Raw genomic sequence first — 72,089 nt, forward strand, 5'->3', positions numbered from 1 at the left:
TGTACCCCGAAAACACATTTCTCGAGTTTAGCAAACAGCTTGTTATGTCTGAGTCGAGCTAGCACAGTCTGAACGTGAGTATGGTGACTCGGCAAGTCGGAGGAAAAAATCAAAATGTCGTCTAGATATACAACCACGAACACCCCCATGATATCCTGAAACACTGAGTTCATGTACCCCTGAAAAATGGCGGGGGCGTTACACAATCCAAAAGGCATAACTAGGTATTCAAAATGCCCGAGGGGCGTATTGAAGGCGGTTTTCCACTCATCCCCCTCTCGAATGCGGATGAGGTTGTATGCTCCCCTGAGATCAAGTTTAGAAAACCATCGGGCACCAGCGACCTGGTTGAGGAGGTCAGGAATGAGTGGAAGAGCATACTGGTTTCGGACTGTGATTTTATTTAGCTCTCTATAGTCAATACAGGGCCGGAGACCCCCATCCTTCTTCTCAACGAAGAAAAACCCGGCACCCACCGGGGATTCTGAGGGCCGGATGTGCCCCTTGGCCAGGCTGTCCTGGATGTAGTCCCTCATGGATTCTCTCTCTGGAACCGTAACGTTATAAATGCGGCCCTTGGGAAGTTTGGCCCCAGGAATCAAGTCTATTTTACAGTCCCATTCCCTATGAGGGGGCAGAGCTTCAGATAATTGTTTGGAGAACACGTCAGAAAACTCGGAGAGGTATTCTGGTAGGGGGCTCCCCTCGCAGGTGGAGATTCCCACCTTCACCGCACAAAGGTGATTGGCACAGCGGGGACCCCACTTTACCAGTTCCAACGTGTCCCAATTTACTACCGGGTTGTGCTCCCGGAGCCAGGGGAGGCCTAGGACGACGTCCACAGACAAATCTCTCATCACTAGAAAGGTGCAGGTTTCCACGTGTAAGGCTCCTATAGTAAACCTTACTTCAGGGGTCACCAGATTAACCACCCCTGCTTGCAAAGGAGTGGAGTCCACTCCTGAAACCAGAATCGGAGTTTCTAAACGTAACAAAACCCCGGACAGTTGAGCAACGAAATTAAAGTTAACGAAATTAGCCGCAGCCCCCGAATCAACAAAGGCTTGCCCAGTACGGTGGAAAGCATGAAATTCTAGGGTGCAAGGCACTAACATCTTGGACAACACAGGGAGTACCTTGGCTCCTAGACAGTCCCCCCGACAACTGCCTAGGAGCGGGAGTTCTTCCTGCCGTGGCTTCTTAGCGCAGGTAGCAATGCGGTGACCCGGCTCCCCACAGTAGAAGCAGAGGTTCTTCTTCAGGCGGTGTTCCCGTCGTTGCTCGGGGTTCACGGCTCCCAGCTCCATGGCCTCGGTGGTGGGAGGGTAAAAGGTCGGGTCAGTCGAAGAAGTAGACGTGGGGAGTGGGGTGGTCCGAGCGGCGTGTCTGGCCCTCAAACGTCGGTCGGCTCGAATAGCCAGCGACATGGCTTGCTCCAGGGTTCTAGGCTCTGGGTGGGCCACAAGTAGGTCCTTGAGACCCTCAGACAGACCGGTCAAAAATAAGTCTTTTAGGGCGGCATCGTTCCACCGGGATTCCGTACAATGTTGACGGAATTGGGAACAGTAGTCCTCCGCCATCTTACAACCCTGGCGCAGGGCCAGAAGTTTGGAGACTGCGTAGCCCGCCCGGTCGGGTTCGTCATAAATTTGACCCAGGGCGGAAAAAAAGGCGTCAAGGGATAGTCGGGCTGGAGAGCCAGCTGGTAGCGAGAAAGCCCAATTTTGGGGCTCTCCCCTCAGGCGGGTAATTACGATTCCCACTTTCTGGTATTCAGTACCAGAGGAGTGGGGGCGGAGATCAAAGTAGAGCTTGCAGCTCTCTCTAAATGCAAAAAACTGATCTCTCTCTCCGGAGAAGCAATCCGGAAGCGTGGCTCGAGGTTCTGACATCGTTCCTGGAGCGGACGAGGGCTGCATGGGACCTGCAGCTGCCACTTGTTCCCGTGGCTGCAAGCGGGCTGTTAGGTCCTGGGCAAGGGTCGTAAGGACCTGGACCTGGTTCGCTACAGCCGCCACGGCCTCCATCGAGGGGCTCAAAGTTGCCGGGCGGATGCAAGGGTCTGACCTTAGTTCGGCCAGTGTTACTGTCAGGACAGTGTCCGGGATATGGGGTTCCCTGAGATATCCCGCAACCCCTGTCCCTGCCTACTTGCCCCCCTGGGCTAACCCCCAGGGCGACAACTGGGCGACGGTCCCTACCCTCACTAGGGAAGCGGGACACGGGAGACAAACAGACACTGAGACAAGCAACGGTAGAATGGTCAGACAATCCGGGTAGGCAACAAGAGGGTACGCAGTACGGAGGGGTCAGGCAAAAACGTAGTCAAGTCCAAAAGCAGGTGTCAGAAAAGCCGAGGTCACAAGAGCAGTCAGGATAAACGCGGGTGCAGCTGGAGAACCAAACTAACACTGGCAAGGCCTGAGAGGAAAACACACCTATTTAAATGCTGTCAGCGCTCCCGCCCCAGAAGCTGATTGGGGCGGGGAGCCTGACAGCAGCAGGGCTAATCAGGGCGGTGCCCTGTCTCACTGCACAGACAGTTACTAGGGAAGCCAGCCTGGTAGTCAAGCGACTAGAAGCACCAGCTGCCTCCCTAGCAACCCGGCGGCGACCAGTATTACAGCGGCCCGGGGAGATCACAAGAACCGGGGTACCTCTGCGCCGCGCTCCTGTACCCCGGGTGGCCGGACCGGTGGTGCGGGCACGGAGGCCCCGAGAGTTGCCGGTTCTGACAGAAATGTATTTCTCCCTGTGTGTCTTCTCTGATGTCGGAGAAGATTTGATTTATCTCCAAAACATTTCCCGCATTCTGAACATGAAAATGGCTTCTCACCTGTGTGAGTTCTCTGATGTATGACAACTTTTGATTGATCTCTAAAACATTTTCCACATTCTGAACATGAAAAGGTCTTCCTCCCTGTGTGACTACTCTGATGTCCAACAAGTGTTGATTTATCTCCAAAACATTTCCCACATTCTAAACGTGAAAAGGTCTTCTTGTCTGTGTGACATTTCTGATGTGTGAGAAGATGTGATTTCATTCCAAAACATTTCCCACATTCTAAACAAGAAAATGGCTTCTCCCCTGTGTGACTTCTCTGATGTATGGCAAGTTGTTGTTTATATCTAAAACATTTCCCACATTCTGAACATGAAAATGGCTTCTCTCCTGTGTGAAGTCTCTGATGTATGGCAAGTTTTTGTTTATATCTAAAACATTTCCCACATTCTGAACATGAAAATGGCTTCTCTCCTGTGTGAAGTCTCTGATGTATGGCAAGTTTTTGTTTATATCTAAAACATTTCCCACATTCTGAACATGAAAATGGCTTCTCTCCTGTGTGAGTTCTTTGATGTAATACAAGACTTGATTTCGAATTAAAGCATTTCCCACATTCTGAACATGAAAATGGATGATCTCCTGTGTGAGTTCTCTGATGTAATACAAGACTTGATTTCGAATTAAAGCATTTCCCACATTCTGAACATGAAAATGGCTTCTCTCCTGTGTGAGTTCTCTGATGTAATACAAGATATGATTTCTCAGAAAAGCATTTCCCACATTCTGAACATGAAAATGGCTTCTCTCCTATGTGAGTACTCCAATGTTTGACAAGATTTGATTTCGAATAAAAGCATTTCCCACATTCTGTACATGAAAATGGCTTCTCTCCTGTATGAAGTCTCTGGTGTAATACAAGATATGATTTCCAAGAAAAGCATTTCCCACATTCTGAACATGAAAATGGCTTCTCTCTTGTGTGACTTCTATAATGCTTGATAAGACTTGATTTCGTACAAAAGCATTTGCCACATTTTGAACATGGAAATGGCTTCTCTCCTGTGTGAATTCTCTGATGTATGACAAGGCGTGATTTCAAAGAAAAGCATTTCCCACATTCTGAACATGAAAATGGCTTCTCTCCCTTGTGACTTCTCTCATGTTGGATAAGTAGTGATCTATATCTATAGCATTTCCCACATTCTGAACATGGAAACGTCTTCCTTTCTGTGTGAACTTTCTGATGTTGAACAAGAAATGATTCCGCTGCAAAAACTTTCCCACATTCTGAACATGGAAATGTATTTCCCCCTGTGTGTCTTCTCTGATGTCGGAGAAGATTTGATTTATCTCCAAAACATTTCCCGCATTCTGAACATGAAAATGGCTTCTCACCTGTGTGAGTTCTCTGATGTATGACAACTTTTGATTGATCTCTAAAACATTTTCCACATTCTGAACATGAAAAGGTCTTCTTCCCTGTGTGACTACTCTGATGTCCAACAAGTGTTGATTTATCTCCAAAACATTTTCCACATTCTGAACATGAAAAGGTCTTCTTGTCTGTGTGACATTTCTGATGTGTGAGAAGATGTGATTTCATTCCAAAACATTTCCCACATTCTAAACAAGAAAATGGCTTCTCCCCTGTGTGACTTCTCTGATGTATGGCAAGTTGTTGTTTATATCTAAAACATTTCCCACATTCTGAACAAGAAAATGGCTTCTCCCCTGTGTGAAGTCTCTGATGTCTGACAAGGTTTTGTTTATGTCCAAAACATTTTCCACATTCTGAACATGAAAATGGCTTCTCCCCTGTGTGACTTCTCTGATGTGCAACTAGTGATTTTTCATTTTCAAAAAATTTACCACATTCTATACATGAAAATGGCTTCTCTCCTGTGTGAGTTTTCAAATGTTGAACAAGCTTTGTTTTCACTACAAAACATTTCCCACATTCTGAACATGAAAATGGCTTCTCTCCTGTGTGAGTTCTCAAATGTTGAACAAGATTTGCTTTCCATGAAAAACATTTCCCACATTCTGAACATGAAAAGGGCTTCTCTCCTGTGTGAGATCTCAAATGTTCAACAAGATATGATTTTCTTACAAAACATTTTCCACATTCTGAACATGGAAATGTATTCCTCCCTGTGTGACTTCCCTGATGTCGGACAAGATTTGATTTAACTCCAAAACATTTCCCACATTCTGAACATGAAAATGGCTTCTCTCCTGTGTGAGATCTCAAATGTTGAACAAGATCTGATTTCGCTGAAAAACATTTCCCACATTCTGAACATGAAAAGGGCTTCTCTCCTGTGTGAGTTCTCAAATGTTGAACAAGCTTTCTTTTCACTACAAAACATTTCCCACATTCTGAACATGGAAATGGCTTTTCACTTGTGTGGGCTCTTTGATGTCTTTCCCTTTTGTGACTTTTCTTCTGCTCATCAGTCTGTGATGAATCAGAAGATGGGACCTGTGTAAGAGGATCAGATGATGGATCTTTGCTGTGATGGGCTGAGGGGATAACTGGGATAATGGCAGGCTCTTCATATGTATCTTCACAACCCTCTGCTTTACAATCAAACATCAGATGCTCCTTTGAGTTCCTAATACTGTCATCTGCCAAGGAAAAAGTTGATTTTTACCATCTCTTATTGAAATAACTAATTTATATAGATATTTTTAACATTTTTATACAAACATTTCATAGCAAATTATACATCACATAGCATTTATTAAATAAGTAACAGATCACAATCTAACAGAAGACCGTACGGTGAGTAGCAGTAAATCATGATGTTTGGCCACAAGTTATTATTTTGCAGTTTCCCTGTTCTGTGGTGAAGCCTCCATCTTCATAGGTCCATGTATCAGTATGTGTCATCATTATTCTAGTTAATGCTCAATGGAGAATCACTGCTATAAGGTGATGTGCATCTCACACACTCACTGACAGTTACATGCACTTTATCATTTAGGGTAGAAGTGGGGAAAAGCAATTCTATTTATTTGAAGTTAATACAAAATATAATGATAAAAGTAAAAACTTTAAATAATCTTATTGCAATCTGTGTTTCTGGAGTTGGTCAAAACAAAATCAGCATAAACAAGTTCTAAAACCTTATGGTAGATCAGCAAGCTCAAGGTAAATAAAAGGATTTTTGCCTAAGGCCTCATGCCCATGACCGTGTCGGACTCTGCCAGCGGATTATCACAGCCTATAGACCCCATACTCACCTCTCTGGATCCGCCGCACGAGTCCTGTTCGGCGTGCCGGTGCACATGCTCAGTACAGTGCATACCGCATCAACAGTGGGTGGTGATGTGTAATCACGTGATACTTCCACTGTTCTCACAGCGGAAGTATCACGTAATAGACAGATTCCATTGACTACAATGAAAGCCGTCCATGTGTTTTCCGGCAGCAATCAGAGCATGCCGTAATTTCTTTCATGCTGCGGAATTCCGCAGCGTGACCATTGAAATGCGGAAAGCTATAAGGTTCAATGGAACCTAATAACTGCGGGAATACGCCATGGATTTCAGCTGCGTAAAACGCGGCAGAAATCCATACGTGGGCATTAGCTCTAACAGTATAATCCCTTTCTAATGATATTCACTGAAGACGCAGGCACTTGACTAAATAGTCTGTATGTCAGTAGTAGAAGCACAAGCTTAAAAAAAAAAACAGATCATGCTACAACACAGAAGCGCATAATAACAAGAAAGAAAAAAAGACTACAAGAAAGTATATTACAATAAGACAAAAATCCTCTTTTCTCAGTTGCTTTGTTAGGGGATTTAAGATTATGGAATGTCCTAAAGCAGTCCCTGGAGTGGGAAATAGAATGAGAATTTTCAGGCGGAATGCTGAGCCCCAGCTGCCTGCAAAGTCTTATGACCAAGACCCACATCTGCTTATGCAAAGATGTAGACAGAAGAACTGGTGGCAGCTCTGCAAAGCTGAGGGGCCAAGGCCTGGTGCTGCACTGCTCACGGTACCCAGTGAATGGGTATATGCAGATATAATCCTGAAGGGTGAATCTTGACCCTTGAGTCGGTAAGCTCTAGAAAGGCTGAGGTAATGTGACATATGGTCACATTTGAATCTGGAAACCCCCCTCGTCAACCGTCCAGACAGAAAGAGTCCGATCGCATGAAGGAAGATGTGGCTGCCAAATGCAGACAAATGGCACTCATGACGTACAGTTTATGTAATGACACCTCCGTGGGATGGGACGGAGAGAAACTAAAGGATGGCAATAGAATTTCTTTGTTAAAAGAAAGGAAGCCGGAAACAACTTCAGTAAGATGAGATGGCATTGGGGGTAAAATCCCTTGCCCTGATGAAGAATCAGGAAGGTAGAAAAGCAAGAAGGAGCCACTAACTTAGAGACCCTTTGGATTGAGGTTATCATAACCTACAAGGCCACCTACCAAGAAATGAGTTGCAAGGAGATATTCCTAAAAGGATTAGAGGTGGAAGACTTGAGAGCATCCAATACCAAATTGAGGTCCCAAAGGTATGTAGGAAGTGTGTACAGAGGAACTGTATGTGCATCGTCTTGGAGAAACATTTTGAGAAAGAACTCAGAGGGTAAAGACCATTAGAAAAAAATGAGGGAAATGAGGGCTATTTCTGCATCCAGGCAAGACAGAAGGAAGGACAAGTTCAGAAGGAGAGAAAACCCTATGGAGGGACACCTGTCTCTCCTCACACCCCCGAAAGTAGGCTTTACAAGTAGGGTAGAACATCCAAGATAAAAATTGTTTCCTTGCCTTGAGTAAACCTTGTTCGAATGGCCTTTTCAGAAAGCAAATGTGGACCTGTTTTTCCACACACTGATTTGGCTTTTGGATGCAGCACCTGGAGAACTCTGATTTTCACACTTTAACCCTCCAATTGGAATTTGGTCTTTTCTGTGGAGTTTCCAAGCCATTACATGCAGAATTAGTCTTAGTTCTGTGACAACTGATGCTACAGAAGTTTAAGGCATGGTATCTGAGAGTGTGAATGCAGATATAACCAGAAGACAAGCTGAGATCAGGGCTGGCAGCATATACTGAACTTCACTATGAAAATCAGACAAGAAGTCAGTGCTAGCAGAACAGGTTCAATACGATAAACAGTCTTTATCAGGGTAGGCAGATGTTAAATGGCGTGGTCCAATAAGCATATCCAAGGTCAGGAATGTAATCCAAGGACCGTAAAATCAGACTAAAAATTGGCAAAAGGCTTCCACATATGGAGGAACCAAATTGATTAAGCATCGCTTTAGGGTGCTTTAGGAATCAGTCATATACTGCACTTCCTTTTTAATGAACGTTGCCTTTGGTAAAGAGTTTGTGCGTCTAGTTTTGGAAGCCTGGCTCCAAGTGTTTTAGGATTTTTCATTAACGATTACTTTTTAATTAAGAGATAGGACTCTTTCCAGTGAAAAGTATCCTAATAATGATTGATTCTTCTGCCACAGTGAGAAATTTATTGGAACATGGGACCAATATCCAAATCCAGTATATTTCTTTTATTTTTTCCCCTGTTTATTTTAAAAATCTGTCTTGTTGTGTATTCATACTGTGTTTCCTTATTCTCCCATGCAACAACCCTTTTTGTATATATATTTGTACATGTATATATTTGCACTGCTAGATCTTTTCTAGATAAAATCGGCAATTTAAAAGTCAGCCTTGTCCGTTTAAAAAAAAATGAATCATTCCTCTGAAAATTGTGTTCATAATTCATAAATCGTGTTCCAGTTTACCGATAAGAAACTGGTAATGGCAGCTGTATGGACACTGTAGATCTCTGGAGTGAGTTGGAATGGATCAGGCTGTGATTTGTGCTTTCGGTTTGCATGTGGCAGGACACAGGAAAGCTGGATACAAATCTGCCTGTATTCTAATGACCCCAAGCTTGCAATCTCCCTAGAATGATCGATTGAGGCTCTGCTGTGACGGTTGGTAGCGGCAAGTGCGCTTGGAATAGTTGATCAGTAAGGAAGGGGACAGAGGTGGGATCGATAGGTATCGTTCCCCTTTCCTGTACTTGGTACGTGACAATTTCAATCTTAAGATAGGCAAAAACTGAAAATCCGTAAAAAAAAATCCTTAGAGTCAAACAGAACTTTCCCCAAAAACATCAGCTGGCATACCTCATGTATTTAGCGCACTGTGAACAGTAGGAAATAATGCTAAGCCCAATGTTGCAAAAACCTGGCTTAGTAAATTGCCCCAATGATGTGAGGCTGAGTGTCCATGTGTATAGGAGGTTGACAGTTTTGCTCACAGTTAGTGAATGTGTATGACCAGCTTAGAGGGGATTTCCAGGGGTCTATTTTACTGATGACCTATCCTCAGGATAGATCATCAACATCAGATTGGTGGGCGTCCAACAACCGGGATCAGCTGTTTCCATCGGAAGTGGATGAAAAGTACAGTAACTCAGCATAAGACAGGGAGGATTAGGAAAATAAGAGGGTAGGAGAGGTCCTTCCTTTATCGTGTTCTTGATAATTCTAAAAGATGGTTTTTCTAAGGAGTTTGCAGACTATAATTTTTCTCATAAAAGTTAGATTCTAGATTCAAGAAGGGTTTGCCTCAGTGACTTCTTGCTGTACTTTCCCTTGTGGTATAATCTCTCTTTACAAGCCCTGTTAACTATTCGGAATAGTGATTACTGCCCTGCAACCCATCAGGGCAGTAATCCGCTAGTGCGAGATGCATTAATAGTGTTATAACTATAAGTGAAAGTGAGTGCTAAGCGTCATGTGTGAACACAAAGTCTTTGTGCACTATTTGTTCACTTGTAATTGGTCACTCAGTTTCAGCCTGCATAAAAAGTAGTTGCTAGTTCGCTCGCTTATCATTAGGTTTAAACAGCAGGTGTTCCAACAATTTGACAGAAGGGGTTGTTACCCAGCTAAACACAAGGACTCATTTAAAAGCCAATCCACACACTGCCACAATAGACAATGGCTTTTTATTTGCACTAATTAAAAACCACCCACGTAGAGATTCTCTGCATATACACAGGCCCACTGGAGCAAACAATCATCAACTTCTCTGTTCTTAGATCTTAGCCATGTCCACTTTACACATAAACACTACCAAACGTGCAAATATATGTATATATTTTTTTTTAGTAAGGACATACTGTGTGTACCCTCAGACTGTCCCCCATGCTCACCCCCCATTCTTTTTTTTCTATCTCCCTTTTATTTGTCAAGCAACAGCGGAGATGTCAACTAGGAGCCAGACGGCCGTGAAGCTGAAGGGCCAGATGACTGAGTTGCTGCAAGAGGATGATGCCCAGCACCAGCCCATCATGGACTCTGAGCCAGACATGGATGGCTCCCTAGGAGAGCAAGCTATAAATCGGGATCAAGGCAGCGCAGGCCCTCAGGTGAACTCTTTCCCAGTCATCGACAAGCCTTTCCAGAGGGTTGCTGTGGATCTGATTGGGTCCCTGGCCCTTCCCAGCAGCTCTTGGAAATGCTTCATCCTGACGGTGGTTGACTATGCCACACGATATCCTGAGGCCAAGGTCCTGTCCTCCGTACGGGCTGAGAAGGTGACCGACGTCTTAATAGACATATTTTCGCATGTAGGATTTCCGAAAGAGATGCTTACATATCAGATCCAGTTTATGTCAAGTCTCATGCGGTGTCTCTATACAAGGATGCAGGTGCAACATCTGCTAGCCAGCCTGTACTACCCCCAGACTAATGGCCTGTATGAGCGATTCAATGGCACTCTGAATCAAATGCTGAAGATGTTAGTTAGTTAAGTCAGACGGACCTGACTGGGAGCGTTACCTCCCTCATCTGCTTTTTGCCTAGAGATACTTCAGGCCTCAACAGGATTCTCACTCTTTGAGCTCTAGTATGGAAAGCAGGTACGGGGACCCCTGACTCTGGTAAAAGAAGCATGAAAAGGAGAAGTGCCCACCTATAGCATGTCCATCGTTAACTATGTCGTGCAGCTGCGCAATAAGATGCAGGCGTTGACACAGCTCGTCCACGAGGATATGGAGTAGGCTCAAGCCAGCCAGAAGCAATGGTAGATCATGGGGAAAATCCATAATGGGGATTATGGATCAACAGAAGGTCCAAGCGCAATAGCGGTTATATTTTTATGAGCAGGATGGCGCAGCGGACCCAACGCATCCAATCCCGCTGTCATGCGATCCTCAGAACCAACCAAGCAGTCTAGGTGCGTAGTTCATCAGCTGCATATCGTGTTTGATACTGCCAGATAGCTGGGATTAGGATATGCAGTATGGTAGCCATTATTTTCCCATAGGAGCGCCTCCTCTGGAAATATGGCCTAAAAATTAAGTTGAGTTTCCATCAAAGTTGGCTCCGCATATATTCAACACACCCCTCAGTGATGTCGAAAGGATGCCGGAGCAGGTGTGGTCCAAGAAGACCTTAAAGCATAGGGGATCCCTCTTCCATGTGTTAGACTTCGGAGATTTGCTTAGGCGAAGGGCTGCCCATTGTTCCTGTGACTACGCACTACCAGGACTTGAACCAACCCCCAGCCTGGTATTTTTCAGGTAAATTATCCCTGCTTATTTTTAGTACTGTTTGTGTGTGTATGCCTGTATACCCTTATACTCCCATGTAACAACCTTTTTGAAAATCCTGTGTGTGTGTGTATGTGTATATATATATTTGCGCTGCTAGTATTTTTAGAATAAATCTGTAATTTGTTAGTTAAGCCTTGTCTGTTTTAAAACAATTCATACTTCAAAGAAATTATGGTGGTAATCCAATCCAGTGTCTGCCTGAAGAATAATCTGGTGGTGGTAGTATGTATGTGAGCGGCATTGTAGAGTGCAGGAGTGTGTTAGACCAGATCAGGGGGAAGAATTGTGCTTTTGGTCTGCATGAGCAGGACACTGTGAAAGCTGGTTACAAAACCACCTGCAGTCTGGTGACTCCACACCCGCAATTCCGCTAGAGTGATCGGACTCTGCCCAGACAAACTGGATGTAACTGTTAGAACTATCGTCTCTCTCCTCTACTCTCTGTGACAGTGAGGATTTCAATGATTGTAAACACTAATCATTTGAAAGGAAAAAAAAGTCACCGAGTCGTTTATTCAAATGACAATTGTTGTGTGTATTTAGGCCTTAAATGTTACATTGGTCATGCACATGAGATAAGGATTGCCCAGAATGATTCCAATTAATTGTATGTCCAATCATTCATATGAATGTTCTGACCGTCAGCATGTCACATTAAACTGGCAGATCAGCGAGAGGTCTTGTGCAAAGTGACAAATGATAAGCTCTATGTGTCTGACCATGCCACACATGTATATTTTGCGAACAACAGATGAAAAAAAATCGAACGTGACAGATGATGTTTGGCAGACAGTCTCTATCAGACAGCATGAAAGATTATATATAAATAATTTTTAGAATGATGGTCATCCAAAATGGTCAAATTACTGCAGGTTAGTAGTCATAATGCCCTGATGACTGGGGGACTGCAGTCTCAGATATCTACTTCCACTAACAGTCTTACAGGATGAATCAGCTGGGAGAACGGGGCCCGGACTGCAGGATCTGTCATCCCCAATAATCCCACAGACCACAGAATAACATATCTGCAGCCGCTGACTGAGGAGAATCTGTGACTCCTCTCTGCTGTATTTAGTGGTTACTACTCACCTGGGCGGTTACCTGTAGGAATCTCCACTTCACACTGCTGGTCGCCCCTCCCATTTGTCTCTGTAGTATTAATATCGGTCAGATCTTCATCCTGATATAAAAGCTGTGAGACAAATATTGTAAAAGTCAGCAGATGGTTGGAGAAGTCATGTGGAAGGTTTTACATGACAAGAAAAGATCCTTAAAGGGGTTGTCCCGAGGCAGCAAGTGGGTCTATACACTTCTGTATGGCCATATTAATGCACTTTGTAATGTACATTGTGCATTAATTATGAGCCATACAGAAGTTATAAAAAGTTTTATACTTACCTGCTCCGTTGCTAGCGTCCTCGTCTCCATGGTGCCGACTAATTTTCGCCCTCCGATGGCCAAATTAGCCGCGCTTGCGCAGTCCGGGTCTTCTTCTTTTCTGAATGGGGCTCCGTGTAGCTCCGCCCCGTCACGTGCCGATTCCAGCCAATCAGGAGGCTGGAATCGGCAATGGACCGCACAGAAGCCCTGCGGTCCATGAAGACAGAGGATCCCGGCGGCCATCTTCAGCAGGTGAGTATGAAGACGCCGGACCGCCGGGATTCAGGTAAGCGCTGTGCGGGTGGTTTTTTTAACCCCTGCATCGGGGTTGTCTCGCGCCGAACGGGGGGGGGGGGGGGGGGGGGGGTTTAAAAAAAAAAAAAAAACCCGTTTCGGCGCGGGACAACCCCTTTAATCATCATGATGACCAAATATAGCCTGACAGGAGTAGTTATCTGAGCCACATAGCTGCAGGGCTAGAAGCTGGATATATATTAGATGGTGGCTCAATTACCCCTCAGGGACCTCAAACACACATATATCCAGCATGGCTACACACACTGCACGTTGTCTCAGTGGAGGAGATCAGCGTCTACCAGACACATCCGCTGTTTGTCTCGGGGGTAATAAAGGAGCAGATAGATATAAATCCAACCTGTTGGCTCCTTATTCCCACCAGCAGTCTCCACCGCCAGAAAACTGGGAGAAGATCCAGACAACATGTAATGTCTCTGGTCATCGGTAATCCTTCCATCTCCACCGGTCTCATCACACTAGTAGAAGACATCTAATAAGACTGAAGACAAGAGCTTCACAGCCTTCTACAGATCAGAAGGACATCTCCATCTACCTGGTGGTCCTGTGGAAGAAGAGGACAGGGACATCTCTCTGGTGGGCTTCTCTTGCTGGATGGAACTGGAGGAAACACAGACAGACACTGAAGTCATTCTTTACATACAGATAATAAAGTCCCCGTGTATTTAGTCCTGTCTAATACCTGGTGATGGGAGCGGCTGGTGGCTATCAATCATGGTGTCCTTGTACAGATCCTTGTGTCCTTCTAAATACTCCCACTCCTCCATGGAGAAATAGACAGCGACATCCTGACACCTTATAGGAACCTGACAACACAATATACAGTCATTACCCAGAAGCCTCCAGTGCTGTTACTGTATAATGTCCCAGCATTCCCTGTAGCGTCACCTCTCCAGTCAGCAGCTCAATCATCTTGTTGGCGAGTTCTAGAATCTTCTGTACATTGATGTCCTCATGCATGAGGGGGTGAGGTGGGGACCCCATGAATGTGCTCAGGTGTCTCTCCCATCCATCACACCCAGGGGCCTGACAGCGATCACTAGGGGTCTTCTTCACTACTGTGTAATCCTGTATATGAAAAGACAGTAATAAATATTACTATAGACATTTCTAGAGTCCATCACCTCTTCATTCATATTATCTGTCACTACCATAGATAAGAATGATGTAATATGACATTATCAGAATCTCTCCCCTCTCCAGCCATATCATGTTATTGCCATAGATAAGCATAATGTATTGTGACATCATCAGAAACTCTCCCCCCCTTCCAGTGAAATCATCTGTTATTACCACTGATAAGAATGATGTAATGTGACATCATCAGAATCTCTACCCTCTCCAGTGACATCATCTGTTATTACCATAGATAAGAATGATGTAATGTGATATCATCAGAATCTCCCCCTTCTCTGGTGACATCATCTGTTATTACCATATATAAGAATGATGTAATGTGAGGTCATCAGAATCTCCCCCTTCTCTGGTGACATCATCTGTTATCTATATATATAAAATTGAATGTATGTCTGTCTGCGTGCGTGCGTGCGTGCGTGTCTGTTTGTCCTTTATGCGCTACTACACCATTCATCCGATCGCCATGAAACTTTGGGAAGTTGTTAAGTACACTCCTGGGAAGATTATAGGCATAGTACAAATATCCTACGATAAATGGCGCGCGAGCGTCGTCGAAAGTTACGCCCCCCCCCCCACGTAGATCGAATAAGTAAGCCACCTGCTATTGTGATGTCATCACTGATGTCATCAACATCGGACGCCCTTGAACATGCCCCAACATGTTCTATAAAGCTGCATTGTGAGACCTCCTGCTCATATACTAATATATTAAACAGATGACCTCCTCCTCTAGGAAACGCTAATGGGTCCCAACTCGATTATTCGAGATTCTATGCGCAAAACAATTAGCCTCCAAATTTTCTATATATATAAAATTGAATGTATGTCTGTCTGCGTGCGTGCGTGCGTGCGTGCGTGTCTGCGTGCGTGTCTGTTTGTCCTTTATGCGCTACTACACCATTCATCCGATCGCCATGAAACTTTGGGAAGTTGTTAAGTACACTCCTGGGAAGATTATAGGCATAGTACAAATATCCTACGATAAATGGCGCGCGAGCGTCGTCGAAAGTTACGCCCCCCCCCCACGTAGATCGAATAAGTAAGCCACCTGCTATTGTGATGTCATCACTGATGTCATCAACATCGGACGCCCTTGAACATGCCCCAACATGTTCTATAAAGCTGCATTGTGAGACCTCCTGCTCATATCTATATATATAAAATTGAATGTATGTCTGTCTGCGTGCGTGCGTGCGTGCGTGTCTGCGTGCGTGTCTGTTTGTCCTTTATGCGCTACTACACCATTCATCCGATCGCCATGAAACTTTGGGAAGTTGTTAAGTACACTCCTGGGAAGATTATAGGCATAGTACAAATATCCTACAATAAATGGCGCGCGAGCGTCGTCGAAAGTTACGCCCCCCCCCCACGTAGATCGAATAAGTAAGCCACCTGCTATTGTGATGTCATCACTGATGTCATCAACATCGGACGCCCTTGAACATGCCCCAACATGTTCTATAAAGCTGCATTGTGAGACCTCCTGCTCATATACTAATATATTAAACAGATGACCTCCTCCTCTAGGAAACGCTAATGGGTCCCAACTCGATTATTCGAGATTCTATGCGCAAAACAATTAGCCTCCAAATTTTCTATATATATAAAATTGAATGTATGTCTGTCTGCGTGCGTGCGTGCGTGTCTGCGTGCGTGTCTGTTTGTCCTTTATGCGCTACTACACCATTCATCCGATCGCCATGAAACTTTGGGAAGTTGTTAAGTACACTCCTGGGAAGATTATAGGCATAGTACAAATATCCTACGATAAATGGCGCGCGAGCGTCGTCGAAAGTTACGCCCCCCCCCCCCACGTAGATCGAATAAGTAAGCCACCTGCTATTGTGATGTCATCACTGATGTCATCAACATCGGACGCCCTTGAACATGCCCCAACATGTTCTATAAAGCTGCATTGTGAGACCTCCTGCTCATATACTAATATATTAAACAGATGACCTCCTCCTCTAGGAAACGCTAATGGGTCCCAACTCGATTATTCGAGATTCTATGCGCAAAACAATTAGCCTCCAAATTTTACGTACGGAATGAATTTTCTCACATAGAAACTTGAAATTTGGCACAGGCATTGAATATGTCATAAATAGGAAACGCTAATGGGTCCCAACTCGATTATTCAATTCTATGCGCAAAAGAATTAGCGTCCAACATCTATATATATAAAATTGAATGTATGTCTGTCTGCGTGCGTGCGTGCGTGTCTGCGTGCGTGTCTGTTTGTCCTTTATGCGCTACTACACCATTCATCCGATCGCCATGAAACTTTGGGAAGTTGTTAAGTACACTCCTGGGAAGATTATAGGCATAGTACAAATATCCTACGATAAATGGCGCGCGAGCGTCGTCGAAAGTTACACCCCCCCCCCCACGTAGATCGAATAAGTAAGCCACCTGCTATTGTGATGTCATCACTGATGTCATCAACATCGGACGCCCTTGAACATGCCCCAACATGTTCTATAAAGCTGCATTGTGAGACCTCCTGCTCATATACTAATATATTAAACAGATGACCTCCTCCTCTAGGAAACGCTAATGGGTCCCAACTCGATTATTCGAGATTCTATGCGCAAAACAATTAGCCTCCAAATTTTACGTACGGAATGAATTTTCTCACATAGAAACTTGAAATTTGGCACAGGCATTGAATATGTCATAAATAGGAAACGCTAATGGGTCCCAACTCGATTATTCAATTCTATGCGCAAAAGAATTAGCGTCCAACATGTTCTATAAAGCTGCATTGTGATGTCATTAAGGCTCTATTATGACACGTACAGCTTGGAACCACTAGAGCACGCCAGCCAATTACCATTAGAGTTGGAAGTGGGTAAACAAGTACTAGGCTATCTTCCCAAGAAGCCACAGCAGCCGGATAAATTGGATGTTCCACACAACGGCTATTTTATTCAGCCTGCAAGGGGGAAGCAGCAGCCTACAAAATCTCAGTGGTCGCTGCTGCCATCATCTAGATATATAAAAACGAATGTATGTATGTATGTCTGTCTTCGCAGCAACGCGCGACGGGTGCGTGGACCGAAATCCTTCCAAGAACTGAGAACAGTAAATGGTGAAGTATGTGCGACCTATCGAGAAGCTTGCCAACAATTAAAGCTTATTGAAAACGATGCCCATTGGGACACAGCACTCAATGATGCATCGAATACTGCTCAACCACAGCAAATACGCACGTTATTTGCGATAATATTGACAACGTGTTTCCCATCCAATCCGAAAGATCTTTGGGAAAAATACAAAGATTACATGAGTGAAGACATCCTACGTCGTTTGCGAGCAACGAATCCGGACATGCAATTCACAACAAACGTGTATAATGAGGCGTTAGTTTCGATCGAGGATATATGTTTGGCAATCGCTAACAAAAGATTGGTGCAGTTGGGAATGTGTGCACCGAATCGAGCTGCAAATAACGCTTATGATCGTGATTTGCAACGTGAAACACACTTCGATGTCGATGATTTGGGTACATTTGTTGAAAAGAATCTTCCAAAATTGGTTCCAGAACAACGCATTGTATATGACACAATCATGAAAGCAATTACGAAGTATGTATGTATGTCTGTCTTCGCAGCAACGCGCGACGGGTACGCTAGTACTAATATATTAAACAGATGACCTCCTCCTCTAGGAAACGCTAATGGGTCCCAACTCGATTATTCGAGATTCTATGCGCAAAACAATTAGCCTCCAAATTTTACGTACGGAATGAATTTTCTCACATAGAAACTTGAAATTTGGCACAGGCATTGAATATGTCATAAATAGGAAACGCTAATGGGTCCCAACTCGATTATTCAATTCTATGCGCAAAAGAATTAGCGTCCAACATCTATATATATAAAATCTATATATATAAAATTGAATGTATGTCTGTCTGCGTGCGTGCGTGCGTGCGTGCGTGTCTGCGTGCGTGTCTGTTTGTCCTTTATGCGCTACTACACCATTCATCCGATCGCCATGAAACTTTGGGAAGTTGTTAAGTACACTCCTGGGAAGATTATAGGCATAGTACAAATATCCTACGATAAATGGCGCGCGAGCGTCGTCGAAAGTTACACCCCCCCCCCACGTAGATCGAATAAGTAAGCCACCTGCTATTGTGATGTCATCACTGATGTCATCAACATCGGACGCCCTTGAACATGCCCCAACATGTTCTATAAAGCTGCATTGTGAGACCTCCTGCTCATATACTAATATATTAAACAGATGACCTCCTCCTCTAGGAAACGCTAATGGGTCCCAACTCGATTATTCGAGATTCTATGCGCAAAACAATTAGCCTCCAAATTTTACGTACGGAATGAATTTTCTCACATAGAAACTTGAAATTTGGCACAGGCATTGAATATGTCATAAATAGGAAACGCTAATGGGTCCCAACTCGATTATTCAATTCTATGCGCAAAAGAATTAGCGTCCAACATGTTCTATAAAGCTGCATTGTGATGTCATTAAGGCTCTATTATGACACGTACAGCTTGGAACCACTAGAGCACGCCAGCCAATTACCATTAGAGTTGGAAGTGGGTAAACAAGTACTAGGCTATCTTCCCAAGAAGCCACAGCAGCCGGATAAATTGGATGTTCCACACAACGGCTATTTTATTCAGCCTGCAAGGGGGAAGCAGCAGCCTACAAAATCTCAGTGGTCGCTGCTGCCATCATCTAGATATATAAAAACGAATGTATGTATGTATGTCTGTCTTCGCAGCAACGCGCGACGGGTGCGTGGACCGAAATCCTTCCAAGAACTGAGAACAGTAAATGGTGAAGTATGTGCGACCTATCGAGAAGCTTGCCAACAATTAAAGCTTATTGAAAACGATGCCCATTGGGACACAGCACTCAATGATGCATCGAATACTGCTCAACCACAGCAAATACGCACGTTATTTGCGATAATATTGACAACGTGTTTCCCATCCAATCCGAAAGATCTTTGGGAAAAATACAAAGATTACATGAGTGAAGACATCCTACGTCGTTTGCGAGCAACGAATCCGGACATGCAATTCACAACAAACGTGTATAATGAGGCGTTAGTTTCGATCGAGGATATATGTTTGGCAATCGCTAACAAAAGATTGGTGCAGTTGGGAATGTGTGCACCGAATCGAGCTGCAAATAACGCTTATGATCGTGATTTGCAACGTGAAACACACTTCGATGTCGATGATTTGGGTACATTTGTTGAAAAGAATCTTCCAAAATTGGTTCCAGAACAACGCATTGTATATGACACAATCATGAAAGCAATTACGAAGTATGTATGTATGTCTGTCTTCGCAGCAACGCGCGACGGGTACGCTAGTTACCATATATAAGAATGATGTAATGTGAGGTCATCAGAATCTCCCCCTTCTCTGGTGACATCATCTGTTATTACCATATATAAGAATGATGTAATGTGAGGTCATCAGAATCTCCCCCTTCTCTGGCGACATCATCTGTTATTACCATAGATAAGAATGATGTAATGTGACATCGGCATCTCTCACCTCTGCAGGAAGCTGGAAGATTATCTCTAGGGTGAGATTTAATATTTTCTCCGCCATCTTGTTCCAGTACTTCTCCATCCTTGATCCTATTGTGTAAGCACCTGAAGAGAAATGTGAACCAATACTAAAACCACAAAAATCCCCAAAAGAATATACAATTGCAGGAGTTACAGAGGAGAAACAGTTGAGGATATAAGTGTATATTTTTTCTACTCTTCAGACCGGTTTCACACGAGTGTGAAAATCGCGGGAGACTGTGCGTTGTGTTGTCGCAATAAGACAGAGAAACAGATAATACTAGCCTGTGTCAAATTTGTTATAAAATGATAGCAGCTGTTGGAAATCAATGAGACGTCACACTCAGCCTGGTGTAATCAGAATGATCTCAGCTTTACTTTATCATGCAGCAACTTTTATAGTTTTAAATCAAAGCGTGCACCTATCTTCCTAGCCCATAAACCAGCGCGGAGGGTTGTAGAAGGTTGCAGAACATTAGTTCTGCTTTGTCATCTTGTTTTTAACATAAGGAATCATTGATGTCATAGCATGAGCTCTTAACGAGGGTGTTTCTTTTGGCAGTGTCATCTAGATAAGCGAGCCGAAGCAGCTATACAAGACTTTGACCTGTAGCTAAAACAGATATTTTTGGTCTAACTTACCGTAAAATCTCTTTCTCGGCGCATTTATTGGGGGACACAGCCAGACCATGGGATATAGCCACTGCCACTAGGAGGCAACACTAAGCAAACAGTGTTAGCCCCTCCCACCGGCTATATTCCCCCTGCAGGCACTCAGCTAATCAGTTTGTATGCAAGCTGTAGGAGTAGCCAGTCGGAGTACGACAAAAAAATACATCTTCACATAAAAAATATACATAAATATTCTGGACTAATATAACGCCATCTGTGACCGAAGAACAGAAAGTTCCAGCAACCGCTATTTCAAAGTAAGGGGAGGGTGCTGTGTCCCCCAATGAACGCGACGAGAAAGATTACGTTTTTGGTACGTTATACCAAAAGACAGGAATTAGGTTTACCTGTTAATTCCTTTTCTGGAGTCATCCTGACAGCATACACATGGAGGATGTCCACTGGACCCCTGTTGGGACAGGAAGCGGAAAAACATACAAAAGGCACCTCCCGCCACCAGCTCACCAGTGTGTACCAAATAACTACAGTGACCCGGCTTTGCTTAATCACTCATTTTTAATAACGAAACTTATAGTACAATACGTTACTTCACGTAGAGAAGGATAACTGAAGGGGAGGGAAAAGCCCCTATGCTGTCAGGATGACTCCAGAAAAGGAATTAACAGGTAAACCTAATTCCTGTCTTCCCCTCGTCATCCTGACAGCATACACATGGAGGAATACCAACAATCACGGGCTTTAGGGAGGGACCACTGCTTGCAGAACTTTCCGCCCAAAGGCAGTGTCCCGGCTGGCCCCCACGTCCAGACGGTAGTGTTTTACAAAAGTATGGGTGCTTGACCATGTGGCGGCTCTGCAAATCTGGTCGGTTGTCGCCTGGGCTCTCTCCGCCCAGGAACAGGCGACCGCCCTAGTAGAATGGGCTCTAACTTCGCCCGGGAGTGGGATCCCTTGGGATCTGTATGCCTCTTCTACGGCCCTCCTGACCCACCGCGCTAGGGAGTCCTTAGTAGCGGCCCCTCCTCTGCGTGGACCCTGAAATTGAATGAAGAGGTTATTAGATTTCCTAAAGGTATGTGAGACCTCTAAGTACTTCAGAACTGCTCGTCTCACGTCTAGGTTATGGAACCTCTGTTCCGTAGTGTTCCGGGGTTCCTGGCAGAAGGAGGGAAGTACTATTTTTTGCTCTCTGTGAAAGTCCGTAAGGACTTTCGGTTGAAAGAAGGGGTCGGGTCTAAACTCTATCTTGTCCGGGAAGATGGTCATATATGGGGTTTTTATAGAGAGAGCTTGGATTTCCCCGATCCGCCTGGCGGATGTAATGGCCACTAGGAAGGCAACCTTATATGAGAGGGTCTTAACTGAGAGTTCTTCCAGGGGCTCGAAGGGATGTGCGCAAAGGGCCTGTAAAACAAGATTCAGGTCCCATGGGGGCATGGTTCTTCTTATAAAGGGGTGAAGTCTAACTGCTCCTTTAAGGTATTTTTTGACTAGCCTATGGTCGGCTAACGGGAAGTCAAAGAAGGCTCCTAGGGCGGCCACCTGGACCTTAAGGGTACCAGGTTTTAGGCCCATGTCCAGTCCATCCTGAAGGAACTCTAGAATCTTATTAATGTCTGGTTGTTGGAGGTCGTGAATACTGTGCCCCAACCACTTAGAGAAGGTGTCCCACACCCTGGTGTATATGTTCCTGGTGGACTCTTTGAGACTCTCACATAAGGTGGTGGTCACCCTCCCTGATAGGCCCTGGTTCAGATATTTTACCCGCACAGCTTCCAGGCCGCTAGTCTGAACTGTCGGGTTTTTGGGCAAATCAGGGGACCCTGTTGTAGGAGGTCGTCTCTCCACGGCAGATGTAGGGGCTCCTGTGTTGATAGAGCGGCCAGGAGCGGGAACCAAGGTCTCTTGGGCCAGAATGGGGCTACCAGGATAACGGAGCCCGGGGACCCCTGGATCTTCTTTAGAACCCGAGGGATCAGGGGAATAGGTGGGAAGGCGTATGTCAGGTCCCATTCCCATGCTTGGGATAGTGCGTCTATTCCCAGGGAGCCCCCGTCTGCCCCCCTGGAAAAGAACCGGGGACACTTGTTGTTCTCCCGAGAGGCAAACAAATCCACCTTTGGAGTCCCCCATCTTTCTGTAATCAGTTGGAATGCCTCTGGATGTAGTGCCCACTCCCCAGGGTCTATTCTCCTGCGGCTGAGGTAGTCTGCCATGGTGTTCTCTGGGCCCCTTACGTGGAACGCTGAAACGGAAGGCATCCGCTGCTCTATCCACCCGAGCACTTTCGCCGCCAGGTCTTGTAGTCGGGGGTTCCGCGTGGATCCCTGGTGGCGAATGAGGGACACAGTTGTTATGTTATCCGAGAATATTTTAATGGGTCTACCCCCGATCTCTGTCTCGAGGTCACGGATGGCCCTCCAGACCGCGCAAAGCTCCTTGTAATTGGAGGATTGAGTGGCCTCTTTCTGGTTCCAGACCCCCTGGACATAGCGACAGCCTAAGTGGGCCCCCCAGCCAGTTGCGCTCGCGTCAATGAAGATGGATACTGGGGATGCCGGGTCCCAACTTGTGGACCTGGCGAGGTTGGAGATAGACGTCCACCACCCCAAGGAGGACCTTACTTTGTGAGTGAGGGTGACTTCCTGATCCAGGGAAGCTGGAGATTTGTCCCAGTTGCTCAGGATAAAGTCCTGGAGAGTTCTACCATGTAACTGGGCCCACGGGACTACTCCAATACAGGCTGTCATGAGACCGAGGACCCTCATGCCTCTCCGAAGGGAAACCTGGGAGGCTAACGAAAGTGCCCGGCTTTCGTCTTGGATCGTTTTTTGCTTTTCTAGCGGGAGGGAGGAGCACTGGTGGTGTGAGTCCAGGATAACCCCTAGGAACTTTTTGCTTTGTTCGGGCTGAAGATTGGATTTGTCGAAGTTAATGATCCAACCTAGCGACTCGAACAGGCGGAGGGTGAGGTTGACCCGGTGCTGGAGTTCCGAGGGTGATCCTGCTATAAGCAGGAAATCGTCGAGGTATGGGACAATTAGTACTTTGTCCGTCCTTAGTGCTGCTACCATCTCCAATACTAGCTTGGAGAATACCCGAGGTGCGGAGGAAATCCCGAACGGCAGGCATGCGAATTGGTAATGTGAGACTGACCCTTCCATCATCAGGGCGAATCGAAGAAGCTGTTGGGAGTCTGAGTGTATAGGAATATGATAATAGGCGTCTTTTAAGTCCACCGTGGCCATGACGCTATCTGGTGTGATTAGGGGGATCGCTGATCTTACTGATTCCATTTTAAATCTTCGGTATGTTATAGATTTATTCAGGTATTTCAGGTTGATTATAACTCTGTAGGCCCCGTTAGGCTTCTTAATAAGAAACAAGGGGGAGTAGCAGCCTTTGAACCGTTCCTCTACGGGAACTGGGATAATGGCCCCCAGGGATAGCAGGTCCCGTACCCCCGACTGGAGGGCCCGGGCCGACGCGGGTGACTGGCAGGGGGTAACCACGAACCTCCGGGGAGGGGGGGCGGAAAGCTCAATTGTGTAGCCCTCTGAGACCAGGCGAAGGGCCCAGGGATTGGAGGTTATTTCGCTCCATCTATTGGCGAACCCCCTAAGTCTGCCCCCCACCTGCCGGATCCCGATGGGCGGATTCTCACCCTTTCCGCCTTTGGGGTAAGACCAGCGTCCGGTTTTCCCCTTCCCCCTGTATGTTCTCGGGGGGACAAAGGGAGGAGGGTAGGAGGAGGAAGGCCGCTTGACGGGTCTGTCTGCTGGTAGCCCCTGACTTTTGTCTGAGGCCTTCTCCAGGAGTGTATCCAGGGAAGGTCCGAAGATGCGATGTCCCTGGAAGGGCAAAGAGCAAAGCCTGTTCTTGGAGGCATTGTCCCCTGTCCAGGCTTTTACCCAGACGGCCCTCCTGGCTGTGTTCGAAAGTGCCGCCGACCGGGCCCCGAACCTTACTGACTCCATCGAGGCGTCCGCCAGGAAGCCGGTGGCCTGTTGGAGGAGGGGAAGGCAGTTGGTGATATCTTCCCTCGAACCCCTTTGCGAGACCAGGGCCTGGAGTTGGTCTAGCCAGACCGTCATGGATCTCGCTACCGACGTGGCCGTAATGTTGGTCTTCATGGTGAGGGCCGCCGACTCCCAGGCCTTCTTCATTGCCGCATCCACTCGTGAATCCAGTGGGTCCCGCAACTGGGAGATGTCCTCAAAGGGGAGGGCAGCCTTCTTCGAGACCCTGGCGACCGCCAAATCCACCTTCGGGACGGTGTCCAAGAATTCAATGTCTTCCGGGGTGAAGACCATACGCTCTCTAAACTCCTTAGACAGGAAAAACTTGCGTTCTGCCTGTTTCCACTCGGTCAAGATGAGCTGTTTTAGGATATCGTTGACCGGGAATGATGGTTTGGGCTGAGGTATGAGTCCCCGGAACAGGGTATCCTGGAGGGATGGCTGCTGTGGTGCCTGTTCCTCCACCTGCATGGTGTGACGGACCGCTGTTAGTAGCTGCCCCAGATCCGCCGATGCGAAGAAGTACTTCCTCGTTTCTTCCATGGGCGGTATGGATTCTGAGGGGGAATCCTCTAAGAACCCTTCCTCCGAGTCTGATTCTTCTATCCGTGACCGCCTTACCCTTTTCGTGGGGGGCGGAACGGAAAGAGACGAGAGAGAGGCCTCGATCTCCTCGCGGATCATAGCTCGGATGTCTGATATGCCCGAGGGGCCTTCCTCCCGGACCACCTTCTCTGTGCAGGCTGCGCATAAGGGTTTGGTGTGTCCCTCGTGCAGTCGCCGCAGGCAGACTGGGCACTTGCGCACGCGCTTCTTGGCCTCTCTGCTCTTTTGTGCTTCTCTGTCCTAAGAGACGGAGACAGCAGAAAAAAAAAGGGGGGGTTTTCCAGCACCTGACCCTTCGTTACCCCTGGTGTGAGCCCCCGGAGGTTTACTCACCAGCGGGTTGCTCTCCGTGTCCTCTCTGGCCGACATCTTTACTTAGGTGCAGACCGAAGACATGTGGGGAATCCTGCTTTCTCCTTTTCTTCTTTTTTTTTTTTTTTTTTTTTTTTTGGATTTTCAAATTTGGCGCCTTTTTTCCCTGAGGCCCCGCCCCCCCGTGACGCGGCCGTGCTGACGTCATGCCGCCGCGCCGGACCCGGGGGATACACTCTGCGTCGGCTCTGAGGAGGGCGCATAGATGGCCGGGGACGTCGGATCGAGCGCAACCGCCGGCCCGCGCCGCGCGCTCGACCCCCCCCCCCCTCGCTGGCATACCTGCTCACGCCGACAGAGGATCGCTGGAAGCCAGGGTCCCGGGCCGACGTCCAGAGCGGGTGCCTGATCCGGAGGAGGCTTCCAAGCCCTGCAGGTACGGGCTGTATCTTCCCAGTGCGACAACCCCACTGGGCAGCGCGCTAGGGAAGGGTTCCCCGCAGGGAACGTGGTGCTGGTTTTGGATCCTGCGGGTGAGGGCCCCTACGTAGGGTCTCACCCGCGCAAGCTCTGCCAGCCCGACCAGAGAGTCGTCCCCCCACGGGCGGACAGGCTGCATAGGAATTTTCTTCTTTCTTCTTGCCTCCAGCATACCCCTGGAGGCTTCCGCTTGGACTGTCCTGTAGGGACAGGAAGACACTGGTGAGCTGGTGGCGGGAGGTGCCTTTTGTATGTTTTTCCGCTTCCTGTCCCAACAGGGGTCCAGTGGACATCCTCCATGTGTATGCTGTCAGGATGACGAGGGGAAATATCAGTTTCTCGTCCGTATCATTGGGGGACACATCCAGACCATGCGGCGTTCAAAAGCAGTCCCGAACGAAAACATGGGGCGGGTTACTTACAGAATGGTCCCGAGCAGTCAGAGGAATCTTCCGACCCAGGGAGGCGTCTGCTGACGCATAGGTATGGACCCTATAAAACTTAGAGAATGTATGCAAGGAAGTCCAAGTGGCCGCTTTGCATACCTGCAGCGCTGAGGCCCCCACCGCCCGAGTGGAGTGGGCCGTGACCCGGAAAGGAGGCGAGTGCCCCTTGGCGCGGTACGCCTCTGCCACAAGCATCATTATTCATCTAGAAATGGTCACCTTAGAGGCTGCTGATCCTTTTTCGTGGGCCCTCTGGAACCACGAACAACGTCTCCGTCCGCCGGAAGTCCCTGGTTCTCGCTACATATATCCGTAAGGCCCTAACCAGGTCCAGTCAGTGCAGCGCTCTCTCTCTTGAATGCACCAAAGCCGGGCAGAAAGATGGAAGAATGATGTCCTTGTTAATATGGAAAGGTGAAACTACCTTCGGTAGGAACTCCGGAACTGGTCTTAAAATCACCTTGTCCTGGTGGAACGTCATAAAGGACGGCTCGATCGACAGGGACGCGAACTCGGATACTCTTCGAATTGAAGTGATCGCTACCAAAAATACCACCTTCCAAGACAAAAGTTGCAGCGGAATCTCTCTAAGTGGTTCGAACGGATGCGACAGTAGCGCCTCCAAAACGAGATTGAGATCCCACGCCTGAGTGGGTGGCCGAAACGGGGGCGACATTTGGGCGACCCCCTGGAGAAACGTCCGCACCGCCAGCCTATTTGCAATTGGCCTCTGAAACAGTACTGAAAGAGCTGACACCTGGCCCCTCAGTGAACCCAGTTTCCACCCCCGATTCAAGCCCTGTCTGCAAAAACGCCAGGATATTTGCCAGCGAAAACCACATGGGCTGGATGTGCCTGTCCTCACAAAAGCCAAAAAACCGTCTCCAGACACGATGGTAGATCCTAGACGATGCCGGCTTCCTGGCCTGTATCATTGTCTGGATAACTCCTTCCGCGAACCCCTGTCTCTTCAATATCTCGGTTTCAACAGCCACGCCGTCAAACGAAGCGACCCTGAATTCGGGTGGAAAAGGGGTCCTTGGAACAGCAGGTCTTCCCGTTCTGGCAGCCGCCACAGTACGTCGGCCAGATGTTCTATGATGTTCGCGTACCATGCTCTCCTCGGACAATCTGGTGCTACTAGGATTACCGTCCGCCCCTCCTTCCTGATTTTTCCTAGTACCCTCGGAATGAGAGGGAGGGGGGGAAACACGTAGGGAAGCCTGAAACTTGTCCACGGGATGACTAGTGCATCTACTGCCACTGCCTGTGGGTCTCGTAACCGGGCCACAAACGGGCGTATCTTGTAGTTCAGTCTGAACGCCATCATATCCACATCCGGGGTGCCCCAACGCTGAAAAATTGCCTGAAAAACGTCTGGGTGCAACTCCCACTCGCCGGGGTCCACCGTCTCCCGGCTGAGGAAATCCGCCACCCAGTTCTCCACTCCTGGTATGTACACCACTGAAATGGACCGCAGATGCTTCTCTGCCCAGCCGAGTATTCCTGAGACCTCGCCCATCGCTCTTGCACTCTGCGTGCCCCCCTGATGGTTGATATACGCGACTGCCGTCGCGTTGTCCGTCTGGATCCGTACGTCCCTTTCCCTGAGACTTGATCCAAAATGTTGAAGTGCTAGACGTATGGCTCGCAGCTCCAAGGTGTTGATTAAAAGTTTCGCCTCGCTTGGGGACCACACTCCTTGTGTTAACGCCTTCCCAGCGTCCCGCCCCAGCCGAACTGGCTGGCGTCCGTGTTTAGTACCACCCACTGTCCTGGAAGCAGTGAACGACCTCCCTTGAATTCCCAAGGGATTCAACCACCATTTCAGGGTGGCCTGGACCCGGGGAACTACTACAATCCGCCGATCCAGAGTCAGTAGCGACCTGTTCCAGAGTGACAGAATGAAGTTCTTGAATGCCCTTGAGTGAAATTGTGCGAACGGTATAGCCTCGACCGATGCTACCATCAGACCCAGTACTTTTATACAATGCCTGACGGTAACCGGTCTCCCCCGGATCAGGGACCGCACGTTGCTGATAAGCGCCTCTCTCTTTGGTTGGGGCAACTGAATCTGGTGCTTCCTGGTGTTGAACACGATCCCCAGGAATTCCAACCGCTGCGTCGGAACTAAACAGGACTTGGTGTGGTTGATAATCCACCCAAAGTCCTCCAGCGTCTGCAGAATAATGCGCAGGCTTTCGAGGTTGCTGTTTTGACACGGTGCTTTCACCAGGATATCGTCCAGGTAGGGGATGGCTACCACGCCTCTTGCGTGAAGCAACGCCATCACTGCCGCCAGAACCTTCGTGAAGACTCTCGGTGATGTTGAGAGACCGAACGGTAGGGCCGCAAACTGATAATGTCTCCCCTGGACCTCGAAGCGCAGGAACCTTTGATGGGACTCGCGAATCGGGATATGCAGGTATGCATCCCTGATATTCACAGACGACAGGAACTCCCCCGGTTCCATGGACGCAATTACTGATCTGAGGGACTCCATCAGGAAATGTCTCGCTCTGACGTAGTGGTTCAGCCGTCTCAGATCGAGTACCGGCCTGACCCTGCCATCCTTCTTGGGGACTACAAAGAGGTTTGAATAAAAACCCTGTCCGCGCTGCTGGACCCTGCCATGCCTGTTGCGGCCACTAAGGCCGGTGTCCTGTCTCAGCTGCCGCTCCCGATCGGAAGCCCTATATTTGGCAACCTTTAACCCCTTAAGGACATGGCCTATTATGGCATTGAGGACCAAATGATTTTTGGTAGATTTTCATACCCATTTTTCAAAAGCCATAACTTTTTTATTTTTCCGTCGATGCGGCCGTATAAGGGCTTGTTTTTTGCGTGGCGAACTGTAGCTTTTATTGATTTTTTGGGTACATAGACTATATTGTAAAGCTTTTATTATTTTTTTTATGATCGTAGGGAGAGAAAACGCATCAATTCTGCCATAGATTTTTTTTTTTAAAGCGTTAATTATACAGCATAAATGACACAAGACATTTTTTCTGCGGGCCGGTACGGTTACAAGGATACCAAAATTTTTATTTTTTTTAGGTTTTTCCACTGATCTGCAATAAAAACCCTTTTTTTGGAAATCTTTTTTTTTTTTTTTTAATCGCTGCATTCCAAGTGCTATAACTTTTTTATTTTTCCATGGACGCAGCTCTGTGAGGGCTTATTTTTTGCGAGACGAGCTGTAGTTTTTATTTGGTGCCATTTTGGGGTACATACTTTTTTTGATCACTTTTATTGCATTTTTTGGGAGGCAAAACGCTAAAAGTTAGCTTTTTGCTGTGCAGGATAAAAAGCGTGTTTGATTTATTTTACGGGTTTTTATGGATACAACTATAACAAATATGTGGGATTTTTTATGCTAATATGAGAAAAAGCATAAAAAAGGTGTGGTTTTTTTTCATTCTTTAAATATTGTTTGATTTTTTTTTTACACCATTTTTGTCCCTCTTGGAGACTTGCACTGTAGCACCGATGATCGCTACCATAAGGCATTTCAGGACTTCTCTCCTGCAATGCCTTATCGCTTATTATAGCGATCAGAGCCAATGGCAATACAGGACGCCGGTATCTGGCGTCTTGTTGCCATGGCAACCAGCTGGGCTCTCTTCTGCGATAACATCGCGAGAGCCGGCTGAAGTCACAGAGCTCCCTCTGTGAACCCTCTCCCTGCCACAATCTACTTAGAACACGCCACGGAAGGGGTTAACAGCGGCGGGGAGGGGGGGGGGGAGCGCATCTCCGATGCACCCCCGCTGTTGCAACGGGAGGCCGGCTATCAGTGACAGCCAGCTCCCGCTGCCGCATAGCGCGAGATCTGTCATGATCATGTGCTATCCCTATGACGTAAGGGTACGTCATTCTGCGGGAAGTACCCTGCTCCCATGACGTACCCTTACATCATGGGGAGGGAAGGGGTTAATATCTTCCAGACCCTACTTGGCAAAGAAAGAGCGGAGGTCATAAAAATTGAATGCATACATAGAGCACTTCAACCTAAACCCTCCTCCACGGACCCGCCAAGAGATGTCATATATGGCCTCCTTAGCCATGTGCACACGTCAGCCATTCTTCAAAAAGCACGATAGGTTCAGGTTATCCTCTTTAAAAATTCCAAAATTCAAATATTTCAGGACTTATCCCCAAGTACACTGGCTAAGAAAAGGATCTTGAAGCCATTGACAGATGCCTTGAGGGCCAATAAATTGGCTCTTCCCTTTTGGTCTCACCACTTACAAAGAAGGTCTGTATGTCACCGTTAGATCGCCAGAAGATCTCAAGAAGGTATGGTCAAGGTTGGGAATTCCCCACTAGACATTCACTCATGGCTACTAGCCCAACTTCAACAGCCAATGCCCGCAGCTTGCGACGCCGGAGAACTGGAGCTCAAAATCAAACATAAAGCTTCTAGAAACAAGTAGAACACTCATTACTAAGAATGTGTATCGGCTATTGCTATTTTTCTCTTCTCTCTTTTTAAGATTAGGGGAAGTTCTTACACTTACGCACGATCTTTCTGTGGACTTCAATTGACAGACAACAACGGCATCGCCTTTTCGGGATTTATGAGTTGGTGGCTTACACCAAATGCTATCTAATATATTGATTTAGTTTGTGGGCGCCTGAACTCTTCTCTGCCACCCCCCAAAAGGGGTCGGTGGGCAGGGGTGGCGTGGTGCTGGGATGTGCTCAGTAGCGAACGGTGAATGTTGTCTGAAAAACAATAAAATAAAGAACGCCAGAAATGCACTTTTTTGGTCACTCTGCCTCCCAGAAATGCAATTAAAAGTGATCAAAAAGTCGTATGCATTCCGAGATGGCACCAACGTAAACTACAGGATGTCTTGCAAAAAATGAGCCCTCGCACAGCTAAGCTGACAGAGAAATAAAAAAAGTTATTGCGTGCAGAAGATGGGGGCGGAAAAAAATTAAACAAAATTAAATGTCTTTGAATAAAAAAAAGTAGTACAGCAAAAAAAAAAAAAACTATACAAGTTTGGTATCGTAGTAATCGTACTGACCCAAAGAAAAAAGTTATCGTGTCATTTTTGTTGCCGTAAAAACAAGACGCACTGAAATATGGCAGAATGGTGTTTTTTTTAATTTTACTCCACTTAGAATTTTTTAAAAGTTTTTCAGTACATTATATGGTACATTAAATAGCACCATTGAAAAATACAACTCGTCCCGCAAAAAGCAAGCCCTCATACAGCGACGTCGATGGATAAATAAAGGAGTTATGATTTTTTTTTTTTTTTAAAGGGGTAAGGAAAAACGAAAATGGACAAAAAATGAAACAAAGGATTACACGTATTTCTGCAAAGTTCATTCTACATATCACAGACAAAATCACTGAAAAAGAACTAAAATCTAACTTTTATTTGTATCGATTAAAATATTTTTATATTAAATTTTTACTGATGGACAAACTCCTACATAAATAGGGACCTATGAGCACACCTCGGATTTATAGATGTTCACCCGAGATCTGAGCGCACGATCCACTATACACTCTCCTTATATAAGGTAGCGATAGGGGTATATACAAACCAAGAATCTGCTGTGTAGTCCGAATGCCTCACTAGCTACACAACAACATAGATGTGTAGTATACGTACATGGGTAAATTCAAATACCCTTTGGGGTGATAAGCTTGGTAGCGTGCGGGTTTCATGATATGTAGAGACGGAACACCAGCGGATGCAGTCCAAAGCAGGTATGACCTGCGTTTATTTTATAACCGCAACATAAAGTCCAAGCCTTAGCTTCAGGCAAAACAAATAATAGTCCACCATTCCGCTATCAGGCCGTCCCGGCCTGATCAGGTCGCACTTAGCAAGTGCAATGTACCGCAGGGCTTCTCTCTCCAGCCAGTCACACAGGCTGCCAGGGTCCAGCAGCCATCTAAGCTCAATCTGGTCCTCCCAGACACACACCTCTGCTAGGTGTTGAGGTGAGGGGTATCTCCTTGTCCACCTCTGGCCTTATCAGCCACACACTCTGGGCTAACAGCCCGGCAGCTCCACTGAGCTGTTTACCTGGCCTTCTCAGCCAGACACTCTCCATCTCTGTGTCTGTGCACCTACTATTTATGTGCACACTTGATCTGGCTCAGCCTCAGCACCTGGGCTGACTAAGCTCGCCCACACCCTGGAGTGGAGGAGGTGGAATGGACAGCCCCACTACCAACCTGCCATCCATTCCAATAAAACCAGGCCCGGATATTTTTAAACAACAGATCTCCAGCAACTGCTTGCTGGAGACCACATTACGCTCCTGGGTTTTTACGTCTCTGAGAGCAAGACATGACCTTCCTCCAGTCCCCTTAGTACCTCACACCTTCTTTATGTGTCAAGTTTATACCATTAAAAGGATAGAGACGTATATAGCAGATATGCCTCTGCTCATGTATTAATAAACAGGAGAGATGTTTTCCCATTCCCTGTTAATTGGAATACAAGGAATATGTATGTTTAGCCATATGGTGGTGAATGAGAGTCGTTTAGTTTATCAATCCACAACCACTCATAGTTGATGTGATCTCCTGCAATGCAGACTGGAGTGTAAACCAAGTGGTTCTAGAACAAGTAGCGTATCTGGGGCCCGATAGATGGAACAATATCAACTAGCAGAACCTTGCTGGGGTACTTGTGCAATATGTCTCCACCAGAACTACGGGTGGAGACATGGGTTGGCCTGGGTTAGTGACAGGGGACCGCCCCCAGCTGTGGATTGGCTGCAGCGCAACAGGACACCAGCAGCTCGTTCTACTGGAGTGCCCAGCAAACAAGGGTCAACAGCGGCATTTAGACAGATGCTGGAAGACTAGGACAACAGCGGCTCCTACAGTCTTCAAGAATTCAATGATATTCCAGAAACCTCACATCTGGGAAACACATGATTTGCCTCGAATTAAAGCTTTAATATAGCCTTGGGCGCAAGAGTGAAGAAAGAGAGAGAAAGAAATTAATTCCCTTTTGGCCCAAATTATGGGATGAAACTGAAAGGGAGGAGACACAAATTAGATATTAGAAGACACTTTCTGACCGTGAGGGTGATCAATGAGTGTAACAGGATGCCATGGGAGGAGGCGGGTTCTCCTTCAATGGAAGTGTTCAAACAGAGGCTGGACAAATATCTGTCTGGGATGATTTTGTGAATCCTGCACTGAGCAGGGGGTTGGACCCGATGACCCTGGAGGTCCCTTCCAACTCTACCATTCTATGATTCTATGACAAATATCTTGCTTAGGTTGGGGCCGGGCCGACAGGCAAGATGGACGGTCGTGTGTGAGCTGAGCTCCCGCTAAAGACACCCTTAGAATCCTGGAAAAACCCTGCAAAACTGCACTAGAAGGCTGGGCGATATAGGAGATACCTGGGAGCTGCCTGCTGAACGCTGAGACCGGCTATGGCGAGTAGCGGAGTACCAGACCCCAGAAGGCACCCTTACCTAAAGACCGGCGGGGCCTGTGCTAAACTGCAGTGAGAGCCTAGCTGCTGCGGCTGAATGGACTTCCGGCGCCGCTCGGAAGAGGTCGAAGCGATGGGACGGTGAGACAGCTCGCTAGCGGCGGCAGCGTTGAGAGGGCCGGGTGACGCCTGGAGTCGGAGATCCGATCGCTGGCGGTAAAAGAGGAGGTAACGGCTGCCGGAGCTGGGAATCCTGTGCTGCTGTGCCACAACGTGCCTGGGACCGGAGGAGGGCGCATAATAAACAGTGCATACAAGCGGGACGCCGCGCAGATGCAGGGTGAGATTACACCACGCGGAGCCGACATTTTGTGAGGTGCAGAGCGCGGGTAAGAGACACCTAGAGGGACTGTGACTCTCTGTACCATTATACCACTACCCGCATAGGTACAGAGGGGAGTCAGTGCTGCAAATCACACCAAGAACTCTCCCTTCCACACCACACAAGCAATTAATGCTATATGACACAAGCAGCCACCATTACCACAAAGGCCATGCTAAATAGCCATTAAAGAATTGCCATCTTGGGGGGCGTGGCTAGCCGGCAACAGGAGCGCACGCACAGACAGCGGCTCCTGGCAGCAGGAGCATACCGGCGAGTTTTTGCCGCGCCTGGAGGCTTCCACCGCGCCGAAATCACTACCGGACCGAGACCTGCAGAAAGAGACCCTCCGCGGGTCTCTAGCTGAAATCGTGATTTTGAGGCCTACAGGTCCGGCCGCATCCCTGGCCTAAATTTACAGACGCGGCCGACCGGAAGTGAGGGCCGGCCGCGGAAGACAACGGCAAACCCTCGCCGAGGAGCAGCGCAGAAGAAGGGGCAGCTGCTGGGACCTGAGGAGAGCCGGGGAGCGGGCAGAAGGAGCAGGAGAGAGAACGGCAGGCCCACAAAACAGCAGACTGGGTGAGTGACGCCGTGACTGCGGCCACCGGACCCTGCGGCCCCGCCCCCCTGCGCTCCCCCACCCCTACTGGACAGTAACACCATGCCGGGGGCATTGAAACCCCCTGGAGCGAGCTCCCTGCCGTGCAGTAAGCACTTCAGACAGGCAGACATATTAAGGGGCCCCCTCTACCCCTCCCCCCAGTCGGACACCACCTAGACGAGGGAAGACAAGAGGTGCAAGAGGAGAAAGATCGGGGGCAGTGTGGGGGAAAGAAGTGGAGGGGAAACACAGCGGAGAACCACGCACACAGTGAGGAGCACCGCGCACAGAGCCACTCTCCCTCAAGGGAGCACTCTACTCCTGAACAGAGAGATGCGGAGGCAGTTGGCGGCCCCCTCTTTCTGCGTATCTTGCCTTTTAACAAACGTGGTACCCCGAGACTGCGGCCGACTGCTTCATGCGCACTCAGAAACCAAGCCCGGAGCTGCCGCCTGCAAGTGTCGCGCTAAAGGTGCATAAATCCTACTACACTATGTTTGCACCCCAACAGCTATGCATTAAAGTTTAAACTGCGCATGAATCCCCCCCTGTGACATTTATAAGTTCGGACCGGTGGACATCCCCTACTACTATCCTTTGACAAGATGGCGCCAAGCAAGCAAGCCAAAATAACTAGCAAGCTGCAGCAATATTCACGGCCCAGCACCTCAACGGACTCCCGACCTAACGCGCCCTCTAGCCCGCAAAGTGCGCCCCCTGAGGCAACAGCACCAGCTTCACCTCCTGCATCTGGCCCAACTATCGCCGATGTGCTGAAAGCGATTACAGAATCGCGCTCTGCCCTCACAGAAAAAAAATCGACGCACTACAGTCGGACTTTGGTCTGCTGCGAGCGGACGTCCAAACGCTGAGAGAGCGCACAACAGAAGTTGAGACGCGAGTCTCCAACTTAGAGGACTCTGTTACACCACTCTCAGATCAGGTGCGCACCCTCGACACTAACCTCACGGCGCAGCGGAGAAAAATGGATGATATGGAAAACCGCCTGCGCAGATGCAATCTGAGATTCATAGGACTGCCGGAGGGCGCTGAGGGCAGAGATCCCTGTGATTTCCTTGAATCGCTCCTCAAACAGGAGTACGGCCCCAACTCTCTGTCACCCTATTCTGCGTCGAGAGAGCACACCGCATTCCATCAAGAGCCCCGCCGCCCAGAGGCCCTCCACGCACCTTTATTGCAAAACTGCTTAACTATAGGGACAGAGACAAAATTCTGGCACTCAACCGCGAGAGAGACCCGATAAGGGTTGACGGACAAACAATCCATATCTTTCCGGACTTCTCCCTAGAGGTACAGCAGAGGCGCCAAAAATTTGTAGAGGCAAAGAAAATGCTGCGCTCAAAACAACTTGTCTACGCCATGTTATACCCTGCCAGACTAAAGGTGATCAAGGATAACCGTTCCCATTTCTTTGAAAACCCGGAGGATGTCCTAAACTGGCTCGAACTAAATTGACCTACACAGTGAGACTTTCACAAATGCATATTTGATGCGGCTGGCCGGACGTTGCTTTCTCAGAATTATTGCGGCATAATGGTGGAGGGTGGCACCCCCCTTTCTCCCACTTCCCCCCCTTTTTTTCTTTCCCTCCCTTTCCCCCTTCTCATTTCCCATTCTCACCCCACCCCCCTCCCATCCCCTCTCCCTCCACTCTAGATAAAAAGGCCGGCAGCTGAAGATGATGAAAATGCAAAACGATGTGGGCTGCGATAAAGTTACCCCTTTTTTTCTCTCTCTCTATTTAGACTGTGGGGGCCCGACTGGACTGAGGGCCTACGCAGCGCCCGCGGCCCGTGCCGGGTACCTATAGCCCACACTGACGCAGCCCACACTCACATAACCCCGTCTCTGTTTCTTCACAGGGGGACTTTATTTTCATGCTCGTAACTGCTATTACTGTTCTACATTTTTCTGTTATAGTCTGTTGGTGATTCTCGATTGGGGCTAGGTCTCACGCCCCCTACAAAGTTGTGAGTTATGGGATCGAAACCTGTCCAAAGTTCGGGTGGATGGGTAGGGTGGGAGGGGAGGGATTGGTTTGAGGTTGGTAAATGTGAATTGCTTTGTAATTTTCTATTTGTTGTTATTTTTGGCGCGTCTCTCTTTCGGATGCTTTATAAGAACTCGTGGGAACAATGGCTACCCCCTTGAAAATGGCTAGCACATACTTAAAACTGGTCTCCTGGAATGTCAGGGGACTAAACTCTAAAATTAAAAGAGCATTGGTTTTTGACTTCCTTAAAACTCACTCTCCCCACAAGATACTACTTCAAGAAACACACCTCAGGGGCTCAAAGACGCTGGCGCTTAAACGAGCAACAATTGGCTCAGCGTATCACGCGACTTACTCAAACTATGCTCGAGGAGTCAGTATACTGGTAGCCAAATCGGCCCAGTTTGCCTTCCGCCAAATACACATAGATCCTGGGGGGCGCTACCTGATCCTACAGGGAACCTTCCATGGCCGCCTCCTCACGATAGTAAATGTTTACCTGCCACCACCTGCTAACATTGAAATACTTCACGAGGTGATGGCACAAGTGGTCCTCCTTGAGGCGGCCCCGATAGTAATCATGGAAGACTTTAACCTGATTTTGGACCCGGTGCGGGACCGTCTCACTCCAGCTGCCTCCACACAGGCTCGGCTGCCTGGGTGGGCCGACTCCTACTAAGTGCAGGAAATATGGCGCACGCGACATCCACATGACAGAGCCTACTCATGCCACACTCCGACCTACAATGCCTTCTCGCGCATAGATCTCTGTTTTGGCTCCCCGGACTGCCTCCCCATGGTTCGTGATATATCCTATCTACCCAGAGGCATTTCAGATCACTCCCCACTCCAATTAGTTCTTGACCTTGGAGTTGGGGGCAGTCGCCCTCCGTGGAGACTGAGTCCGCTGTGGCTGGAACAGAGAGAAGTGCATGAGTATGTAGAACAAGAGGCTGAAATGTAGTGGGAAGTCAATGAGGGGACGGCCTCGGAGCTAGTGGTATGGGATGCATTTAAAGCCTTCACCAGGGGATCCTTTACCTCGGCTATTGCCGAGCATAGAAGATCCCTGGGAGCCCGCCGCTTGGACCTGGAACGGCGCCTTGATTTGGCAGAGACAAGGCATATAGCAGACCCCTCCTCGGAAACTACTACAATTCTGGGTGCCCTGCGACGGGAATACAAACTACTGCTTATCGAATACACCAAGAAGAAACTCCTGTATTCCCGTCAGCGGATTTTTGATCAGGGAGACAAGAACGGCCACTTACTGGCCTACCTGGCTAGAGAGGATCAGACACTGCCACCAATTACGGCGGTGCGGGACGGCACGGGTACTCTATTAAATGATCCCAAACTAATTAATCAAACGTTTGCCCAATTCTATGGAGATTTGTACACCTCCAGACTGAGCTACACTGAAGCGCAGCTCCTGGCGTACCTGGATGACATTCCCTTCCCCACACTGAGTGGAGACAGCGCAGCCCACCTAGATGGGGATCTAAGTATAGAAGAAATAACGGAGGCCATTAAGGCACTCCCCAATAGGAAATCACTGGGCGTGGATGGGCTCCCCGGGGAATGGTATAAAAAAAATGTGGAAATCCTGGCCCTGCGACTCCTCACACTATATAATTCTATTCTGCGGGAAGGGGCGCTACCGGACACAATGCGTAAAGCTCTCATAATAATGATCCCTAAAACCGGAAAAGATCCCACGGACTGCGGCTCTTACCGTCCCATTTCCCTTCTCAACAACGACGTAAAAATAATCGCAAAAATACTGGCGACGCGTATAAACTCGGTACTAAAAGAGATCATACACGCGGACCAGTCCGGCTTCATGCCTGGCAAAAGCACGGACATGAACCTGAGGAGGCTCTTTAACCACTTGTCGTACAAGCACACTAACTGCGGGAGGCGCACCCTGGTATTTATAGATCAGGCAAAGGCAGAGACATGTGCATTAAAACTAATACACATGTCTCTGCCCAATTCTCCCTGAGCAGAGGCACAAGACAGGGCTGCCCTCTGTCCCCCGCCTTGTTTGCCCTCGCCATAGAGCCTCTTGCGATCCAAATCCGAATGTCACCAACAGTTAAGGGATTTAAACTGAACAACTACGAAGAGCGCATAGCGCTCTATGCAGATGACACCCTTCTCTTCCTCCAAGACCCGGAAGCGTCTCTAGACGCAGCCCTGATTATATTCGGCACATTTGGCGCACACTCTGGTATTAAGGTCAACTGGGACAAGACTCATTTACTGGCGGTGGACCCTGCGGCCGCCGAGCTCCCTTTGCCCGCCCCGCTGAGCTGGACAACCCAGACCACCTACTTGGGCGTAAAGGTCTCAGCGGAACTATCCGCCTTTTACAACTCCAACCTGGTCCCCCTCCTGGCCTGGGCGGCGGCGACACGCTGGGCCTCTCTCCCACTCACGCTGGTGGGCAGAATAAACCTGCTAAAAATGAAACTGCTACCAAAATTCCTGTATATACTGCATAATTCTCCTATGTTAGTCCCAAAAAAATTCTTCACTAAGCTCCGTGGGATCGTACTGCGCATACTGTGGAGGGGCACTACACCCAGGATTAAATTGGAGACTCTGTGCCTCCCATCGAACGGAGGGGGACTGGCCCTACCGCACTTCTATTACTACTACCTGGCCAGCCAAATGCTATACGCGGGATGGTGGATATGCTCGTCAAATTACAACCCGGCAGTGGGCCTGGAACGTAGAATGGTGGACCCTGCTCAGAACCTACGGGGGCTGCTACTGAGCGGCCCCTCATCCTCGGTCGCCCCTCTGCCTACTCCCATGCTGGTGACACTGGAGACCTGGCAACGGGTCACGAGACTGTCCACTACAGAGGAGACTGCGCGATCCCCATACACTCCCCTCTGGAATAAGCCCAAACTGCCACACTTCCAGCGCTTCCCGGAGTCCGCCTTCTGGAGATGCCGGGGCGTCAATGTCCTCTCTGACATAGTCAGCGAGGGCAAGTTTTGCACCTTTATGCAGCTACGGGTTGCCCACGGCCTGTCCGAAAACTCCTACTTTAGGTACTACCAATTGCGAAATGTAGCCAGGGCTCAGTTTGGAGGTTTATCTATCCCACTATCCATGACACGGCTGGAGAGCCTGGCGCAGATGTGCAATCTTGTCAAACCGCTGTCGAGTTTTTATGCCCATACGGCGCAATAGCTGGCCCCGCTAGGCGAAAGGGCCGTACAGCGATGGGAGGGGGATATCCCTGACCTGATCTCAGGGGAGGATGAGGATATACTGGGTGGCTCTGGTCCCCCCCTGGTTAGCGCTAGAGACAAGCTCATCCAAGTTAAATTTCTGCACCGCATATATTATACCCCCTCCAGGTTGTGCACCATGGGCCTGCTCCCTACTGCAACGTGCCCACGATGTTTGGTGGCGGATGGGACGGTCATGCATGTGTTCTGGGAGTGCGCGGTCCTACAGGAATATTGGAGAGACGTGCTTGTCTTCATGGAAATGCATCTAGGGGCACCGAGGATCATGCATCCTGGAACGTGCCTCTTTGGGCTTGTGGGAGACCTGCCGGAGGCCGCAGCAACACGTACATTATACAAGCTGCTACTCTTCTATGCAAAAAAAGTGATCCTACTTAATTGGAAACAGCCTGGGAGGCCGACTAGGAGCGCATGGATCCGGGTCGCTAATGCTGAAATCCCAATGTACAAATTGACATACATGGCCAGGGGGTGCCCTGAAAAATTCGACAAGATTTGGGATAGCTGGGTGAGCTGCCCCGCGACTTCGTCGGGAGAGCCAAGCCAGGCAGTAGGGGGGGGAGTGAGGGAGAGAGAAGGATAAAAAGAGAGACATCTGTTAAATCTGCTTTCTACGATAAAACCCTATGCTCAGAAAACTATTTTTTCTCCTCTATTCCCACAGTTCTTCTTAAGAGAGTCGCGCCAAGGGGTTGGGGAGGGGGGGGGCTAAGTTTAAGTTTCTGTTTTTTTTTCCTGATTGATCACAGCTGATCTATTCAAGGTTAAACTACTGTTTAGTAATAACTGATAAAGTTAAGAGTTTAACCCATTAAGGACCAGCCGCTGTATATATACGGCGGCTGGTCCTGGGCTTAGAGGACCACCGATAGTAAAAATACGGCGGTGCTCTAAGCCTCCTGCCTCTGCAATCAGTCAGAGACAGGTACGGGTTATCAGCTGTTAGTGACAGCTGATAACCCGATGCAGAAGGCAGGAGGGGTTTTTAACCCTTCCTGTCTTCTGCTTCCCCGATATACAGTGCTCAATGAGCACTGTCTGGGCAAAGTGAAAGTAAGAAGTACTTTCACTACGGGAGCCTCGGGGGGGGGGGGGGGGGGGGGTCATGTGACCTCCCGGGATTCCCTGCTATGCAGAGCTGGAGGGTCAGACTAGACCCTGGCAGCTCTGCAGGTGACTAATGTCACCACAGGGGTTGCTTTCCCCTATAATTAGGGCTTCTATGGACGCCCCAGCTATAGTGGAAAGTGTCAAATAAAGTTAAAAAAAAAAAAATAAGTGAATGTCCCCCAGAGGACTTATATGACGTCATGGGGGACATGGATAGTAAAAAACACAATTACATACATCAGTAAGACAAAACAACAGAATAAAACAACAATACATACAAAAGAAAGAGAATAACACAAAGCAGACGCCAACAAAAACCGTTGCCGTATGCACCCTGTAAACCAAAACCATACATACTATATATCAAAACGTCCGAAATAAATAGAGGAACCCATTCCCATACTTTATTTCATTGTAAATATAAAAATAATTTTAAAAAAAACTATAAATGTTAAAAAAATCATTTTTTTTAGCATCTTACCCCCAATAAAACTAAAAAACGGAAAAAAAAGTCAGTGACAAAGATATTAAAAAAAATAGTCCTATATGTCACGGGAAAAAAAACGCAGCAAAAATAATTTTGGTAGCTAAAGGAAAAAAAATGTAGCAGTAAAACCGCCACATGGGTAAAATCCCTAAAAACTGTCTGGTCCTTAAGGTACAAAACAACCTGGTCCTTAAGGGGTTAAAGGGGGGGGGGGTCGAAAGAAATAAAAAGTACTAGCCAGGTATAGTATGCCAAGAAGAAATATGTATATGTACGCAGGCAAAGGTTATCTCTCATCCCTGTTTCTCATGCAATGTACTATCTGCTGAATCTGACACCTGCGGTGCCAGTTATCCGTGTTTACATGCTTGTTAATTTCTGGCTAAATAAAATTCCTTTAAAAAAAAAAAAAGAATTGCCATCTTATGAAATGGGCTATTAGGCAGTGCAGAGTGGTCAGAGAAAAGTCGGCAGATCACAGAGAACACTAGCTCTAGAGAAAACAGGCGACTTTTAGATATACAAGACGGATAGCTCAACAGTGGCTGAAATCCTGTCTGCATATACATTTATAACGTTTTGCTGGACTTTGGGAACTTTCTCTATGTGAGAGCGTCTCTCTGATCTATAACCTATAACCCGATACCATTAGTACTTAAATAAAAAGGAGCACGAACGTATAAATACAGATACGAAGCAATAGGCAACTGCAAGTAAGAGTACACCCGCCAAAAATACATCTGCAATGGATAAACTAAAAGACTTTGGACGAGCTGACACTTGTGAAACAACACCTAGAGTGGCTAAACCTACAACTGTTAAAGCTAAACATGCTGACGCAGAATCAGAGCAAGAACCTGAACCAACACTGCATCAGGTGCTAGAGGCTATCAATACCTGCAGAACATCCCTGACCGGGAAAATTGAAGAGATTAAGATAGACGTCAAACTACTCCGCCAAGATTTGCAAAATGTGAGAGGGCGGTTGCATGAAATGGAGGAAAGGGTCTTTGCAGCAGAGGATAAAATACAACCGCTTCCAGCTAAAATCCAAACAGCAGTCCAAAAAGCTGAGCAGTGTCACTCCAACAGAGATGACTTAGAAAATCGCCTACGGCGAAACAATATCCGCATTATCGGTCTACCAGAAAAAACGAAAGGTTCATCTCCAGAACCTTTCCTACAACAATGGCTGAAATCAACATTAGGAGAGGACGTATTTACACCCATGTTTGCAGTGGAGAGGGCCCACAGGGTACCAACGAGACCACCTGCGCCTGGGGCACCGCCAAGACCATTATTGGCACGACTCCTCAACTGCCGAGACAGAGATATTGCTCTACGACAGGCGCGACTGAAAAGCCCCATCACATACAACAAGGCAGTAATATCAATATTTCCAGACTTCTCGGCAGAATTACAAAAACAATGGGCCACATTCATTGAAATTAAAAAGTGATTTAAACAACGGGGAATCCCGTACTCCATGGCGTACCTGGCAAGGCTACGGATTGTGTCAGAGGGGAAAGCGTTGTTTCTGCACTCACCAGAAGAAGCCGGGGACTGAGTGGATCATACCAAGAGGCCTTCCCCGGGGAGATTTTGCAGATGTTCTGGCTCTACCTCAACTCAGCTCAGCTCTTTATGACTGCCGATACCACCACCACCCTCCTCCTCTGACAATGTCATCACCTGGTTCCCACATACTATCCAATACCATATCATCATCATCATCATCATCATCATAGTCCTCATTATCTCCACAACCTATCTCAGTCTGTTCTGATGTCTCATGGGCTCCTTGCTCCCCCTCACCATATCGACCTCCATAACTACCCCTACCACCACTTCCACTACCACAGCTATGAATCTCGGCAACCACATCCACCTTCACCACCTCCGTAGCTCACTCCAAAAGCTGACTGTCCTCACACAACTTCTCACCATCACTAATATATTGTTGTTGAGTGCCTTCCTTATCTTTCGCACCCGAATGTTTGGTAGGTGGCGCTCACTAATCAGATATTCAAAGACAGCATAGTGGTTTGTGATGGAAGTGATGGGGGTAATCCTCTTGTTAAGATAGAGGATGGTTGTACCCAATCATACAAACGACCAATAGGCTGTAGGGCAGCTTGAGGAGGCTCCAATCACAAGTGGTGGAGTATATGCAAACGAAGAAATAGAGAAAGAAAAAATCCTCAGCACATAGTATGGGTACAAAACTGACCCGGGTGCTATCTCTTAGGTGAAAAGATGGTGCCAAAGCAGGAGGGGCAGTGAAGACAAAGGTGATGCCTCCATCAGTGCACCAAATAACTGTAGAGGAGCAATAATCCACTGAATCCTGGCTTAAAGTAAAGTTAGATTCTTCCTCCTGAGTTGACCGAGAGCCGACAAGTCCACAATGGCCGAATGCTCCACAATAACACGCCCACTGGGGTAGATGGACCACCCCGGCTTGTGGATGCTGCTTCTACTATAAGGCACATGGCCGCTGCTGCTACTAGTACTAGGGCACATGGCCGCCGCTGCTACTAGTACTAGGGCACATGGCCACCGCTGCTACTAGTACTAGGGCACATGGCCACCGCTGCTACTAGTACTAGGGCACATGGCCGCCGCTGCTACTAGTACTAGGGCACACGGCCGCCGCTGCTACTAGTACTAGGGCACATGGCCACCGCTGCTACTAGTACTAGGGCACATGGCCACCGCTGCTACTAGTACTAGGGCACATGGCCACCGCTGCTACTAGTACTAGGGCCACACGGGCGCCGCTGCTACTAGTACTAGGGCCACACGGCCGCCGCTGCTGCTAGTACTAGGGCACACGGCCACCGCTGCTACTAGTACTAGGGCACATGGCCGCCGCTGCTACTAGTACTAGGGCCACACGGGCGCCGCTGCTACTAGTACTAGGGCCACACGGGCGCCGCTGCTACTAGTATAGGGCCACACGGCCGCCGCTGCTACTAGTACTAGGGCACACGGCCGCCGCTGCTACTAGTACTAGGGCACACGGCCGCCGCTGCTACTAGTACTAGGGCACACGGCCGCCGCTGCTACTAGTACTAGGGCACACGGCCGCCGCTGCTACTAGTACTAGGGCACACGGCCGCCGCTGCTACTAGTACTAGGGCACACGGCCGCCGCTGCTACTAGTACTAGGGCACACGGCCACCGCTGCTACTAGTACTAGGGCGCACGGCCGCCGCTGCTACTAGTACTAGGGCACACGGCCGCCGCTGCTACTAGTACTAGGGCGCACGGCCGCCGCTGCTACTAGTACTAGGGCGCACGGCCGCCGCTGCTACTAGTACTAGGGCACACGGCCGCCGCTGCTACTAGTACTAGGGCGCACGGCCGCCGCTGCTACTAGTACTAGGGCGCACGGCCGCCGCTGCTACTAGTACTAGGGCGCACGGCCGCCGCTGCTACTAGTACTAGGGCACACGGCCGCCGCTGCTACTAGTACTAGGGCACACGGCCGCTGCTGCTACTAGTACTAGGGCACACGGCCGTCGCTGCTACTAGTACTAGGGCACATGGCCGCCTAGTACTACTAGTACTACATTGATAACAGATGCACGCGGCTCTGCGCAGGGTTTTAATACTTTTTTTTAAAAACACAACCCTTGCTCACTTTACATTGTGATGAACAAGATGCTGAGCATACACCGATGTAGACTGTTGCTGAACTGCAAGAACAAAACCTGTAATAACCGCAATACCAGTCCAGCAATGACTGCAGTGACTGGCTGACCTGGCTGGCAAACACAGTTCTGTATCACAGACTGACCCGAGTTGCTTCCTCTCCCTGCACTTTCTAGCTTGTTTCCCGGCTGCTCAGTACTCTGCTCTCCTGCTCACTGCTCAGTACTCTGCTCTCCTGCTCACTGCTCAGTACTCTGCTCTCCTGCTCAGTACTCTGCTCTCCTGCTCACTGCTCAGTACTCTGCTCTCTTGCTCACTGCTCAGTACTCTGCTCTCTTGCTCACTGCTCAGTACTCTGCTCTCTTGCTCACTGCTCAGTACTCTGCTCTCTTGCTCACTGCTCAGTACTCTGCTCTCTTGCTCAGTACTCTGCTCTCTTGCTCACTGCTCAGTACTCTGCTCTCCTGTTCACTGCTCAGTACTCTGCTCTCCTGTTCACTGCTCAGTACTCTGCTCTCCTGTTCACTGCTCAGTACTCTGCTCTCCTGTTCACTGCTCAGTACTCTGCTCTCCTGCTCAGTTCTGCTCCCCTTCTATCTATGTGTGTGTACTATAACAGTCCTGATGTCCACATGGTCCCTCACAGAGATCTTATTACACCTCTATCCCCGGCTAACATGGCTGCTGACGTTATGGCGCAGAGCCTTTTATATTGGCTCTGACCTCCGGCTGCGAAAGCTGTTTGCAAAGCATTATGCGTACCCTGACATCCTCTTTTTTTTCAGCCATATGTCATTTTAGTGGGTTTGGCCAAGATGAACTGCTTGAGGTTCTGGTTTGCACCAAGCCAAACTTATAGCAAAAGGCTCAACCTGTCAGACAGGCGGATTTGGATCCAACCGGCAACGTACCGGTATGGCTGTGGGCTAACTGAGGTGGTAACACCTGGGAGACCCCAGTTTTCATGTTTAACCCCTCCAAGTGGGAAACTGGCTCTGCTTTGGGGTCCTCAGGCCATTACACACAGATAGCCCCAGTATTTGGCTTCTCATGCTGCACTGGGCTAAGACGCGGTACCTGAAGGTCTGACCGGACACGTAGTAAATAGAAGGGTTTTAGTAGGAGCTGACAGCCCACGTACATAACCGAGGTCCAGGCTAATAGTCCGGGCAGGCAGCAGATAAACCAGAGTCCAATATACAGAGCTGAGGTCAGGGGGCACAGAAGTCAGGATAGTCAGTACAGGAAAGGGTCAAAACCAGAACACACAAACATGGGCTTTACCACAAATGGCAGGGCGAGAGCCAACTGCTTAGACACCCAGACTATGGGGGATGCCTAATATAGGAAGTGCAGGAACCGAATTGGAAGGGGACGAGTAAAGGGAGCGCACATTGGCTCTTTAAGCCAAGCCGCAGCGTGCCGGAATCCCACAGGCAAAAGCCTGCGAGTAAGCAGAGGGAGGTGTATAGAGAGTGAATGGCAGCGATGCCTAACTGTAGCCCCAGCAGCAGGTGAGCAGTGACGGCGCGCAGTGATACGACTATTTCGGTTCACTAAATGCGACTTGTGACATCTATTTACAGAAAGTAAACATCGGGCTGATTGTCATTCAGTTTTTATGCATGCATAAATTGAAGGTCGAATGATAAGAGAAAGAATTATCATTCGTTGTTCAGTGGCGGCATGTACTGAAGGCCCATTTACACGTGACACTTGTCGTTTAAACAAACACCTCAACGACTTTTTTGCTTTCAAATGATGAGTGTTTACACGTAAAGATAATCGTGCGAAATCCTTCACCATTTCCCTCCTTTGCTGTGTTGTTAGTAGTGTTTACATGTAAAGTGGGCATAGATAAGATAAGTGGACCATTGTTTGCTCCAGTGGGCCTGTGTATATGCAGAGAATCTCTAGGTGGGCGGATTTTAATTAGTGCAAAGAAAATGCCATTGTCTACTGTGGCAGTGTGTGGATTGGCTTTTGACTGAATTGTTGGAACGACTGAACAACTGATGTTTAAACCTAACGACAAGCGAACAAACTAGTGACTATGTGTATGCAGGCAGATACTCAGCTACCAACAACAAGTGAACGAATAGTGTACGATGGCTTCGCGTTTACACATAATTATTATGGATGACTTTCGCTCATTTGAACGAATTTTGAGCTACAATCGTTGCATTTAACCCCTTGAGTGGCACGCCCGGAAATTTTCCGGGACGTGCTCCACTGCTCATAGCGTCATAGCCCGGAAGATTTCCGGGCTATGTATCACTATGGGAGCTGCAGAGCACAATGCCACAAGCTGTGACAGTGTGCTCTGCCTGCACAGACCCACAGAGAACAAAGCAAGGGCTTTGAAAAACCAGCAGAAGATATTGCCGGCATATCGGCAATGTCCTGCTTTGTTTACAGGTTGCCATAGAGACCATCGGCTTGTCAGAAGCAAGCCGATGGTCTCTGTGACAGGGAGAGCTGGTTCTTGGCTATCAGAGGACAGCTAGGTACCAGCTCTTACAGCAGAGATCAGAGAAAACCTCCGATCTCTGCTGTGTTAACCCTTTACATGCTGCAGTCTATGTGACTGCAGCATGTAAAGGGCTGTCACTGCAGCATGTAAAGGGCTGTCACCATCGGACCCCCGGAATGTGATCAGGGGTCCTGATGGGTCCCTGCGGAAGTCCCCTAGAGGGACAAAAAAAAAAAAAAAAGTTTAAAAAAAAAAAAAAAAGTTAAAAAAATATTTAAAAAAAAAATTATAAAAACACTTGTCTCCCTTTACTTTGTAAAAAATCAAAAATACAATCACACATGTGGTATCCGTGTGCGTTGTAATGACCCAGAGAAGGAAGTTAATACATTATTTAACCCCTTAATGACATGGCCCCTTTTTTTCTTTTTTCCCCATTTCTTTTTTTCCTCCCTCCTGTTTAAAAAATCACAACTTGTCCCACAAAAAACAAGCCCTTATATGGCCATGTCAATGGAAAAATGAAAAAGTTATGGCTCTTGAGACGCAACTGCAAAATTAGTTGAAATTCAATGATTAGACCATTTTAAAAAACCTGCCCTGGTGGGCACGACAGGGTGGTAGGAAACCCGCCACTCAAGGGGTTAAATGAGCCATTACATTGTAGTATGGATCATGGGAATCTGAATGATTGACTGTCCCGTGTAAAAGCACCCTTAGCTATTAATCCCCCATTGTTCTACCAGAGTTCTCTCCTGGGGTAATCTGGAGGCACAGAGTTGGGGTAGTGACAGGGAAAGAAGGCAAATGCTAATGGCGCACCTGTCAACAAAGGTGACATAGTGCCCTGATGACTGGGGGCCTGCAGTCTCATATAATGATAATAATAATAATCTTTATTTGTATAGCGCCAACTTATTCCGCAGCGCTTTCAGGCATGGATAAATGCAAAACAATACAACAATTACAATATAAGGTACATTGGGTTAGACACAAATGGGTTGAGGGTGGTACAGGAGGTGCAGGGGGTGGGGAACACAGGCAATAGGAAATATTATGTACAGATCATTTATCAGAAGGCAAACAGGGTGGAGCACCATAGGGAGGGGCGAGGGACTAGGTCAGGAGATTTGGTATGCTTCCCTGAAGAGGTGCGTTTTTAAGGCACGTCTGAAATTTCGTGCATCGGGAATTGTCCGGATGCCTTGGGGTAGAGCATTCCAGAGGATGGGTGCTGCTCTGGTGAAGTCCTGTAGGCGAGCGTGTGAGGTTCGTATTACAGGGGTGTTTAGTCTTAGTGTGTTAGCCGATCGGAGTGAGCGGGCTGGGTGGTGTACTGACAGTAGGGAGGTGATGTATGGTGGCGCAGCGCCATGCAGAGCTTTGTGAGTGAGGTAGAGGAGTTTAAATTTAGTTCTGCAGTGGATGGGCAGCCAATGCAGCGACTGGCATAATGCAGAGGCGTCTGAGTAACGACTGGATAGAAAAATGAGTCTAGCTGCTGCATTTAGTATGGATTGGAGCGGAGCGAGTCTAGTACGGGGGAGGCCAATGAGTAGCGAGTTGCAGTAGTCAAGCCGGGAGTGGATGAGCGCAACCACGAGCGTCTTTAGCGTGTCCGTGGTTAGGAACGGACGTATTTTAGCAATATTTCTGAGGTGCATGTGGCATGTTTGGGCTAGAGATTGGATATGGGGGGCAAAGGAGAGGTCAGAGTCCAGTGTGACCCCAAGGCATCGGGCATGCCGTCGGGGGGTTATGATGGTGCCAGACACTGGAATGGAGATGTTGAGGGGAGGTCGGTTAGAAGGTGGAAAGACAAGGAGGTCAGTTTTAGAGAGGTTTAGTTTGAGAAAAAGGGAGGACATAGTGTTAGAGACAGCGGACAGACAGTCGGTGATATTTTGGAGGAATGGTCCAGAGATCTCACGAGAGGAGGTGTATAGTTGGGTGTCGTCAGCATAGAGATGGTATTGGAGGCCGAATCTGTGGATGGTTTGTCCAATTGGGGCAGTATAGATAGAGAAAAGAAGGGGACCAAGGACCGAGCCCTGGGGTACCCCGACAGCGAGAGGAAGTGGAGCAGAGATAGAACCAGCAAAGGAAACACTGAAATATCTACTTCATATATCTACTTCCACCAACAGGCTTACAGGATGAATCAGCTGGGAGGACGGGGCCCGGACTGCAGGATCTGTCATCCCTAATAATCCCACAGACCACAGAATAGCATATCTGCAGCCGCTGACTGAGGAGAATCTGTGACTCCTCTCTGCTGTATTTAGTGGTTACTACTCACCTGGGCGATTACCTGTAGGAATCTCCTCTTTACACCGCTGATCGCTGCTCACATTTGTCTCTGTAGTATTAATATCAGTCAGATCTTCATCCTGATACAAAAGCTGGGAGACAAATATTGTAAAAGTCAGCAGACGGTTGGAGAAGTTGTGTGGATGGTTTTACATGACCAGAAAAGCTTATTAATCATCATGATGACTAAAAACGACCTGACAGGAGTAGTTATCTGAGCCACATGGCTGCAGGTCTAGAAGCCGGACATATATATTAGATGGCGGCTCAATGACCCCTCAGGAACCTCATACTCATGTATATCCGGCATGGCTAGACACACTGCACGTTGTCTTAGTAGAGGAGATCAGCGGCTACCAGACACATTCGCTGTTTATCTCGGGGGACATAAAGGAGCAGATAGATATAAATCCATCCTGTTGGCTCCTTATTCCCACCAGCAGTCTCCACTGCCAGAAAACTGGGAGAAGATCCAGACAACCTGCAATGTCTCTGGTCAGCAGTAATCCTGCCATCTCCACCGGCCTCATCACACAAGTAGAAGACATCTAATAAGACTGAAGACAAGAGCTTCACAGCCTTCTACACATCAGAAGGACATCTCCATCTACCTGGTGGTCCTGTGGAAGAAGAGGACATCTCTCTGGTGGGCTTCTCTTACTGGATGGAACTGGAGGAAACACAGACAGACACTGAAGTCATTCTTTACATACAGATAATAAAGTCTCCGTGTATTTAGTCCTGTCTATTACCTGGTGATGAGAGCGGCTGGCGGGTCTTCATCATGGCCTCCTTGTACAGATCCTTGTGTCCTTCTAAATACTCCCACTCCTCCATGGAGAAATAGACAGCGACATCCTGACACCTTATAGGAACCTGACAACACAATATACAGTCATCACCCAGAAGCCTCCAGTGCTGTTACTGTATAATGTCCCAGCATTCCCTGCAGCGTCACCTCTCCAGTCAGCAGCTCAATCATCTTGTTGGTGAGTTCAAGAATCTTCTGTACATTGATGTCCTCATGTATCAGGGGGTGAGGTGGGGGCCCCGTGATTGGGCTCAAGGATCTTCCCCATCCATCACACACAGGGGTCTGACAGCCATCACTAGAGGTCTTCTTCACTACTGTGTAATCCTGTATATGGGGAGAGAGTAATAAATATCTCTATAGATATTATCAGAGTCTATCACCCCTCCAATCAAATAATTTTTCATCACCATAGACAAAAATGATATAATGTGACATCATCAGAATCTCCCCGCCTCTATCGTCGATTTTGTCATGGATCGACCATTCCGAGGGCTCTCATCGGTACTAACTTGTCACAGCAGAGCCTCGATCGATCACTCTACGGGATTGCAAGCGTGGAGTCATTAGAATACAGACTGATTTATACCCAGCTTTCCTGGGTTTTTGCATGGATGTGAAACAAAAGCTCAAATCACCACCTGATTCGTTCTAACTGCCCCCGTACTCTGCAATACCCACGCGTTACCGCTGCCACCACCAGCTTTTACAGGTAAACTGGAACCCAGACTTATAAATTATGAACACAGCTTTTGGTGTCATGATTCGTTTTTAAAACAGACAAGGCTAACTAATAAATTGCAGATTAATTCTAAAAAAGACTATTAGTGCAAATATATATATAAGTATACAAAAATATACAGAAACGGATGTTACAATGTAGATTAGGTTATACAGGCATATACAACAACAGTATTGTAAAGTAAATAGGATAAAAATAAAAGAAAGAAACCAGATTTGGGAAACGCTACCCAAGGTCTTGATTCGTGCAGAGTCACTGAGGTGAATAGGACAGCTTTATGCTGAAGCATATCTCTGTAGTATGACAATTTGTATAAGGAACCTACTCAGTTTTAAAGCCTCTGCAGAAACACACTCCCGTTGATCTTTTTCTAAGGTCGTCAAGGCAGGTTGAGTATATGCAGGGAAGATTTGTAGGCACTCCAATGGGGAAGATATGGCCATCATGCTTAATATCAGGAATTTACCTATCCATAGATAATAAGCATGATAGGGGACAGATGATCAGCTATGCCAATATGCAATTCTGGGGTTCGCACAGAGATGGAAGTAACCAGGTCTGCAGTGTCCTCTCGGTTCTGAAAATATACCTGAAGTTGAGCCTTCATGTTACCCATAATCTCTAATATTAAATTCTCCTTTGATACGGAAAAAAGAAATACATTATAACCTGAAAGGGAAGCTTCATTTTCAGTGAATAAGGTCTTTGTTGTTTTCTCTCACCTCAGTGATTTTATTGTATTTACCAGTGAGATAGCGTAGGTCCTAACGGACGCATGGTGGCCTTGCTGTGGCCCGTCGGCTTATGTGTCTTGGCAAAACGCAGAGCTAACACCCGCATTAATCAGTATTTTTTGCTTGCAGTTTACTATGCATTTGGGAGAGCCCAAGATGTCAGCAGTGTGACCCACTGTGGAGATACAGGGCGATCCACTGCTTTGCCAGTAGGGGTCGCACTCATGTATAGCGTGGTGCACCGAGCTGTGGCTGGCATCCTTGGTGTCCATTCATATGTGTAGTGTATGTTTATTTGCAGTCACTCCTCCCCAATCTGGGCTGGGTTGAGTGAGGGACTGCACTACTAGGCTGCATTGAACAAATATCCAGCTGCCTGTTATCCTTGTGAACCTGTTTCTCTGTTTATACTTGTCAGTCTGTACCTCCTTTGTTCCTGTACGCCCCGGTATTGTTCGGTCGTTTGTTTTATAGTTGTTCTGTCCCATCAGGGTCAGTTAGCACCTAGAAGAAGACCGTGGGGTGGTCCTTATCGAGACGAGTGCTCCGCCTATAGGTAGGGGTTTCCCTCTCCTGGTTATTAGTTCAGGGCAAGATTTGTTTACTAGTTTCATCTGCGTACAGGGTTCATACATCCGATATGTTACCTTCCACGCTGGTGTCAGCTGTCAATCGTGCTAGACTGGATCATTACCTATCCGCTAGGTTGACACAGTGGTTCCACATTCACAGTCGTTACAATTGGCTTCCTTTTCTGTGAATATCCTTTGATACAGACACTAGCAGTCGAGGTGCTCGAACATCTAATAGCTAACCTTATAGCCATCATGATCAAAAGACTTCCTGAGTAGGAATGCATAGCAGGGATGTGAAAAGAGGAAGAGGGGAAGGGGGTGAGGGAGACAAGGGAGAAGGATTTCAGCTGAACTTTCCTAGTGTCCTGAACGTCAGCTGATTGATATTGGCAGCTGGGGGGATACTTTATCAATATCTTTATACCACACCATAGATAACCATGATGTAATGTGACATCATCAGAATCTCTCACCTCTCCAGTAAGCTGGAATATTATCTCTAGTGTGAGTGTTAATGCACTCTCTGACATCTTGTTCGTGTCTTCCTTCATCCTTGATGGGTCAATCAGGAAAATTCTGTTATATAGAAGATATCAAAAGATGTTCGTATGGTGAAGAAACCTGAAAACAGAAGAAGATGAGCAAATGTGAGATCAAAAGAAATGTAAAAAACACATCAATAACTCAGGATAAGGGAAACCTGTGAGATGGTAACCACCCTGCCGCATAATAGTATGTACTGCTCCACCCTGCGCCATAATAGTATGTACCACTCCACCCTGCCCCATAATAGTATGTACCGCTCCACCCTGCCCCATAATAGTATGTACCGCTCCACCCTGCCCCATAATAGTATGTACCGCACCACCCCGCACCATAATTGTATGTACCGCTCCACCCCGCCCCATAATTGTATGTACCGCTCCACCCCGCCCCATAATAGTGTGTACCGCTCCACCCCGCCCCATAATAGTGTGTACCCCTCCGCCCTGCCCCATAATAGTATGTACCCCTCCACCCTGTCCCATAATAGAATGTACCCCTCCACCCTGCCCCATAATAGTATGTACCCCTCCACCCTGCCCCATAATAGTATGTACCCCTCCACCCTGCCCCATAATAGTATGTACCCCTCCACCCTGCCCCATAATAGTATGTACCCCTCCACCCTGCCCCATAATAGTATGTACCGCTCCACCCTGCCCCATAATAGTATGTACCGCTCCACCCTGCCCCATAATAGTATGTACCGCTCCACCCTGCCCCATAATAGTATGTACCGCTCCACCCTGCCCCATAATAGTATGTACCGCTCCACCTTGCCCCATAATAGTATGTACCCCTCCACCCTGCCCCATAATAGTATGTACCACTCCACCCTGCCCCATAATAGTATGTACCGCTCCACCCTGCCCCATAATAGTATGTACCGCTCCACCCTGCCCCATAATAGTATGTACCGCTCCACCCTGCCCCATAATAGTATGTACCCCTCCACCCCGCCCCATAATAGTATGTACCGCTCCACCCCGCACCACAATAGTATGTACGGCTCCACCCCGCACCACAATAGTATGTACGGCTCCACCCCGCACCACAATAGTATGTACGGCTCCACCCCGCACCACAATAGTATGTACCGCTCCACCCCGCACCATAATAGTGTGTACCGCTCCACCATGCCCCATAATAGTATGTACCCCTCCACCCTGTCCCATAATAGTATGTACAACTCTACCCTGCCCCATAATAGTATGTACCGCTCCACCCTGCCGCATAATAGTATGTACCGCTCCACTCTGCCCCATAATAGTATTGTTAGGGGTTAATCCTATTTTTAAATAACCTAACATAAGAAAGATAAGGAAACAGTGTAATAAATGTGACATCAGTTATTTGGTTGTATATGTTATGTATTATGGAAATGAAAAATATGTAAAACATTCCGGAAGTTGCTAATACAACTTGGATATAGAATCATATGTCAAAAGGTATATTCAAGCGTTTATTTGGATGACGATTTTAAAATACTAAATGTATGATTTCATTCAGCCATCTTGACTACAAGTTTGAACCTTTACCAGAATATACTAAGTAGGTGGCTAAACCAGTTCTATGTGCAAACTAGAAACAATGCCCCCTCTTTTGATGTGCAAATTGTTGAACTTAACATGATGGGAATCTAAGATTACATTCTGGTCTGGGAAGAGGTATAATTAAGTTTGTACTCAGACAGTGTGGAGTCAATCTTTATGATAGTATGTAACTGTTTGATCGTCACTTCACACAGGAATGTGCTGATACCCTTTTGTTTAGAAGGCTTTGATTTACAGCCATATTGTAATCTGTTGGAATGAGGACTTGGTCAGCAATATTAGAAGTAAAGTAGTTTGAAACTTAGTATCAGGTAACATTTGGAAACGCCTTCTTTTCATCTTGCATAAAAACTAGCAATGTTCAACAATAAAGTAGAATTCATTCTGATTCACTAGACTGTGTGTGTAGTGGCTTATTATGGTTCTCTATGAGTACTCATTATAACTTTCCTTTGAATTTGGGCTCAGGCAACATCAGCACTGGTCTCCGTTGACAGACCCCCAACAGTTTATTTGGCGCCCGAATGTGGGGGGCAGAGGCTAACTCCTTACCTGCAGCCGATACCTGGCGACCCTACCTGCCGACCAGCCGGACCAGAGGCCATGGGACCCCAGATCTACAAAACACCGGTGTAAGGAAAGCCCTTGACTTGCCAATCCAGCTCTGGGCTCCCCTGACTTCAGTCCCGGAGGTGAGTCGCTGCATGTTATATAGGACGCTTCTGCCTGTTATTTACGGTGTTCTTAGTAACCCTGCTAGATGGAAGAACCCTTGTGGGTATATTGCCATGTTGCCTGTAGTAATTGTTGAAATCTGTACGTTGATAGTCTGTGTCATTTTAGCCATAATTTGCTTTTACTGAAACTGTTATAATATCACCAGAAGTTGCCTTAGAAGAGAAGTCTGGTCTCCCCTAAACCCCCTAAGGAGTCCGTAAAACTATTCCAGGGGTCTTTAGTGTACTGTGTGATATAAGGTCCTGTATACTTAGTGATGAATAGTGGGAAATAAATTACCTTCATTGTTGAGAAAAAATTAAAAAAAATAATAAAAAATAAGGTCTGTGGGACAAATCAAAATTGGGGCTTAACAGTCTAAAAAACTTATCTGACTCCCATAGAGAATAAAATAGGGGTCTGTGGGACAAATAAAAAGAGGGAAGGGGGAGACGATTGCAGACAAGCGTATAAAATATATAGACAGATAGGACTTAAAAAGGCGGGAATCTTTAACTATGGGTTCTGGCAATAGTACGGGAAAAAGCATGAAAGATATCAGAGACGCCGGTCTAGAAAAAGGAATAGAGGCCATAATAAGATATAGCAAAAAGGTAAATGTAGAACAATGGGATTGTGCACCGAGGGATGACGGCATACTTGTGTACTCACCCCCGGTGCCAAACCCGGCTAGGATGTACCCAGTCCTACCAACCGCGGACAGCTCCGACATTCTTCCTGACTATCAGAGTTGTACCGCCACAGATCCACCAAAGAAGTCCCAAAAAGGGAAACCTTACTGGGATTGTCCCAGGTGCGGACATCAAAAGCCTTTACGAAGACAAACGGCTTTAACTATGTGTAGGCGGGAAAAGAATGAAACCATTGAATGTTATTTTGGTAGGCTGGGAACGAAGGCTAGGGACATGGGTCTCACCCTCTGTGTAGATGAAGTGTACTACCCAATGATGTGTGAGGTGTTCATGCAAGGCATTGGCCCATCATTGGCAGATAAAGTAAAGGCATGTACCCCCGACTGGCGACAAGCCAAGCCCATGGACTTGTATAAAAAGGCAGTAGGGTTTGCTATGGATGACAAGCGCCCTGTAGTGGTGGTTAAATACTATAGCAACCAAGAGGGGAAGGTGCAGTTCCAGGACAGACCAAACAGAGGAACACGCAAGTGTTATAATTGCGGCAAGATAGGCCACCTGGCCAAGAATTGCTGTTGTCCCGAGAAACCTCGTGAGCAGGAGACGGATCAGGGCGCCACTCCCAGAGGCAACGACGCGCCGAGTCGCCCGAATCCGTCCCAATGAAGTCCTGACAATCCCGCCCCAGTATCCCTATCGTGGAAGCAAAGAACAGAGGCATTCAGATCTTTGAGCCGGCTTCCATAGGAGGTGGGAAAGTGCTCTTCCTTATAGACACTAGGGCTACAAAATCCTGTCTCAGTTCACGGGTAATACGAGATCTCAACATCCCTGTTTCCACAAATAACCATTATTGTTTGTCTTGTATGTCTGGATGTTATGTAAACTAATCTTTGTTGTACATCTTAGTCTTCTTCATATAAATGTAAGAAAGTTATACCCCACTCACATCTGTGAGGGCTCTTAAGGATACAAGGGTTAAAAATGCAGAAAATGTTGCGCTGTTAGAAGCGCTTAGCATGTTGTCTTTTCTATGTGTTTAACTATTCATATCCTCAGAGAAATATACCTCTTGTAATTACTAATGATTAATGTTGTTTAAAGTCTGAATGTTCTAGTTGCTTATTAATATCTTAGCTATTGTTCTGTTTCATAGAGAGATAAAATTCAGGGTCATAGAGAGAGGGACAAACGCTGATGAAATAAGAAACTTATAATGAATTACGTGAATTATACGGTCTTAAAAATAGAAAACATATAGGGATTTTAAGGTATATTTTTGCTTTTGGGTAAATGTCAGTTCTGTGATTGGTTGGACGTCTGTATCACTGCTAAATGCTGTTAGTACTGTACTGTCGCTGAGAGAATGTTCTGTAGGAGAGACATGCAAACGACCAGTATCGAAGGGGTGGGGCTAGATGATGTAAAAGTATGTAATGTTTCATCCCTCTCTTCTCCGAAAGGGAGAAGGGGGTGAGAAGCTTGGGCAGTTAGGAAAAGGTTTTTTTTCAAATTTGATGAGACATTCTAGACAGGATCAGATTAATAATGAATTTGCTTAAAGAATGTCATATTCCAATATGGCTAGATGTTTGTGGATTATTCTGCCTTGTTGTAATTCATGTCTCTGTTATTTGTACTAATATCTTACAAGCCTTATCTGCATTCATCAAATTCTCACCGGATGGATCGGTACGGGTTAAGACCTCAGGTGACAGTTCAGAAGAGGTTTGTAAACTAACTGCTCTCTTGGTAGATCCGGCTCATGTATTTGTCTTGATAGCTACTGCAGAAACTCAGCTTTCCGCAGGTCCTGACAAATAGTAAGCCACCTCCAAGACAAACTCCAATTCTGTAAAACAAAGGTTGTTCTCCTGGGTCATTGCTTAGCCCAAGGAACTGGACATCTGACATAGGTGATCTAGGTATTGCAGGTCAGCAATTTTTAAATTTTTAATTTTTTTTGCAACAAGGTTCTGATCTATTTTAAATAGAATACCAGCCTGATTGTCTAGCAGTAATCGGTGCAAGGGGTTTCAGGAGTGCCGATTCAGGGCTCCTACCCACTAGCGTTTTTTTACTGCGAAATTCGCAGCGGTTTTTTTTTTTTGCAGGGGTCTTTGGGCTATGGGACTTGTAAAGCTAAAATCGCGATTGCGCAAAATCGCGATTTCGCGGTAAATCGCGATTTTGCGCGGTCGCGATTTTAACATTACAAGTCCCATAGACCCCCTGTAGAAAAAAAAAACCTGCGAATTTCGCAGTGAAAAAAAACTCTAGTGGGTAGGAGCCCTCAGCTGGCAGAAACTGAACCGCTAGAGGTAATGTTTAAAGGGTCGCGATGCCTCATGCGCTTCCTTGTGCTGGAAAGTCCTGAAAGCATATTGGGAGCCGACGTGATGGGACCCTTGGGATGTTGTATCAAACTTCACCCATCCAGTGAGGCTCGTATACACCCCAGGTCTGAAAGTCACCCGACCTTCTGTCGGATGGCAGCAGACCAAGTGACACCTCTCCCTGTCTTCACTCTTACGCACGCAGAGAAACAAGTTCTTAGTGTCGTTCCTTCGAGCCTTTGGGCTACCAGTCAGACGGACCTCGACAGACTGTCAGTATTTGTTTGCATTTACGTTCAGAGGAAAGCAGTACTGTTGGACAGTGCTGCCACAAAGGGGCTCAGAACAGCCCAAAACCAGTTCACCAGATGCATGAAGCTGGTATTAGCCGCCTGGCCAATTCCCGAGGGCACCGCCCTCTTGTAATATGTTGATGATTTACTTTTTTTTTATGTACTCCTGACACAAACAGTTACCTCAATGCATCACTAAGCCTTTTGTGTTTCCTCCATCAGAGTAGAATGGCTGCAAAGCCAGCAAAGAGAAACTTCAGTTCTGCAAATCTCACGTAGTGTTCCTGGGCCACTGCCTAGGTCCAGGTACTAAACACCTGACGCCGGAGTGCACGAAGGTGGTAAGTGACATGCAACTTCCCAACTCCCATACCCAGTTGCGTACCTTCTTGGGACTGGTTTCATACTGTTGGCCATGAATACGCTCTGCCTCCATGACCATGCAGCCTCTGTACGACTGTTTAGGTTCACGGCCATTTTCCCTGACCCCGCAGGCTGAGTCAGCCTTCCATCAGCTGAAAGGACAGATAACCAGTGCACCCGCACTGGGGCTGCCAGGCCATGACAAACCTTTCCAAATGTATGTCACTAAGATGGGGGGACACGCCACCGCTGTACTGACACAAATGCATGGTGACAAAAAGCGACCTGTAGCATACTACAGTGCCCATCTTAATGCGGTGGCTAGAGGGTCTCCATCATGCATCCGAGCGGTTCTAGCAGTTCAGGCGCTACTGGACAAAAGTTCTGACGTTGTCTTAGATCACACCATGGTGATCTACACCCCACATGACATGCATGGTATCCTGACACAGGTTAGCTGTAGACATCTGTCCCTTGCTAGACAGATCAAAATGGAACTTGCAGTACACTCTTCATCCAACGTCTCATTTCAACGTTGCACCACTTTGAATCCGGCCACCTTATTACCATTAGGTGACACTGATTCAAATGGGGGAGTAAGTACAGGGGACCAGCTTTTTGCAAATTCTCTGACTGATGATGAGGAGGAGACCTTTGACGCAGAACACTAGCATGATTGTGCAGCGCTCATGGAGCAGGAGACAGCTGGGTTCGCACATGTCACTGACAAACCCCTCCTAAACCCCCACCTTGAAATGTTTGTGGATGGATCTAGATACTTGAATGAGAAGAGCAGTTTTGTCACGGGTTATGCTGTAGTCACTCTGCATGAGGTACTGATAAGTAAACCACTGCCTCCACATATGTCAGCACAGGAGGCCGAGTTGTGCGCTTTGACTGAAGCCTGTAAAGTAGCTGAAGGTGTAACTGCCAACATCTACACAGATTCCAGGTATGCGTTTGGTGTGGCACACGACTATGGGCCTATTTGGCGCGCACGGAGCTTCCTCGCAGCTCAAGGCAAGCCGATAAAGAATGGTAAAGCTGTAAGTGCATTGATGAAGGCTATCATGTTGCCAGAACAGGTGGCCATAGTGAAGGTTAAAGCACACACCCAGGGTCTGTCCATGGAGAGTAAGGGCAACGAGAAGGCCGATAGAGCAGCCAAGGCTGCAGCCCTACTGGACAGGAAGGACCATGTGTGCAACAAGGTAAAGGCTCGGTCGGCCCCTCACCCTGATACAGAGGTGGGAACCTCTGAGGAGGGTGCGGACACACCGACGGGGACCACTTCTCCGACCAATGTGGTACTTAAACCTACCAGGATGGAGGAGGAGGGATGGGCCCTAGCAGGAGGAAAGAAGGTAGAGAACGTTTGGATGATGGGAAATAGAGCATGTTTACCGGCCTCTGTCTACCCCACTCTGGCGTCACTGGCCCATGGAAAGGTACATGCCTCGCGCAATGCTATGGTTTCAATGGTGGACAAGGTTTGGTATGCCCCAGGGTTTGACAGGATGGCAAAAGCATATGTCAAGGCATGCGAAGTGTGTTTGTGTTACACAATCCTGGCCAGGTGGTGAAGACCCCTCGGAAATGCTTACCCCGACCATTGTACCCCTTCCAGAGGCTACAGATCGACCACATCCAGCTTCCCAACTCAGGCAGGTATGAGTACGTCCTTGTGTGCGTGGACCTGTCCAAAGCCACCGCACAATGCACAGCGACTAAACTTGTGTCAGAACTTGTATGTAGATTTGGGGTACTAGAGACAATTGAGAGTGACAGAAGTACACATTTTACAGGTGAAGTGATGCGAGAGGTGATTTCAGCCCTGGGAGTGGAACAAGCCTTCCATACTCCCTACCATCCGCAGAGTTCGGGAAAAGTAGAAAGACTTAATGGTACTTTAAAATTCGAAATCCAAAAAGCCATGGCTGAAACTAGAAAACCATGGCCAGAGTGCCTCCCGATGGTTCTTTATTCTGTACGTACCACCCCCAATCGAAAGACAGGTCTTTCTCCGTATGAAGTACTGTTTGGCTCAGTGCCAAGATTAGGCTTGTACCATCCACAGGCCCTGCATCAGGGGTGTGATAAGGTTATTGAATATGTACAAGAACTATGTCGTAAACTGAAAGTAACACACGATCTAGTATTTTCCCCAATTCCAGACCCTGACAACCTAGACGGGACTCACTCCTTGCAGCCTGGAGACTGGGTGGTTGTAAAAAGACACGTAAGAAAGGCCTTGGACCCAAGGTTTGACGGACCATACCAAGTTCTGTTGACAACACCTACTTCGGTAAAAGTAGAAGGGAGAGCTACCTGGATACACGCCTCCCATTGCAAGAAAGTTCCCAAGCCAGAGGAAAAGTGATGGGTGGGATCCCGGCGTTGTTTGGGGAAGGGGGTGGTATTGGGCATTTTGACTTTGACATCTGCATTTTGTCTTATTGGACGGTCCTCTTATTGGGAAACACCACTACAAACGATCCCCATTGAGAAGCGATGGACTGGATGGGCAAATATTTCCCACATGTGTATGCCCAACCTCAGGAGTGGAGAGGACATTTTGCGGACTTGTCTATTATCTGTCCCCACTCCTGTAAAGACTCTTCGAGACATATATTTAAAAATACACAATGATAGTGATGTAGAAGATGGCAATGTTGTTCAGGAAAACACCTTCCTTAATATATATGAATATTGTCCCCATTGCGATACCGTTGAACATAAACATTGGACGAATATGACTCGGTTTTAGGTGAGAAATGTTGCGTTGGCTGAAGAGTGTTATAATTTTACTTGTGACCCTAATGAAATCGGGAAATGTCAACAAATTAAGGTAATAATTTCATGTGTAGCTAAATGTACTGAATGCCAATTTTCTGCACCCATTTAAATGTCTTGATAGCCAAGATGGACATAGAGTGCACCATTCCTACCTGGGGACCCGGCTGGAGCCGGCACCAATGGGTAACAGGACCAGGAGAAAATGGTGGCTCTGATGTCCAAATGGGGGATTATGTTAGGGGTCAATCCTATTTTTAAATACCCTAACATAAGAAAGATAAGGAAACAGTGTAATAAATGTGACATTAGTTATTTGGTTATATAATGTTATGTATTATGGAAATGAAAAATATGTAAAACATTCCGGAAGTTGCTAATACAACTTGGATATAGAATCATATGTCAAAAGGTATATTCAAGCGTTTATTTGGATGACGATTTTAAAATACTAAATGTATGATTTCATTCAGCCATCTTGACTACAAGTTTGAACCTTTACCAGAATATACTAAGTAGGTGGCTAAACCAGTTCTATGTGCAAACTAGAAACAATGCCCCCTCTTTTGATGTGCAAATTGTTGAACTTAACATGATGGGAATCTAAGATTACATTCTGGTCTGCGAAGAGGTGAAATTAAGTTTGTACTCAGACTGTGTGGAGTCAATCTTTATGATCGTATGTAACTGTTTGATGGTCACTTCACACAGGAATGTGCTGATACCTTTTGTTTAGAAGGCTTTGATTTACAGCAATATTGTAATCTGTTGGAATGAGGACTTGGTCAGCAATATTAGAAGTAAAGTAGTTTGAAACTTAGTATCAGGTAACATTTGGAAACGCCTTCTTTTCATCTTGCATAAAAACTAGCCATGTTCAACAATAAAGTAGAATTCATTCTGATTCACTAGACTGTGTGTGTAGTGGCTTATTATAGTTCTCTATGAGTACTCATTATAACTTTCCTTTGAATTTGGACTCAGGCAACATCAGCACTGGTCTCCGTTGACAGACCCCCAACAGTTTGTACCACTCCACTCTGCCCCATAATAGTATGTACCGCTCCACCCTGCCCCATAATAGTATGTACCGCTCCACCCTGCCCCATAATAGTATGTACCGCTCCACCCTGCCCCATAATAGTATGCACTGCTCCACCCTGCCCCATAATAGTATGTACTACTCCACCCTGCCCCATAATAGTATGTACTACTCCACCCTGCCTCATAATAGTATGTACTACTCCACCCTGCCCCATAATAGTATGTACCACTCCACCCTGCCCCATAATAGTATGTAAAACTGCACCCTGCACCATAATAGTATGTACCACTCCACCCTGCCCCATAATAGTATATACCTCTCCACCCTGCCCCATAATAGTATGTACCGCTCCCCCCCTGCACCATAATAGTATGTACCGCTCCCCCTGCCCTATAATAGTATGTACCGCTCCACCCTGCCCCAAAATAGAATGTACCGCTCCACCCTGCCCCAAACTAGTATGTACTGCTCCACCCTGCCCCATAATAGTATGTACCGCACCACCCTGCCCCATAATAGCATATACCTCTCCACCCCGCCCCATAATAGTATGTACCGCTCCACCCCGCCCCATAACAGTATGTACCGCTCCACCCTGCTCCATAATAGTATATACCTCTCCACCCTGCGCCATAATAGTATGTACCACTCCACCCTGCCCCATAATAGTATATACCTCTCCACCCTGCCCCATAATAGTATGTACCGCTCCCCCCTGCACCATAATAGTATGTACCGCTCCCCCTGCCCTATAATAGTATGTACCGCTCCACCCTGCCCCATAATAGTATGTACCGCTCCACCCTGCCCCATAATAGTATGTACCGCACCACCCCGCCCCATAATAGCATATACCTCTCCACCCCGCCCCATAATAGCATATACCTCTCCACCCCGCCCCATAATAGCATATACCTCTCCACCCCGCCCCATAATAGCATATACCTCTCCACCCCGCCCCATAATAGTATGTACCTCTCCACCCCGCCCCATAATAGTATGTACCACTCCACCCTGCCCCATAATAGTATGTACCGCTCCCCCCTGCACCATAATAGTATGTACCGCTCCTCTCTGCGCCATAATAGTATGTACTGCGCCATAATAGTATGTACTGTGCCATAATAGTATGTACTGCTCCATCCTGCCCCATAATATTATGTACCGCTCCACCCTGCACCATAATATTATGTACCGCTCCACCCTGCACCATAATATTATGTACCGCTCCACCCTGCCCCATAATAGTATGTACCGCTCCACCCTGCCCCATAATAGTATGTACCGCTCCACCCTGCACCATAATATTATGTACCGCTCCACCCTGCCCCATAATAGTATGTACCGCTCCACCCTGCCCCATAATAGTATGTACCGCTCCACCCTGCACCATAATAGTATGTACCGCTCCACCCTGCCCCATAATAGTATGTACCGCTCCACCCTGCCCCATAATAGTATGTACCACTCCACCCTGCCCCATAATAGTATGTACCACTCCACCCTGCCCCATAATAGTATGTACTACTTCACCCTGCCCCATAATAGTATGTACCGCTCCACCCTGCCCCATAATAGTATGCACTGCTCCACCCTGCCCCATAATAGTATGTACTGCTCCACCCTGCCCCATAATAGTATGTACTACTCCACCCTGCCTCATAATAGTATGTACTACTCCACCCTGCCCCATAATAGTATGTACCACTCCACCCTGCCCCATAATAGTATGTAAAACTGCACCCTGCACCATAATAGTATGTACCACTCCACCCTGCCCCATAATAGTATATACCTCTCCACCCTGCCCCATAATAGTATATACCTCTCCACTCTGCCCCATAATAGTATGTAACGCTCCCCCCTGCACCATAATAGTATGTACCGCTCCCCCTGCCCTATAATAGTATGTACCGCTCCACCCTGCCCCAAAATAGAATGTACCGCTCCACCCTGCCCCAAACTAGTATGTACCGCTCCACCCTGCCCCATAATAGTATGTACCGCACCACCCTGCCCCATAATAGCATATACCTCTCCACCCTGCCCCATAATAGCATATACCTCTCCACCCCGCCCCATAATAGCATATACCTCTCCACCCCGCCCCAAAATAGTATGTACCGCTCCACCCTGCCCCATAACAGTATGTACCGCTCCACCCTGCTCCATAATAGTATATACCTCTCCACCCTGCGCCATAATAGTATGTACCACTCCACCCTGCCCCATAATAGTATATACCTCTCCACCCTGCCCCATAATAGTATGTACCGCTCCCCCCTGCACCATAATAGTATGTACCGCTCCCCCTGCCCTATAATAGTATGTACCGCTCCACCCTGCCCCATAATAGTATGTACCGCTCCACCCTGCCCCATAATAGTATGTACCGCACCACCCCGCCCCATAATAGCATATACCTCTCCACCCCGCCCCATAATAGCATATACCTCTCCACCCCGCCCCATAATAGCATATACCTCTCCACCCCGCCCCATAATAGTATGTACCACTCCACCCTGCCCCATAATAGTATGTACCGCTCCCCCCTGCACCATAATAGTATGTACCGCTCCTCTCTGCGCCATAATAGTATGTACTGCGCCATAATAGTATGTACTGTGCCATAATAGTATGTACCGCTCCATCCTGCTTCATAATATTATGTACCGCTCCACCCTGCACCATAATATTATGTACCGCTCCACCCTGCACCATAATATTATGTACCGCTCCACCCTGCACCATAATAGTATGTACCGCTCCACCCTGCCCCATAATAGTATGTACCGCTCCACCCTGCACCATAATATTATGTACCGCTCCACCCTGCACCATAATAGTATGTACCGCTCCACCCTGCCCCATAATAGTATGTACCGCTCCACCCTGCCCCATAATAGTATGTACCGCTCCACCCTGCCCCATAATAGTATGTACCACTCCACCCTGCCCCATAATAGTATGTACCACTCCACCCTGCCCCATAATAGTATGTACTACTCCACCCTGCCCCATAATAGTATGTACCACTCCACCCTGCCCCATAATAGTATGTACCACTCCACCCTGCCCCATAATAGTATGTACCACTCCACCCTGCCCCATAATAGTATGTACCACTCCACCCTGCCCCATAATAGTATGTACCACTCCACCCTGCCCCATAATAGTATGTACCACTCCACCCTGCACCATAATAGTATGTACCACTCCACCCTGCCCCATAATAGTATGTACCACTCCACCCTGTACCATAATAGTATGTACAGCTCCACTCTGTGCCATAATAGTATGTACTGCGCCATAATAGTATGTACCGCTCCATCCTGCCCCATAATATTATGTACCCCTCCACCCTGCACCATAATAGTATATACCACTCCACCCTGCAACATAATAGTATGTACCACTCCACCCTGCACCATAATAGTATGTACCACTCCACCCTGCACCATAATAGTATGTACCGCTCCACCCTGCCCCATAATAGTATGTACCGCTCCACCCTGCCCCATAATAGTATGTACCGCTCCACCCTGCCCCATAATAGTATGTACCGCTCCACCCTGCCCCATAATAGTATGTACAGCTCCACCCTGCCCCATAACAGTATGTACCGCTCCACCCTGCTCCATAATAGTATATACCTCTCCACCCTGCGCCATAATAGTATGTACCACTCCACCCTGCCCCATAATAGTATATACCTCTCCACCCTGCCCCATAATAGTATGTACCGCTCCCCCCTGCACCATAATAGTATGTACCGCTCCCCCTGCCCTATAATAGTATGTACCGCTCCACCCTGCCCCAAAATAGTATGTACCACACCACCCTGCCCTATAATAGCATATACCTCACCACCCCGCCCCATAATAGCATATACCTCTCCACCCCGCCCCATAATAGCATATACCTCTCCACCCCGCCCCATAATAGCATATACCTCTCCACCCCGCCCCATAATAGTATGTACCACTCCACCCTGCCCCATAATAGTATGTACCGCTCCCCCCTGCACCATAATAGTATGTACCGCTCCTCTCTGCGCCATAATAGTATGTACTGCGCCATAATAGTATGTACTGTGCCATAATAGTATGTACCGCTCCATCCTGCCCCATAATATTATGTACCGCTCCACCCTGCACCATAATATTATGTACCGCTCCACCCTGCACCATAATATTATGTACCGCTCCACCCTGCCCCATAATAGTATGTACCGCTCCACCCTGCCCCATAATAGTATGTACCGCTCCACCCTGCACCATAATATTATGTACCGCTCCACCCTGCCCCATAATAGTATGTACCGCTCCACCCTGCCCCATAATAGTATGTACCGCTCCACCCTGCACCATAATAGTATGTACCGCTCCACCCTGCCCCATAATAGTATGTACCGCTCCACCCTGCCCCATAATAGTATGTACCACTCCACCCTGCCCCATAATAGTATGTACCACTCCACCCTGCCCCATAATAGTATGTACTACTTCACCCTGCCCCATAATAGTATGTACCGCTCCACCCTGCCCCATAATAGTATGCACTGCTCCACCCTGCCCCATAATAGTATGTACTGCTCCACCCTGCCCCATAATAGTATGTACCGCTCCACCCTGCACCATAATATTATGTACCGCTCCACCCTGCCCCATAATAGTATGTACCGCTCCACCCTGCCCCATAATAGTATGTACCGCTCCACCCTGCCCCATAATAGTATGTACCGCTCCACCCTGCCCCATAATAGTATGTACCGCTCCACCCTGCACCATAATATTATGTACCGCTCCACCCTGCCCCATAATAGTATGTACCGCTCCACCCTGCCCCATAATAGTATGTACCGCTCCACCCTGCCCCATAATAGTATGTACCGCTCCACCCTGCACCATAATAGTATGTACCGCTCCACCCTGCCCCATAATAGTATGTACCACTCCACCCTGCCCCATAATAGTATGTACCACTCCACCCTGCCCCATAATAGTATGTACCACTCTACCCTGCCCCATAATAGTATGTACTACTTCACCCTGCCCCATAATAGTATGTACCGCTCCACCCTGCCCCATAATAGTATGCACTGCTCCACCCTGCCCCATAATAGTATGTACTACTCCACCCTGCCCCATAATAGTATGTACTACTCCACCCTGCCTCATAATAGTATGTACTACTCCACCCTGCCCCATAATAGTATGTACCACTCCACCCTGCCCCATAATAGTATGTAAAACTGCACCCTGCACCATAATAGTATGTACCACTCCACCCTGCCCCATAATAGTATATACCTCTCCACCCTGCCCCATAATAGTATGTAACGCTCCCCCCTGCACCATAATAGTATGTACCGCTCCCCCTGCCCTATAATAGTATGTACCGCTCCACCCTGCCCCAAAAAAGAATGTACCGCTCCACCCTGCCCCAAACTAGTATGTACCGCTCCACCCTGCCCCATAATAGTATGTACCGCACCACCCTGCCCCATAATAGCATATACCTCTCCACCCTGCCCCATAATAGCATATACCTCTCCACCCCGCCCCATAATAGCATATACCTCTCCACCCCGCCCCAAAATAGTATGTACCGCTCCACCCCGCCCCATAACAGTATGTACCGCTCCACCCTGCTCCATAATAGTATATACCTCTCCACCCTGCGCCATAATAGTATGTACCACTCTACCCTGCCCCATAATAGTATATACCTCTCCACCCTGCCCCATAATAGTATGTACCGCTCCCCCCTGCACCATAATAGTATGTACCGCTCCCCCTGCCCTATAATAGTATGTACCGCTCCACCCTGCCCCATAATAGTATGTACCGCTCCACCCTGCCCCATAATAGTATGTACCGCACCACCCCGCCCCATAATAGCATATACCTCTCCACCCCGCCCCATAATAGCATATACCTCTCCACCCCGCCTCATAATAGCATATACCTCTCCACCCCGCCCCATAATAGTATGTACCGCTCCCCCCTGCACCATAATAGTATGTACCGCTCCTCTCTGCGCCATAATAGTATGTACTGCGCCATAATAGTATGTACTGTGCCATAATAGTATGTACCGCTCCATCCTGCCCCATAATATTATGTACCGCTCCACCCTGCACCATAATATTATGTACCGCTCCACCCTGCACCATAATATTATGTACCGCTCCACCCTGCACCATAATAGTATGTACCGCTCCACCCTGCCCCATAATAGTATGTACCGCTCCACCCTGCACCATAATATTATGTACCGCTCCACCCTGCACCATAATAGTATGTACCGCTCCACCCTGCCCCATAATAGTATGTCCCGCTCCACCCTGCACCATAATAGTATGTACCGCTCCACCCTGCCCCATAATAGTATGTACCGCTCCACCCTGCCCCATAATAGTATGTACCACTCCACCCTGCCCCATAATAGTATGTACCACTCCACCCTGCCCCATAATAGTATGTACTACTCCACCCTGCCCCATAATAGTATGTACCACTCCACCCTGCCCCATAATAGTATGTACCACTCCACCCTGCCCCATAATAGTATGTACCACTCCACCCTGCCCCATAATAGTATGTACCACTCCACCCTGCCCCATAATAGTATGTACCACTCCACCCTGCACCATAATAGTATGTACCACTCCACCCTGCACCATAATAGTATGTACCACTCCACCCTGCACCATAATAGTATGTACCACTCCACCCTGTACCATAATAGTATGTACAGCTCCACTCTGTGCCATAATAGTATGTACTGCGCCATAATAGTATGTACCGCTCCATCCTGCCCCATAATATTATGTACCCCTCCACCCTGCACCATAATAGTATGTACCACTCCACCCTGCACCATAATAGTATGTACCGCTCCACCCTGCCCCATAATAGTATGTACCGCTCCACCCTGCCCCATAATAGTATGTACCGCTCCACCCTGCCCCATAATAGTATGTACAGCTCCACCCTGCCCCATAACAGTATGTACCGCTCCACCCTGCTCCATAATAGTATATACCTCTCCACCCTGCGCCATAATAGTATGTACCACTCCACCCTGCCCCATAATAGTATATACCTCTCCACCCTGCCCCATAATAGTATGTACCGCTCCCCCCTGCACCATAATAGTATGTACCGCTCCCCCTGCCCTATAATAGTATGTACCGCTCCACCCTGCCCCAAAATAGTATGTACCGCACCACCCTGCCCTATAATAGCATATACCTCTCCACCCCGCCCCATAATAGCATATACCTCTCCACCCCGCCCCATAATAGCATATATCTCTCCACCCCGCCCCATAATAGCATATACCTCTCCACCCCGCCCCATAATAGTATGTACCGCTCCACCCCGCCCCATAACAGTATGTACCGCTCCACCCTGCTCCATAATAGTATATACCTCTCCACCCTGCGCCATAATAGTATGTAGCACTCCACCCTGCCCCATAATAGTATATACCTCTCCACCCTGCCCCATAATAGTATGTACCGCTCCCCCCTGCACCATAATAGTATGTACCGCTCCCCCTGCCCTATAATAGTATGTACCGCTCCACCCTGCCCCATAATAGTATGTACCGCTCCACCCTGCCCCATAATAGTATGTACCGCACCACCCCGCCCCATAATAGCATATACCTCTCCACCCCGCCCCATAATAGCATATACCTCTCCACCCCGCCCCATAATAGCATATACCTCTCCACCCCGCCCCATAATAGCATATACCTCTCCACCCCGCCCCATAATAGTATGTACCACTCCACCCTGCACCATAATAATATGTACCACTCCACCCTGCACCATAATAGTATGTACCACTCCACCCTGCACCATAATAGTATGTACCACTCCACCCTGCACCATAATAGTATGTACAGCTCCACTCTGTGCCATAATAGTATGTACTGCGCCATAATAGTATGTACCGCTCCATCCTGCCCCATAATATTATGTACCCCTCCACCCTGCACCATAATAGTATGTACCGCTCCACCCTGCCCCATAATAGTATGTACCGCTCCACCCTGCCCCATAATAGTATGTACCGCTCCACCCTGCCCCATAATAGTATGTACCGCTCCACCCTGCCCCATAACAGTATGTACCGCTACACCCTGCTCCATAACAGTATATACCTCTCCACCCTGCGCCATAATAGTATGTACCACTCCACCCTGCCCCATAATAGTATATACCTCTCCACCCTGCCCCATAATAGTATGTACCGCTCCCCCCTGCACCATAATAGTATGTACCGCTCCCCCTGCCCTATAATAGTATGTACCGCTCCACCCTGCCCCATAATAGTATGTACCGCTCCACCCTGCCCCATAACAGTATGTACCGCTACACCCTGCTCCATAATAGTATATACCTCTCCACCCTGCGCCATAATAGTATATACCTCTCCACCCTGCGCCATAATAGTATGTACCACTCCACCCTGCCCCATAATAGCATATACCTCTCCACCCCGCCCCATAATAGCATATACCTCTCCACCCCGCCCCATAATAGTATGTACCGCTCCACCCTGCACCATAATAGTATGTACCGCTCCCCCCTGCCCTATAATAGTATGTACCGCTCCCCCCTGCCCCATAATAGTATGTACCGCTCCCCCCTGCCCCATAATAGTATGTACCCCTCCACCCTGCCCCATAATAGTATGTACCCCTCCACCCTGCCCCATAATAGTATGTACCCCTCCACCCTGCCCCATAATAGTATGTACCCCTCCACCCTGCCCCATAATAGTATGTACCCCTCCACCCTGCCCCATAATAGTATGTACCCCTCCACCCTGCCCCATAATAGTATGTACCGCTCCACCCTGCACCATAATAGTATGTACAGCTCCACCCTTCCCCATAATAGTATGTA

General features: G+C 47.6%; 1 protein-coding gene across 2 annotated transcripts; it reads right to left on the reverse strand.

Annotated features, from left to right (window-relative positions):
* Positions 1-2,601: 2,601 nt before the first annotated feature.
* On the reverse strand, positions 2,602-50,048 carry LOC136629097 (zinc finger protein 850-like). 2 transcript variants are annotated; one of them, XM_066605229.1, is made up of 7 exons: positions 49,995-50,048; positions 19,760-19,860; positions 13,968-14,147; positions 13,762-13,885; positions 13,615-13,679; positions 12,474-12,576; positions 2,602-5,413 (listed from the first exon to the last, which is right to left on the reverse strand). In XM_066605229.1, the coding sequence occupies exons 2-7, from the start codon at positions 19,835-19,837 to the stop codon at positions 2,640-2,642; spliced, it is 3,324 nt and encodes a 1,107-aa protein (XP_066461326.1). In that variant the 5' UTR covers positions 19,838-19,860; positions 49,995-50,048; the 3' UTR covers positions 2,602-2,639. The 2 variants fall into 2 exon arrangements, with proteins under 2 accessions (XP_066461326.1, XP_066461327.1); XM_066605230.1 differs by lacking the exons at positions 12,474-12,576; positions 13,615-13,679; positions 13,762-13,885; positions 13,968-14,147; positions 19,760-19,860 and having other exon boundaries at positions 49,995-50,022.
* Between the last annotated feature and the right edge of the window lie 22,041 nt (positions 50,049-72,089).

Source organism: Eleutherodactylus coqui, chromosome 5, assembly GCF_035609145.1.
Source record: "Eleutherodactylus coqui strain aEleCoq1 chromosome 5, aEleCoq1.hap1, whole genome shotgun sequence".
NCBI lineage: Eukaryota > Metazoa > Chordata > Amphibia > Anura > Eleutherodactylidae > Eleutherodactylus > Eleutherodactylus coqui.

Bases quoted from the DNA above. Each gene is read 5' to 3' on its own strand.
- LOC136629097 (XM_066605229.1), bottom strand. From the start codon at position 19,837: ATGGAGAAGTACTGGAACAAGATGGCGGAGAAAATATTAAATCTCACC. The intron at 13,886-13,967 runs GTGACGCTACAG...TTGTGTTGTCAG, and splicing joins TTGAGCTGCTGACTGGAGAG to GTTCCTATAAGGTGTCAGGA. The intron at 13,680-13,761 runs GTATTAGACAGG...TGTTTCCTCCAG, and splicing joins CCAGCCGCTCCCATCACCAG to TTCCATCCAGCAAGAGAAGC.